At 46.7% G+C, this 66,326-nt stretch overlaps 1 protein-coding gene across 5 annotated transcripts; it reads left to right on the top strand.

Annotated features, from left to right (window-relative positions):
• The first annotated feature begins 18,612 nt into the window (after positions 1–18,612).
• Positions 18,613–59,368, top strand: LOC146185764 (uncharacterized). 5 transcript variants are annotated; one of them, XM_084606687.1, is made up of 8 exons: positions 18,613–18,709; positions 19,735–19,833; positions 21,608–21,665; positions 26,450–28,474; positions 33,435–33,515; positions 37,945–38,292; positions 49,457–49,654; positions 58,775–59,368. In XM_084606687.1, exons 3-8 carry the CDS (start codon positions 21,620–21,622, stop codon positions 58,786–58,788), a joined length of 2,712 nt encoding a protein of 903 aa, XP_084462813.1. In that variant the 5' UTR covers positions 18,613–18,709; positions 19,735–19,833; positions 21,608–21,619; the 3' UTR covers positions 58,789–59,368. The 5 variants fall into 5 exon arrangements, with proteins under 5 accessions (XP_084462813.1, XP_084462810.1, XP_084462814.1 ...); XM_084606684.1 differs by lacking the exon at positions 58,775–59,368 and adding an exon at positions 54,553–54,764; XM_084606685.1 differs by lacking the exons at positions 18,613–18,709; positions 58,775–59,368 and adding exons at positions 18,716–19,009; positions 54,553–54,764.
• The last annotated feature ends 6,958 nt before the right edge of the window (positions 59,369–66,326 follow it).

Genomic DNA, 66,326 nt, shown 5'->3' with positions numbered 1-66,326 from the left:
ATTGCTGTGACTCCCCACACTCGACTCTCTTTTTTTTAAGAGTGCTCCACTGTTGCGGCTCTTTCTCTCTCTTCTTTCAGTTCTTTCCCCCTCCCTTCCTTTATAGCGCGGTTTCAGGAGTCCACCTCGAAGTAAGGCTCGAACGGGTGCTGTGTGATGTGTTTGTTGTCCGTGCAGGTTAAATATTCTCAGGTCATGGAAATTATTCCGGAGCCCTCCACTGGTGGCAGCCCGCCTTCTCTTCTTTTTTTTTCGCTCCCTTCGTTCTCCCTTTCCTTACAGCCCGTTGTCAGGTGTCCATTTAGAAGTGTGACAGATACGCCTTTCCTGTTCCTTCAGACCAATTTACAATTGACGCCCGACTACTGTGCCGGAGTTCCCGGGTTCGAACCCGACCGCGGCGGCTGCGTTTCGATGGAGGCGAAACGAAGAGGCGTCCGTGTGCTGTGCGATGTCAGCGCACGTTAAAGATCCCCAGGTGGTCGAAATTACTCCGTAGCCCTCCACTACGGCTCCTCTTTCTCTCTTTCCACTTTCCTTCCCACCTTCCTCCCTTCCCTTACGGCGCGGTTCGGGTGTCCACAGAGCAAGTGTGACAGTTACTGCGCCTTTCCCTTCCTGTGAACCAATTCAATTCTAATGGGATGGGTACAGCTGGCAATGGTGAATTAAGCGCTGTGCACGCGGACGCACATGTGAAACAAAATGGCTGCTTCAGCGCCTTATCTCAAAAGAATTGTCGCTCGACATTTGGTCCAGCAACGTCGAACCCTTTCGGTCCCGTTGGCGGCGACCTTGAGGGAACGTCAAAAAATTCCAAGACCACTGCAGAATCTGCAGTGGAGAAATGCGTAAGCCCGAGCGTTGCTGTGTTGTCCGCGATATGCGTCAGTGAGTTTCAGCGAGTGACAGATACTGCGCCTTTCACTGCCTGTAAATCAATTATAGAACGCCGATGAACTCTGATACGTTCAACGGAACACTGTGTTCAACAAGTGGCGCGCGATGACCGGGTGCAGCAGGAACGCTCAGACTTTCGCATTTCTCCACTGCAGATTCTGTAGCCGGCTCGAAACTTTTTTTTTTCTTTTTCGTTGGATTAAATGACTCTACATACTTGATCACTTTCACTCGTTTATTCGGCTCATTCAAAACACGTCCACTTCCGGTTTTGTGACGCCACGTATTGACGGCACATCCCGACGTCGACATGGTTGGTTTGTGAGGTTCAACGGCCCAAAGCGACTCAGGCTATGAGAGACGCCGTAGTGGAGGACTCCGGAAATTTTGACCACCTGGGGTTCTTTAACGTGCACTGACATCGCAAAGAACACGGGCGTCTTGCTTTTCGCCTCCACCGAAAAGCGGCCGTCGAGGCCGGGATTCGATCCCGCGTCCTTGGGAACACTAGTCGAGCGCCGTAACCACTGCGCCACCTCAGCGGGGCATCCATAACTATACGTCACTATTCCGACGAGATCACGTGACCGGATATGAAACACCACGTGACCGGAAGTGAGGTAACGTGATCACTTTGGACGTTGCTATTACTCCGGTTGGCTATTTTAAGATCCGACTGACTTAATTGGTTCTAATTAATTGCCTAATTAAACCACATAGACCAGATCTGTCTAATGCAACCATTCTTTTTCTTATAACTCGTTTCGTCCGAGCGTAATCGTGCGGACAAACTTGAGACGATACGAACCCACCGACATACCCACTTTATGCTTACGCATTGATTATTGAAAACTTTTGCCGTCGATATAGAAGATTCCCCTACTCCCCTACTCAGGTACGCAGACCCGAATAGGGGGCTGGAACTCTGTGACTAGACAGATTGATTTATAGGAAGGGAAAGGTGCAGTAACTGTCTCACTCGTTTTCTGTGGACACCTCAACCGTGCCGTAAGGGAAGGGAGGAAGGTGGGAGTGAAAGTGGAAACAGAGAAATAGGAGCCGTAGTGGAGGGCTACGGAGTAATTTCGACCGCTTGGGGATCTTTAACGTGCGCTGACAACGCACAGCACACGAACACCTCTTCGTTTCGCCTCCATCGAAACGCAGCCGCCGAGGTCGGGTTCGAACCCGGGTACTCCGGCACAGTGGTCGGGCGTCTTACCACGGCACCACCCCGGCGGGGCTCTGCGACTAGAAGCGCGCAAGAATACACTGATTCTTCACGGCCTCAGCCGCCAGGAGGACGACTTCTTCTTGGGTCCCAGTGTTTTCGCTTTGTAGAAGGGACTCCCAAGCTTTTGAATCTTGAATGTTGACCATTGCTCCAGGCGAAAAAGCGCAATTGCCAGATTATAAGGTGTAGTGCACCTATCTGTACGCAGTGTTTACAGCTTCCATGTTGTCTGTCTTCTATTTTTAAGTGGTGCAGCCATACTGGGTTGGGGTAATTTTCGGCCTGTAGTCTGCGAAGACTTTTGGCCTCTCCGTTTAGCTCTTTATGTGGAGTGGATAATGTTTTTTGTTGAGTTTCTAGTATTCACAGATCTCATGGTAGGTGTTTAACCTCTCCTCGGGTTCATGGGTTGTCGACCTGCTCGACGTTCAAAAAACAGACAACATCCGGGCACCGAACGAGTCTCACGAGGCGGCTTCGCGACTTCCACAAGGATGTCACCATGGTGCTATAGGCGCATTTAGAACGCCGTCCGACGCCAGCGGTGAAGGCGGCAACAGCTCGAAGAGCGTTCGGGCATTTGGAATCGAGCACTCGAACGCGCTGCTTATCCTATGTTCTTCTCGGGCCAGCTCATCTTCGTGATCATGTACGCATCTGCACCGTTCTGCACTTTCCTGCCGCCATCGTCAGAGCTGCTTAAGAATGGTGCCTGACAAAAGGAGAGGTAGGAGGTGTCTTGCCGAAAGCGATCGCTCTGCGGCAGACGACTGCTCACCCTGCCGACAACGCTATGTTATGTGACCGTTCACGAAGATAACAAGGGCGCCTGAACCTAACCTAACCACCTACCTAAGGCCGCACAGCTGCAGGCTATTGCTTCCAGGCGCCAAGAACAACCTACGAGAACGACTGAGCCTTGTTGGGAGAATAAAATCTCGCGGTGTGCTGTGCCCTATAGATCTATTTCAAGATCGTGGCTAGTACTATCTGGAACCAATGTGCAATGGCCTTAACCATTTAATGCTTACATCTGCTTTCGATTACCGGAGAGCTGTGCGATGTCAGTCCACGTTAAAGAACCCAGGTGGTCGAAATTTCCGGAGTCCTCCACTACGGCGTCTCTCATAGCCTGAGTCGCTTTGGGACGTTAAACCCCACAAACCAAACCAAACTGATTACTGGAGAGGCAGTATTATTTTTTCTCAGTGTCGTCCAACTGTTGCGCGATGATGAATGTGATAAGCAGCTCAAAATGGGTTTCGGGGGCGTGCAAAGAATGATGCGACAGACGTCGTATACGTTCGCAAAACAATTTTACTTGACTGTAGGTAGAGATTTGTGCGCGTACTTGTACATTCGTGTATTTTTCTGGAAGGAACAAGCAATTCGTTCCCTTTACTGTCTTTCGGAACGAATCACACTGGAATGAGGATCGAACTGGCGCTCGAAGACCCGCAATGCATGTGATCGATGGCAGTCCTGTAAGAGCTTCTTATTCGGCAGTTGGTGTTCAAGAAGCCAGCTCCAGTCACGAAACACCTCTAAAGACTTGCCAGAAGCATCATGCATGGTCGCTGAAGTACAGAATCATTCCAACAAGTAGCCGCGTACTATATCGCGTTCGAGCGCTGGCATGTCGTAATCAAAAAGCGGTTTTGCTGGTATTATTAAAGTGCGTTATTCAAGACTATAGCGCGCTTTGTCGTTCTGGGTGAGGTTTGTGATCTCGTGCGTATGCAGCTGTCTTCGCTCCCGTGGCACTTGACAGCCCCTTTCAAGGAGGTATCCCGAAAAAAATACCCCGATATCGATCGAGATCCGCATATGGTACGATTTTAAGGCCTCCTTATTACCAGCCACGCCTTTTTTAAGGACACATGAATATAGCCGAAGTGTCCGTTGCCGAACACGAGATGAGTTTCAAGAAGTTCGGTCGTGTACTTAGTTTAAATATGACTAATGCAATTCCTTTCCTATAAACTAATTTGCAACTTGACACACACACAAAAAAAATTCGCACATCGCCGGACAGCTTCACGATGCTCCTGATAGGAGTGAAATAGGGCAGACAGGATGATTTTGCCGACCAGGCTGTCGAAGAAGTTGCGATAGCGTTGGCTTGCGTAGGAACGGAAGGAAAACTAGGAATAAGTGACAGCAAAACTCTCATCCAAAATTTTAGCAAGGAGAGAATATCTTCCTTTACGGCCAGAATACCAGGTCAGAGAAAGTTGAACAGGAAAATTCAGATAATATGGACATCGGCACACGCAGCCATCACCGGGAACGAAGCGGCCCACAAGTTGGCTCGAGATCTCTACCAACGAGCAACTAGGTGGTACTTCGACGACTGGGACAGCGCCTGCTAAAATGTGGGGAAACTAGCGTTATAGACTGGACAGACGACTCCCTCCCCTCCAGGCCCCCTATAGACGCAAAACTAAATAACAGACAACCAATCGCGTGGAGACGATTGCAGATCAACACGTACCCGCACCCGATTATGGTGCACCACATGTTCCCCGAAGCCAGAGACGATAGATGCAAGCACTGGGATGAGAGACGGACCCTCGATTGAATGTCTGCACTCCACCGTGGGAGCAGTATAGAAACTTGGGAGACATTGCTGCGTATATAGCTCGGACACTGAGATTCAGCTCTTAAAACATCCAACAGGCGGAGGAGGTCTCCGAGACACAAGGCTTCCTCCCCGGCAGCATTTAAAGCGGCACCACGCTCCCTGCCCCGTAGGCCTGCGAACCACAAGGGGTCAGTGGAGACCAGTCATTTTCTGTCGGAAATGTTTTAACAGCGGTAATATTTAAGGCCACGGTTGTGCCGTGTATCGTGCGCAGCTGCATTGTTCGCTGTAATGACGTCACCATGACTTCGCGTGGAGTCATCACCAGATGTCACGTCATCATGACGTCACATTCGGTTAACACCGATGACTTCACCAGGCGATTCACGCATAAAAGAAAGGCGTGGGAGAGCAGGACACATGGGGGTTTCGCTAGGAGGTGGCTGCTCCTGGCCCTACGGGGCTGGGACTGGTGGGACTGGGCTAGCCCCCGCTTTTTGCTGCGGATCTAGCTGCCACCGGCGATTGTACCTGTTGTAGGCCGTCATTGCACCGGCCACCGCTTCTGTGATGGACGACGACTATTTCTCTCTCCCTTTTTTCTTTCTTCTCTTTTTTATCCTCTGTCCGCACGAGGCAGCGGATGTGGCTCAGCTACAGAGCCAGTAGCAGGCCCGTGCATTTTCTTTTCCTTGCTCCTACAGTAACAACAACAACAGTAGGAGACATTTAGACTCATAGACAGCCTCGTCACGAGGAGGCTAACGTACAGCCTACCTTACCACGAACTAAACAAGCAAGAGACCATACAGACAGACGCCATTCTACGCAAAGCTTACAAAACATCGCTAAGGCTTCCGATGTTTTGTAAGCTAACCTAACACTAACCCAAAATCAAATGCCACTGGGTGTACCGAACAACTTCAACGAGCTACGAGAAGTGCAACGTAGCGCGCAATTCTGGAGACTCCCGCAAACAAGAACGACATAACAATGGAGAACTTATGGTGTCTTCGGCTAACGGCACTTGTGGAGTTTTCTGCGCACTCGTGCGCTGCCACACGTTCGGCTGGTCGGCACTCGTGCAGTGCCGTACGTTCGGCTGGGGCGACCACGATACGAGTGTGCGGCACTGTGCCACCGCAGGGACCGACGGTGGAGCGTATAGTGTAATTCCTTCGTGCAGCGCGCGACACTGTCATTGTATCCGTATTCGCTCTACAACGGCCGATAGCGAGCTTCGACGAAGAGGAAAAGAGAGGAAGCAATTCAGGTGGGCACAAAGAAATAATGAACATATTTGCAACTACAATGCAAATTAACTTCCATTACACAGCCAACGGCTGACGAGCCGTGCTTAGCTAAATATCTACAATGTATGTATTGTTAAATGCACAGATATAGTGGCTGACATACCTACACCGCTACAATCACAACATTTCGCCTGCGTGCGCCGGCATCGCTCGTTCGCACTCGCTATATATACCATTTTTACGAACGTGGGATGGCCTCCGAGACGGTCAAGGATCTCGGAGGCTACGGAGAACAGACGGCAGAAAGAACGACGACCCTCTCCGTGTCTTTCACACGTTCGGCTGGAGCACACAGGGGCGGCGTACTCGTGCAGTGTTTGACGTCAGTTCCTGCGTACCGGCGCGGAAGCAGTGCGCTTCAGCCGAAGATACCATTAGATTACTCAACGCCACACACACAAAAAAAGACAAGGAACCGATTAAGGATGAAAACAGAAACGACATAGTGTACGACCCATACACAAACACATGGACCCCAATATGCACCATGACAGAAAAGCCAGAGTCCAAGCACTCAGCAAGGAATTCAACGACAATCACATGCAGCATAGTCGACACGAACGCAGGAAAGTACCGACACACACGCAAATCGGTTGCCGTGATAACGGACACTGGAAGGAAAGATAGATGCAGCGCAACAATAAACAACCCAAGCATAGGGGCAGCTGAAGAAGCCACAATTGCTTTGGCAATAGCGCACGGCAATGCAACAGGACCTAACTTCACTACAGCGATGGAAACACGCGTACCGAAACTACTCAAGGGACAGAATCGGCAGAATCGCCATTCGTATCTTAAAAGCGACGAGAAGGCACAACAAACACTAAACACAGGTTCCAAGACGTGAGGGGATAAGGGGCAACGAGTCAGCGGACGAGTTAGCTCGAGGGTACGTAGACCGAGCGGACTCAACACTGTACACCACGGCCACCTTTGACCCTGTTATCCTCATGTACTCAGATATATTCGATCACTGCAGAGGTTAGCGGGAACGCTACCTATCCCACAAAAGGCTAACCCAAGAGAAGGAAGTAGACTGGCGTAGATTACAAACCGGTACTTATCCACACCTGCACAAATTACGCAAGATTTCCCTACGCAGTATGTAGACGAATGCCCGTGGTGTCACGGTAAACAGACACTAGAACATGTCACATGGACTCGTCCTAAGACACACTTGGGACCCATCATAGGGTACCCGAGTGTGATGCAGTGGGAGCACTTGATGGCCAGCGAGGACGAGGAAGCGCAACGAAGTTCTCGTACGCTGAGCCACAATGGCAGCAAAGTGCGGCATCCTGGACCGAGGATCGACCACGGCGCACAAGTGACCAACAACGGTCACGAACACATCGAATCTGTAGAATATAAAGTTTTGTCCATCCATCCATTCTCGCATATGCGAAGCTGATCTCGCCTTGCCTCCGATCCAGTCGGTGCTGCACCTTTCACTTGGCGCATCCTCCTCCTCCCCCCCCCCCCCCCCCCCCCCCACCGGGCCGGTGCCTCTCCGAACCTGGGAGAAGTGGGAGACCTCACTGCGGTCAGCGGACCCGGCCAGGCAGAAGATCGTCATCAGTCGGGCCGCACATATAGGTCATGGATCAACATCACATGAACGTTTAGATCGCGAGTGGGGTCGTGCGGAGACCCAGGAGGCTTGCATGCCTCGAATTCTTTGTAAAATAAAGTTTTTCCTACTCCTCCTCGAACGTCGCACCACACAGCATACAGAAGCAGACGCAGTAAAGCAGGAATCAGCGGTGTTTCAAATTGGTTTACAGGGGCTAGCCTGCCACCAAATTTTTATCTGTTGTAGACCGTCATTGCACCCGCCAACGCTTAGGTGGTCGACGACGGCTGTTGCGGCACGCGTCTTTCTCTCCCTCTTCTTTTTCTTTCTTTACTTTCTCTCTTCTGGCCGCACGAGGCAGCGGAAGTGGCTCAGCTACAGAGCCAGTGGCAGACACGTGGATTTTCTTTTCCTTCTTGCTACAGCCACAACAACAACGTTGAATCTCTCCTCACCGCCCTAGACCATAGGGTCGTGGCGATAGAGGTCCGCCAGAGCGCGACTGAGACCACCCTTGCTCATCTCTCGCTTCCCGCCTCACTCATCCCGGTATCTTCTTTCGCAAGCTTGCCATAAGGCATATTATAAAAAAAAAACCATGTAAATTGTTTTTCGTAATGAACCGAAGAAGACTCCTGCTCTTATCGTTGTCGGTGAACCATTTGGAGAAGTCCTCTTCCTTTGTTACTGTTAATCCCACTTCCTGCAGAATATGTATCCTTGATGCCCTTGTCCCTGCACAAGTCCACAGCAGGTGGTGAACATCCACTTCTGAAGCTAGTGTGGAACACTTCGGGCATGTGGTGGGTCGGATGTCTTCTTGAGATTCCCATCGGCATGTTACCGACGGGGTAAGGGCCGCCCCAGCTCTTATCCTTCTAAGGGAAACCTCCTCCAATCTCGTTAAGTTATGAGGGAGGGGGAAAGTTCACGGGGGAATGAGGGCACGTGTACTTTTCCTTAACGAGGAAGCTAAGATGGAAACATCGGAGCGTGCATCAAAAGGGAGCCTGGTGATGGGCGCATTAGTGTTTGGAACTTAGTGTGTGATGTGGTCAACTTTTTCTCTGCTCAGCGTTCTCAGCATCTTTTATGTCCAATGTATCTGGATGCGTATCTTCGTTTCTTTTATTGAGTGCGTGGATTTCCTGGGTTACACATAGTGTCTTTGTCACTTTCTTCAGTTGTTTTATAGCGGCTAAGGAGTCTGGATAGATGTAGGCTTCTCTTATAGAATCAATTTTATATATGGCCTCCATAGCATCGCGGATTGTATAGAGTTCTATCACAAGCGGGTCCGGGTATTCTGAAATATATTCATTATGTACCTTTAGTGTACTGTGTGTTGGGCTAGTAGGTGCTGTTCTACCGCCGTTCCTGCTCTACCGGTTTTCCTTACGACGAATCATAGTGGTCTAGTTCGTCGTAATATCTACACCAACCATGGTACCTACACCAACTTCTAACACCCTTACTATTCATAATGTCCAGATACCCCCTGCACCTTAATCTCTGGCAGGTAGGGGGTTCCGCGGCAAACGGAGCACCCTGCAGCTCCACCTCCAAAATGTCCCTCCTGGCACTCTGCCCTCCATCGTAGCACTCCAGGAGTCCCTAACTCCGATTAAGTTGCATGACTACACCTCATTTCATCCTTCTGAGACCCGTTCAAAAGTTGTCACCCTAGTGCACCGCAACCTTGCTGCAATGTTGCACCAGCTTGATGTCTCGGGCTGTGCCCGTCTAGTTCTCGAAATCCTTCCCCGTCGTCGCACTGAGGCAAGCTTATTTGTTCTCAATGTCTCAATGTGTAGAGCCTTCCAAAAGCCCCTCCAGCCCATCTCCTCCTCGTCCTCCGTAAACCGTTCTTCTGCGCTGGCCGCAATGTCCTTGTTCTAGGTTTCAATGCCCACCATACGAGCTGGCGTTACACCCAAAACATTCGCAAGGGCAACTCGCTCTTGGCTTTAATCCATAACGAGTGTCTTTCAGTCCTTAACGACTTCGCGCACCCCACCAGGATCGGATCGCGTGTCCAACGAGATACCAACCCCGACCTTTCCCTCGCCAAAAAATGCTTCTGATCCGATCTGGAATAATACAGGGGGTCCCCCTTGGTAGCGATCACTACATATTCTGTACCACTTTTCCACTCCCCTCTCTTTCTAGCACATCTACTCATTTGACCAAGGTTGTTGAATGGGACCGCTTCCACTTCACTTATCTTTCTACCTCACCCTCTGCTCCTATCACCGATCTCTGCCTGGACTGAGACCCTTCTGGCGGACGTCCACGCTGCCACATCCACACTCCTTGCAGCACCACACACCACTACTGCAGACAGCCGTCTGCTGCACCTTTGGTAAGCCTATCGTGCTGTCCACCACCGCTGGCAGGCCCAGAAACACAATCGCCGCCTGCGCCTCCATTTGGCCCAGCTAGCGTCAGACATGGAGGAGCACTGCTCCTCACTTCTTCGGCAACAGTGGGACCAGACTTGCGACCGGATGGCCGGCAACCTGGGCCTTCACGACACGTGGTCCCAGCTCAGGTGCTGCTAGACCCTACACACATACCAAAGGTTCCCAACGCAGGGATATCTCCCATCACCTTCACTCGTCTCCGCTCACCGATACTGAATTCCTAGAGGCCCTCCGGGACCGCTACCTTTGCACCGACCCCTACAGTTCTTCCTTCTTACTCCGGATCCCCCAATCCCGACCTTGATGCGGATATCTCCCTGGGCGATGTACGTGCGGTGCTATTGACGCTCCGCACATCAGCTCCGGGAGCGGACCGCATCAGTAACAAGACACTCCACAGCCTAGATACACTCTCCCTCCAAGCCCTTACTAATCTTATCAATACGCATTGGTAAGCTGGCACTCTTCCCTCCTCCTCTTCCCTGTCTCGCTCATCCCCAAATCCGGCAAACCTATTGCCCTAGAACACCTCCGCCCCATATCTCTCATCTCCTGTCTCGGCAAGCTGTTTGAGCACGTCATCCTGGCCCGCCTCCAAACCTACCTGGATGTTCATGACCTGTACCCGGACTCCAAGCTCGGCTTCCGCCCCCAAATGTCAACCCAGGATGCCATGCTGCAGCTTTCCGAGGATGTCTCCACCCCTCCCACCACAAGCGCACTCGAGCCATTCTTGCGCTGGACCTCACAAAAGCATTCGACAATGTACACTACACCGCAATTCTGGATGCTCTCTCATCCCTTCCTGTCGGATCCCGTGTGCATGCTTACATCACCGTTTTCCTCGCCCACCGCACAGCCGAGATCTCACACGGCCCACTCGCTTCCCCTTCCTTCTCTCTTGGCAACTATGGTACCCTCATGGTTCTGTCTTGTCCCCGCTTCTTTTCAACATCACTCTCTTCCCACTGGCACGTGCTCTATGCGCTATCCCATCTGTGTCGCATGCATTCTACGCTGGGTGGCCACCCCCAATTCTGGAGGATATGGAGACTACTCCAGGCAGGTGTGTTTGCGGTGGAGACCCACGTTCGGGAAATCGGATTGAGTTGCTCCTCGACCAAATCTGAGCTTTTGCTCATTCTGCCTCGAGGCATGGCCCCCTATCGCCTTCTCCCATCACTGTCTTCCTTAATGGCACACCCATTCCTCTCGTCTCTACCCTCCGCATCCTTGGACTCTTTCTTCAGTCCAATGGTAAACACATCGCCCTCATCACTCGGCTTGCAAACAATGTACACCAAACCGGCTTGCAAACCACCACCACGGCATGCGCGAACACAACCTCTGCTGCCTCGTCCAGGCTTTTGCTTTCAGTCGCTTCATATATATCATATATCTCTTCCATATCTCTACCTTTCTCGTACTGAGGAGGACAGAGTCAACGTCCTTATTCGCCAAGCATATGCTTGGCAATCTGCTTTGCCCCTTCCCACATCAACCTTGATAGCTCGGCTACTATCTATGGATGTCCACAACTCCCTTACAGAGCTAACGGAGGCCTATCGCACGGCTCAATTCCTTCGTTTCTCCCGCACACGTCCGGGTCGCGCACTTCTCTTCGGCCGGAAGCTCTCCCCTCTTATCCTCCTTCCCACATCATTGTCCATTCCTTCCCACATCTCCTCCCTCCTAACCGTTAATCCCCTGCCTAAAAATATGCATCCCGAACACCACCACTCCCGAAGAAAAGCGCGAGCGCCTCTGCGCTCTGGCGTGAGTACGGACGACAACAAGCCGTGACTTACGTGGATGCCGCCCCGTACCATTGCCACCCATCCCACGCCCTTGCAGTCACTGACAATGCTCTCCGACCTACGCTAACTGCATTAGTGTACAATTCGACCTCAGTTGAGGCAGAGGAGGTAGCTATTGCCTTACCTATTACGCCAACCTGAGTGGAATACATTTTCAGTGACTCAGGCTGCGATCTACAACTACGCGGTTGGACGAGCGGTACCCACAGCCATCGGTATCGTCCCTTCTCGCCCCATCCAAATCTGGGTGCCCGCACACGCGACCCATCCTGGCAACGAGGTGGCCAATTCCATCTCTCGCGATTCAACTGACCGAGCGAGCCCGTCTCCGCCGGGAATGGATACGCGTGACGCGATCCTCACGTACCACGGTATAACCTTGCACTGCCGCCTTTCTCGTCTCACCTTACCCCCTCCACGCAAATCTCTTTCCTAGCACTACCAACAATTGTGGCGCCACCTTAAGGCCTACACCTTTCTTACTCCAGCTCGTCTTGCCCTCCTCCACCCCAGGACATACTCGCCGCCATGCCATTTATGCGACAGCTCCCGTGCCGATTACCCTCATATTTTATACTCCTGCCCTACACACTTGCCCCGTGCCTCTTGGCACCTTACCAGTCCGCAGCAAAAGGAAGCTGATTTGTCCAGCACCAAGTCCAACTTCGGCTGGTGACGTGGGCGGAGGAAGTCGCGGCTAGGCACGCCCTGGACGCCACAACAGGCAGACCGAAGCCCGCCCGCAAACGCTGCTATTTCATTTCATTTTTCGGCCTTCAAAATAAAATATTTTCACCACCACACCCCGCAAATGTCTTAGGTCACTGAGCACTCGGCACATCGGGCGGGCCTCCGCAATAGCTCTGCGTCCATGTAACTGTTTACGACGCACGCACGTGAGCACTGTACAAAACACTGACGGCCGACGTGGGGCGATCGGCCGCTATCGTCCGGAATAGCATACGCGGAGCGTTCGTTCACAGTGCGCACTATCTGGCGAGGTGAAATAGACAGGTCATCAAGCCCGCCTGTTCGATGTATTCACACAGGTTCACGTGTGTTCGCTCGCGAACGCGCGCACCACCCGGCGGCCACTGGAGCACTACTGTATATTGTGTCATGGCCTCTGAGATCACCTCCGCGCGCACACGCGCGCGGGGTTGATCTCGGAGGCCATGATTGTGCCATAGTGTATATATTTCTTTTACTACTCCAGGTATCGCCTCGTCGCGTAGCACCGGCCGTAGCCACAGTTGAGTCGAGCAGCCGAGCAGGTGGTGCGCCGTTGCCTAGCAACCTAAGAAGGTAGCTAATGCTTCAGCTCCACCTTCGGTTCAGCAATATTGAACCCTTCTCATTTATATGTGGGCTGGTAGCTTACGCTCTCGCGTCCTTAAGTGCCCCCAATAACGTAGCACATTACACTGATAGGGCGTGATATGGAATAATGTAGCAGGCAAAAGAAGCTTCCACAGTTGCTAGCGCAATTCAACTAGGGTTAACCAGAGTTAAACCACAACTATTTTTTATTTTTACCTACCCTGTCATTTCTCCCTATCGCTCACCTCTGATTTTTTCTACCCCTTCCTCGCAATCCATTTATTTCCGCCGCCCCAGTTCAGGTGCTTCAGATATCAGATAGCAGATACCGGGGCTGGCAAACATATTTTCCTTCCTTTTCTATATATAATAAAATAACACTACAATTACAACCACCACCACCACCGCGCCGTAAAGGAAGGGAGGAAGATGGGAGTGAAAGAAGAGAGGGAGATAGAGGTGCCGTAATGGAGGGCTAAGATCCACCGCATTAAAGGGCTTTGGCCTCATCGCACGTTTAGTGGTCCAAAGTGCCATCTAGATTTTTTTTTTGAAGCGCAAAGCTTCACCACGGCGGTCAGAACCGAGCTTCGCGTATGCCGTATGCCGCGACCGAGTGACGTCACATCCAGCTGCGCAGCCCCCTCGCCAAGCTCTGCCGGCGTTGCAGATGCCCATAGGAACCCATGCATTTGGAGGTCATCTTGACTATCACTAACCATCCCTTATTAATTAAGAGGTGTTTAAATAACACTAATCAGACATTAACTAGTACCCAGAAAGTGCAAGTCATTGTTAACTATCAGTAACCAATAGCAATGGTTTGACGTTTCGAGACGTCCATAGCACCGTGGTTCATAGCCGTCACATAGTGACGTCATGACAGGATGTGACGTCATCTAGACGTCACATCCGGTCATTTATAATAACTGGGCGTAGTAATGACGTCGCATCCGGTCACGGCGTCATGACTGGTGGTGACGTCGTCAGGAGATTAACTACTGTCACCACCGGATAAGACAGTAATAGAGAGGCGACCGCGTGGCGGCGACTGCAAGCTGGAAATTTCGTTAACCCAGTATTGGCCTTTCACATGCTACCAGGGGAACAGGAAAATAATCCTTGTAAATAAAGCATGTGGAGAGAGGGGTACTCTCGACCATATCATATGGGAATGCGTCGACTCCCCTGGAGTCGAGGAAAATATCATAGCAGAGAGAGCTGAGAAGCCCTGCTGCGGAGCGAAGACCCCGCTCGGCAGCAACAAGCCGTCCGCCTTGGGGCCGAGGCCGCGAAGAGACAAAATCTCTTTGTTAGTTTTTAGTCGCGGAGGCTCCAGCCCCCATCCCCTATGCCTGCGTGCCGGGGGTGGGGAATAAGGGACCTCTATTTAAGGTGGACAATAAAAGTTGTCATCCATCCATCCATCCACGCATATACCAAGCTGACTCCACCGGGCGTTCCATCCGAGCCCGCCTTTCATTTGGCGCTTCCTCGAACGCCGCCCCACAGAACATATATAGAAATAGACTAAATATAGTCAATCAATTAGAATGACGTCAAGGAAGTGACGTCACCCATCTGCCGTCAGCTATGAGGACCAAGCGGGAACGAGCGCGCTCTAACGCCACCGGGCGGCGCTTCATGCCTTCTGCGAGTGACAGATTACGCCGGTGAACTTAGACGCGCTCGATATGGAAGTCAAGGAGAGTTTAGCTGCTGGCGAACGGCGCAGAAGACTGGTACCCGGTCACAAGGGACTCAAGGGAAATGAACAGGCCGATCAGGCCGCCCGCGCACTCTCTCCCCGGGCTATCTTCCTGTCCTTGGAAGCCTACTCTCAATCAGACAATCTGGCCCTTAAATTCAAAGACATCACCGATTACTACAAGGAGGAGCACAGGCGCTACCCGGCCCCTTGTAAGGAACTGGGTCGCGCTGACGAGCGCCTTCTCTTCAAAATGTTTATCAATACTGTACTGTGCCCGGCGGTGCTTAAACATTTCAACCCGTCCTTTGATGGTGCGTGCCAGTACTGTAAGGAGGTGGCTGACACCTTCCACATGGTCTGGGCGTGCCAGTCAAACCCATCCATACCCCCAACCCCAATCCAACGAGAGAGGACTGGGAGGCGGCCCTGCTCGGCTGTCAAGACCCGAAGGCTCAAAATGCCTTGGTTCAACGGACGCGGGCGGCGTTGCTTGCCAATGGGGCCCCGGAATAGGGGCTGCACCTAGACCGATATGTCTCTAACCCAAACACCTCTCTGTTAATTGTTATTTATAAATGTTTTACCCACCCACCCACCCAGAAGGCTGGAGAAATTAAATTCTTCTGATCTCGAGGTAGTCACTGCTTTTCGCTACGTATATCCGGGTATAGCAGAGCTAAGCCATCTTTCATTTGCTTTTTTTTTTTTTTCATGCTGGAACGCTGATGTTAACAGACACGAACCCTGACTTGCTTTCACTCGTATAACTATGTTCCAATCATGCTTAAACCTGCACCTTCTGGACAGAATGGAGGCGAAACGCAAATGCATCCGTGTGCTGCGCGATGTCAGTTGTCGCGACTCTAGGAAGGAAAAGAAAAACATTAGCTAGGGATTAGCTTTGGTTTAGCCTGGTAGATTGCGAAAGCAATGCGGCAACCTGGCGAAATCTTTCTCCTTGTCCATAACGTCATTCCAGTCTGTCTAATGTTGTTGTTGTGGCTGTAGGAAGAAGGAAAAGAAAATGCACGGGTCTGCTACTGGCTCTGTAGCTGAGCCACCTCGGCTGCCTCTGATTGATGGATTTATAGGAAGGGAAAGACGCGGTAACTGCGTCACTTGTTTTCTGTGGACACCTCAACCGCGCCGTAAGGGAAGGGAGTAAGGTGGGAGTGAAAGTGGAAGGAGGGAACTTATTTATTTACAGGAAGGGAAAGGCGCGGTAATTGTCTCACTTGTTTTCTGTGGACACCGCAACCGCGCCGTAAGGGAAGGGAAGAAGATGGGAGTGAAAGTGGAAAGAGAAAAAGAGGAGCCGTAGTGGTACGGAGTAATTTCGACCACCTGGGGATCTTTAACGTGCGCTGACATCGCACAGCACACGGACGCCTCTTCGTTTCGCCTCCATCGAAACGCAGCCGCCGAGGTCGGGTTCGAACCCGAGTACTCCGGCACAGTAGTCGGGCGTCTTACCACTGCCCCACCCCGGCGAAAATGCGGACAGAAGCGAGAAAGTAAAGAAGAAAGAAAAGGAAGAGGGAGAGAAAGGCACGCCGCAACAGCCATCGTCCACCACCTAAGCGGTGGCTGGTGCAATGACGGCCTACAACAAATAAAAATTTGGTGGCTGGCTGGCTAGCACCCCCCCCCCCCCCCCCCCCCGCAAGCGACGTTGACCTACCGTCCCAGCCCCGTAGGATCAACCACCAACACTGCAACTTTTCCTTCTTTCTACAGCCACAACAACAATACCTATCTTACCCCTGTCCGATGTCAGCACACGTTAAAGATCCCCAGGTGGTCGAAATTACTCCGTAGCCCTCCACTACGGTTCCCTCTACCACTTTCATTCCCCCTCCCCTTACAGGTCTCCATAGAGCAAGTGTGGCACTCCCCTCATGGGGCTGGGGCAAGTAGGTCACTGCCGCTTGCGGCGGGGGCTTGCCTGTCCCTGAATTTTTCTTTTCTAGGTCGTCATTGCACCCGCCGCCGCTTCGGTGGTGGACGACGGCTGTTGAGGCGCGCTGCTTTCTCTCCCTCTTCCTTTTCTTTCTTCTCTTTTTCTCTTCTGTCTGCACGAGGCAGCGGAGGTGGCTGTCTCACTTGTTTTTCTGTGGACACCGCAACCGCGCCGTAAGGGAAGGGAGGAAGATGGGAGTGAAAGTGTAAAGAGAGAAAGAGGAGCCGTAGTGGAGGTCTACGGAGTAATTTCGACCACCTGGGGATTTTTAACGTGCGTTGACATCGCACAGCACACGACGCCTCTTCGTTTCGCCTCCATCGAAACGCAGCCGCCGATGGAGACGAAACGAAGAGGCGTCGTGTGCTGTGCGATGTCAGCGCACGTTAAAGATCCCCAGGTAGTCGAAATTACTCCGTAGACCTCCACTACGGCTCCTCTTTCTCTCTTTACACTTTCACTCCCATCTTCCTCCCTTCCCTTACGGCGCGGTTGCGGTGTCCACAGAAAAACAAGTGAGACAGTTACCGCGCCTTTCCCTTCCTATAAATAAATAAATCAGTGGCTCAGCTACAGAGCCAGTAGCAGGCCGGTGCATTTTCTTTTCCTTCTTCCTACAGCCACGGCAACAGCATAGATACTGCGCCTTTCCTTTCGAGAACCAATTATCATTATTATCAAGTTATGAAAACCCATCGGATTGATAAATTGATAAGCGGGCGTTAGAGGCTATCGCTGCAAACTAGGCACTAGGCTCAAGCTATGCTTAACCCCCCCCCCCCCCCCCCCCCCTCCTGTTTTTATTGTGGCGTCCTTCCAAGGCCGCCGTCAATGGGAGCTAAATTACTTCATACTTTATAACAAGATCCCAAGCCGCGGCGGTGCAATGGTTAAGATGCCCGACTACTGTGCTGCAGACTATCCTGATCGCCGGCGGCTACGTTTCGCAGTTGATGAGCTGCGCTCAAATTTCGCATTAGGAAGTGACGTAATCGTCCCCAATTTTTTTTAAATCAGTGACAGTTTGTGCCTATTATACGGTATGTTTAGAAGTCAAGCGCTTAGGTGGTGGACAACGGATGTTGCGGCGCGCGTCTTTCTCTCCTCTTCTTTTTCTTTCTTCTCTACTTCCTCCTGTCCTCACGAGGCAGCGGAGGTGGCTCAGCTGCAGAGCCAGTAGCAGGCCCGTGCATTTCATTTTCCTTCTTCCTACAGCCACAACAACAACCTCTCTTATTTATATCCCCTACGTCACTGCCAAAATCATGAATATGCCCCTCAAAGATACTTGTGTCCCCGACTGTACATCAGATTTTTATTACAGATAATTGGGACGGCGCTGCAGGGTGTTTGCATGGAACGCTTTCAGCTTTCATGTAATAAATGTATATTCATAACATGCTTACAAGCACGTACGTTGCCTAGCTGTATATTTATGCGTTATTCGTATTATTCAACTATTAACAATGAAAAATCAGGGTTAGGCGAGAGGCATGCTTCTTCCAAACGCACTGATACATCTCTGGGTGATGATTAGTGATGATTAACAATGCGCTGCTGCACTCGGTTAAAACTAATGTGTCGCTTCACATCGCACAGTTCTAACCAACTGGCTAAAATGTGTACGCATACATCGGCACAGACCTAAAATCGCGGACAGCCAACCTAGCACAACCATTTAACCTGGGACGCAGCTTTTCCTCAAAGTTTACTTTACCACACGACGCGTCAAGGCAGCGGTCGTGGTAGTAACTTGCTGCAGCGGTACCCGTGGTGCCCTCTCTGATGCGACATGCGAAATGAAGGCGCAATCCAGCAAGTACCAGCGGCACCGACCAAGGTAGCCTACGATCGGTAGTGACCTTGTTTGGCATGTAAGTTAATTGTTCTTGCTCGTGTGTATGCTGTTGATGAAGTTAGTTACGACTGGTGAAACCCTTAGGCATATTAGGCGGTATCCTGAACTTTGTTCGTCGACTTACTTCTTTCCTATGGCCTATTAGGCCTTTCCTTGTGTGTGTGGTGGTCGTTGCCCTATATTGATGTAAAACCGTCGGTATTGGATAGCCTCTTGAGGTAGCCCTTAGTTAAGTGCCGTCAGCTTCGGGCAGTAACTGTGAGACGCGTTGCCCTTGGGTGCTGCTATCCGCAACGCTGTTAAAGCTATGACTGTGGTGAGTTGCATGATTACTGTGAATTGGGAGCGATGTCATGACTGCCTTCCCAGAAATGCTCGCTTACATTGTGATTGGTCACTGATTGGTGCGCTCGGATGTTACCGTTCTTGTTAGAGCCGAGTGACGTTAAAATAATTGGGGCCATCATCAGATGCTGCCGTAGAAATGACGCATGGCCCACTCATTCTGCCGGAGCCTTGAAGCGCATTGCAAGGATTTTCCGGGCAAGACTTGGCGTCTGACTGGCGGGAAGGAGTAGTGTATCAGCTCGGAGGTCCTGAATACACCGTGCAGCACTTTTTTGATTGCACTCTCTAAAACTATGAGAAATGTTGCGTAGGTGTTGGTGTAGTGCGCACTAACGGGACCTTGGCATTTTGCCACCCTGTAAAGGTGCCAAAGCCACATTCAAGTGCATTGCATGGGACGGCTTTTTTTTCTTTCCTTTTTTTTTTTCTTCTTTGCGGTGACCGCCAAACAACTAGCTGCATCCACAAGACGCGAAGTGCAAATAATTTCATGAACTAAACGAAAGCTGAACCATGACATTTACAAAGCATCAAAGTGAATGGTGAGCAAGTTTGTTAGATACGCGATATGCCATTCTCTGTACGCTAAGAGCCGAAGCATGCATTAACTAGCAATATTGTCATTCGTGTATTGCCTCCTCATTCCATTGTGTGTGCCTGTCTTGACACTGTCGAATGGAATTTCTGTTGAAGGTGCCTTGATGCAAGCACCAAGGGTCACTCCAAGAATGGACGGTCCAGGAAGGTGACATAATGAAGACCTCATTTCATACTGCTGGAAAAGAGTAAAAGGTAACAAGTAAAGCAGTACAAGTTTTCGAAATCTATTGCGAGACTTGCTTGAATACAGCTGTGCAGCTGCATTTTTCCTCCGTCTTTCTTTCTTTATGGTGCTGTTTCTGAGTTCCACTATTTTCTTTGCCATTGCACCTGCCAGTAATTCTGCTTAAGGTAGACTGGGCGTGAATTGAGGGTATACATAGCTCAAGCCTGCCCGACGCTATTTTTCTGTTTCCTGTTACGGAAACAGTTTACAATAGGCTGACGTTGCAATGGCTAACTCGGATTTGGTAAAGAGGGTAGATCTATACTACAGTATAGTAATTTTCTGTAATATTAGGGGGTGGGTGTTCAATTTTTTTTTTGCTTAAATTTTTTAATATTATTTTTGCTGTGTTACATGCTATCATAGGTAGAGGTTGTGCTGACGTGCATCAAAGACTGCAGCATTCCGTGTAGCATTTGTGTTGCTGTTGGCGATCGGTAATAGAGATAAGGACAGCCTCGACCTTGCAGCCATCGTAGATTTAAAGAGCATTTTCTTTAGTTGAAGCACCAGTGGTTACTGAGAGGAAGCATGTTGCAAACGATTGTTCAAGCTCTTTGTATTTCGTGGATGTGGTTAGAGTTGCAGTTCAGGAATGTTTTCTGTGCACTAAATCCCTTGGTACTTAAGTGACATGTCCCTTAGTCCTTGCATCTTCCCATGGGGGCTCAAGATTTCGGGAATTAGAGACTGTTACATGGCTGAGTGGTATGTCGTTCTTCACTTTCAGTGCTGAGTGTGAATGGGGGTCATCAGTAGATGGAGAGCACACACAGTAATGGATCTTGTTCATGAAAAGAGACAATTTTAGTAGAATTTAAACCATGCCACACGGGCACAGGAAACTGCACTGAATGCTTAATCTTTTAGGTGAGTTAATGCCATTATTTTCTTATTTGGTTTAATGTCATCATTAAACGTGCATCGTGGTGGTGATAATACCTGCAAGCCACTGAAGACAGTGCTCATGAGCCCAAAATCTCATCAGTATAGTTTGTGTAACTTGAAAATGACCTTGTAGAAAACGCCATTTTTCGGCGATTGCAATTGAAAAAGTAGACGTAGTGTGCCATCACACGTGTAGACAGAAAAAAAAAAAGTTAAAAAGTAGCCGCTCACCAAGCTCCCATGCAAGAGTCTTAGAAGGACTCTGGTTTCTCCTGCCCCCTCTCCCTCCTGTGTTTCGGTTTCAGCATCCCTTTTAACAGTGAATTCTGTCTGTACCTGCCTGCCGAAATTATGGCCTGATGTTATATTTGGCACCCCCAGTGCAATTAGGAAAAATAATAATAAGGGTAATGTATAGACACACAAGGGAAGCAATGCAGATCAGAGCCCAGTTTTTTGTTCTAGCGGAAGTCAAGAAGAGGGAATGACGTGGGTGAGACGTGATGTCGAGAGCAAATAACTGGTAGTCGTATGGCTTAATGTGGATAAAGGACCACAAGAAGGCTATGTGAAAGTCATTGAAAAATGCCTTTGTGTTGGTGTGGATTATATCTGGCTGCTGCGGATGAACCTTGTAACTGCCCAGAGCAAATCCTTGCTCTCCTGGTACATGGACGGCCATTCTGGATTAGCACATTCCCTCTTGGCATGGCAGCTTGGTAATATTGGGAAATTACAATTTATGTTGCATAGAGGCATGCAAAGGTCTCCTGTCGTGCACCGCATTCTGCCAGTTTATTCCACTTTCACCTCCATTGTGGCTAATGTGCTTACATTTCTAACCTTTTGCAGGCAAAGAGCAACATGAATCGAGATTTGCTTGGAAAGCCAACCATTGGCAGTGCAGTTGGTGAGATTGCTTTTTTTTTTTTTCTTCTTCATACATTCAGAAATATGCTGTTACCTGCTTTGCAGACTAGAGAAGACAACTGCATGAACTGAGTGCAGCTGCTCAGTGTTTGCACGCACGAACAACATAAGCACGCACTCTAAACAGTCTCAAGTCAGCACTCTCGTACACTGGCGCATGATGTAATGACACTTCTGGATCTGATTGTGCATCCAAGGCCTAAATTATTACTATGCTTGATGCAGCCCTGGAGAAGCTTATGAATGTTTTGTGTCTATATACTGAAGTTGGAAGCTGTTCGAGTGAAGGTCACTTATTTTAAAATTTGCAGCCCAGAACTAGTGGCAACATGAGTTAGCTCACGGTCGCGAAACTGGATGCTGGCCACAGCGGCCGCATTTTGATGGAGTCAACACGCAAAAAAGCTATCTGTGTACCGTTTCGTTGCACGTAAAAAACAGCAGGGGGTCGAAATAAATGAACAGCCATACAGAGTGGTGTCTGAAAAGTGCGTTACCCCGGGATATTAAACACATTGTACTGCTATACCCTGACATTGTGAATAGCTGTGCTATCAAATAAGATCCCATAGGTGACAATGTATCTTTCTCTGTATGGTGTGGATGGGTATATAGGAAGAAAATGGGGTATAGGGAAGAAAATGACCCTCAGATGTTGCTCGAACCGCCTGGTGGTCATGATAAGTCAAACACATTCAGCAGGTTGGATACATTGCTATCAATTCCTTGGCAGAGCTGCCCATTCATAAAATGTGTGTAATGTTAGGAAGTGCACCATGTCACTGTTGCCAAAGTGGGCCAGTGTCGCCCATCGTGCAGCGCTAAAATATTGATTTTTTTTTTATAGGCGGAGCTGCAGGGGGCAGTGTCGCATAAACACTTGGTTTAAGTCCTGCTATATTTGCACTCTCAACAGGCATTGTGTTAGACTAGCACGATGAGCCTCTGATACGAAAAAAAGAAGAAAAATAGTGTGACACATCTAAAGGGACAGAACACTGCAATTTAGGTCTTAAATTTTTTTCGCTGCAATGAAAAGAATGATGTCTAAAATGTTTGATTCCATAGCGGTTTTGATAGAAACGCTGTAGAAAACTTTACCGGGAATTCTCTATCAGTGCATGTGCCCATTTTCATGTACTCCAATGCCGGAAACCGTGAGCAGTGACTGCGATGACGACTGATGGGCGACAGAAAAGGCGTACCAAAAGCAAATATAAATTTCACTCGCCAGACTGTTAATAGAAATTTTTTTTTTCCTTAGATTAGCGTCCTTTTCAGTTTCCACACTCAAGGCTGTTACGGCACAATAATGTGCGCCCTGTCGACGAAAGCTTTAGTGTGCACTATCATCGCTTCATTCACTGTATTCCAAGCACTGTGGCACCATCTAGGGCAAAAGCCGAAAGCATGCTTCTCGCGGTGCGAAGGGAGGGGTGGTTTTTATTTAAGGATGCACTGGAGAGACTGCAAAGTATAATAAGTTCTGACAAGCACTCCTAGAAGAAAAAAAGAATAGTGTGCACTTACGAAAATCAGCAATATTTTGCTGAAGTGTTGTCACGTGGGCTACTACACTCTATTAGATAGCGCGTCAGTTGTTTTTATGCCATTTTCATAGGCAAATTAAAATTGTAAAGCCTCTTTCATTTGATATTGTAGTGCTTTCTGTACTATATAATGCAGGATCTTTTCATCTCCACCATTATCTCGTGACATATTTTGGCAAGTGTTCTGTCCCTTTAAAGAATAAAGGAAAGTGACCGCATTCCATCTCTCAACTGTAGTTGTCAGTGCCCACTTGTCCTGTGTACATTGGTTGTCCTGTTTCCTCATTTGTCTTTTTGCTAGTGTAGCACCCAGTTTCCTCAAAATGTTCAACCAACGAGCTCCTATTGTGCTCTCAGCTTGCTTACGGCAAAAGCTATAGACTTCAAGTAGTGGCACCCACACTAAATTAGAGTGTGACTTGTTACAAAGACCTCGAAGAAAGGAAAGCGGCCACACATCTTTCAACTTGCTTAGAGTGGAAGCTATGAGCTTGAGGGAACAGCTTCCACAAGCATGCTGTTCTTGTGCATTTCAAGCCTACCACACTGGTAGCTTCTACTTGCAGAGCTAGACAGCTTGCATGTTCAGTTACCAAAAACCAAATGATGCAAGAATAGTAAAGACAGACCTAGCAGCTGAGGTGGTTAGATGCCAGGTAATAATACTGCCATTTGTGACAGTTGAGTGCAGAAATTGGTTGTTGTACAGAAGTTTCTACAATAGCTGCAGGTTTCTTCTGACATGGTAATAGCACACATCACGGCTGGAACAATCACATAGTGTGCGTGCTCCAAATAAATAGGCTGTGCATGCTGGGATGGTAAATGTGTTCAGAGCTTTCACTTTCTATTTTTAATGTGCTCCAAATAAATAGGCTGTGTATGCTGGGATGGTAAATGTGTTCAGAGCTTTCACTTTCTATTTTTAATGCAGGTTCGGTGATTTCTTTGGCTGTAATTAAATGTTTTGATAGTTCTGCGTGCTTGGCCTAGTTTAGGGAATAGAGCGTTTTAGCTGAGAATAGTGCTCAGGTTTGGTCCACATCTACGAGGAATCTGATACACATGCTCAGCCGTTGCATCACCTAGCCCTTGGAACTCTCCACCAAGTGGCTATGGTATTCTGGCTGCTGAGGCCACGGTATGCCATAGCAAAAGGCTACGGTGTATCTCGAAGCTTGGTTGCAGCATCAGGATGTTGAACCCTGCGTACCCTGCCCCTAACCCTTTAAGTTAGCACATCTTAGAAACTCGTTGCTGCACCTGTTGCCTCGTTTAATCAGTGCCAAAGACAATTTGCGTGAACAGCAATCACTTTTCTTAGCTGTGAAAAGAGTGTGTCACAGTTGGATGAGCGCTAAAATGTATTAGTGAATAAATGACTGGCAATGTAACACAGCTGCCATTGTGATTAGTGTTAATGTGTAGTTACAGTGAAAGTGTCAAAGAGCTTGTTCAGTGTGTACCTGGGCAAATTGGGGAAATTGAAAATCTTATTTTGGAGTATGTGAACTGTTACAATGAGAGAATAATTAAGCCTTTGCGAGCAGAAACTTGGATTAGACAAACTGTGCATTTTTAGGGGCTGCGGCTATGTCTGTTGGTTTATAGAGGCTGTGAAAAGTTGTGGCAGGCATATGCAGGTGAAACAACAGAGTAATTGGCGGGTTTTTTTTTCGATAATTACTAAATGGGTGTAGATTTGAAATAAAAGAAATTATTAGCGTCTACCTAAGCTTAACCATATGACTACAGAGGAGAGCTATACAGCTTTTACAAAGGCTTCACAATTGAAGTAAAGTTTGTCCCTAAGTTAGTATGAATTTTATTGCAAAAGCATTACTTCATCCATTATATGAAAAGCCAGCTGTATAACTGTATACGTGAGATGGCTAGAAAAGTGTCATCAGCAAAAAAAATGGATGATGTAATCAAGTGGCCCTATGACACAGAGAGAGAGAGAGAGATTGGGACGAGCATCCATGATGCATCACTTGGATGCGTCCAGATCCATCCGCGGCAGGCACCACTGCCACTTCATACAATCTCATGCATGTCATTTCTCTATATATACTTGGCACTGACCGACCTCCATTTGGTGCCAGTTTTCCGAACTTTCGTACCAAAATTTCGCTGTTTATGTTGTACATTGTTTTAGATAGTGTCATAGATTTTTCATATGTGTGCTAGTCAAGTTGGAGGCTATCTTGAGGGTAGCTCGCGACAGGGATTCGGACCAACAACATATGTGCCTCCATCTGCAGGGCTTAAAGTGAGGTTCTGGCAAGTATGGCTCCCAGATGCCACATGAAGAATGGTGCCCTGTGGGGATATGCAAACCCACACACCATATACCATACGAGGAGAGAGATCTTAAATACATATAAAAAACCTTCCACAAATCATTTTGCTTATGGGACCGTAATGCTTTTTTGTTCATTTGCTTAAGCAGCATTAAATGTTTCTGCAGAATTTTCTTCATCTATGACGTTTCTGTGACTGCTCAGCTGTACTTTTATGAATTGTTCCCTTATAACAATTTACTTAACTAGCGTTGATGCTGCACCTTGTTGCATTTCACAAGTGTAGAATGCCCTGAGTGGATATTACTGAAAGTGTCGTTGCAGAGAGACGTGCCCTTTTTCCCATTTATAGCATCGCACTGTGTACTGCATGCTACTTAATGTGTTCGTTATCGTGATAGTTGCATAGTATGCAAGTACATTTTTTCTAAATTTCTTCCAATGCAGCTAGAAGTTAGAAGGTGCGTATGCCTATTTCAAGCATCTGTCAGTGTTTGTAATTGCCTTTCAGTTGTGTCTTGATGGAGTGGCATTGCGATGTGAAAACTTCTACTGCTTCCATTCCTTAGCCTGTGAAAGGTGATGGTAAAGAAAGCAAACTTTTTTTTTCTGTTTGCAGTTTCGAGCACTGTTCACTGTTTTTGTTTTTTTCACATTAGTGCAAAGCAGAAGCCTTCATATTAAATGTCCATTTTTAGCTCACATAGACCTTAGCTCACAGTACACAAATTGTAGCTTTACTAAATAATTAAAAAACATAATTCTTGATGTCTGCACCCACGCCTCTATATAAATTGGCTCTCGTTTTGGCATAACATCTTGTTAAGGACAAGAGTACTTTTACCAGAGCGATACTAGCCTAGCCTGTGTATGTGTTAGTTTTTCAGTATCGCGCATTGTTCTTTATGCAGCGAGGCAAGTTCCAGGTCGCGCTGAGCAGTGCGTGTTACCTGCTGGCACCTCAATTTCCTGCACCCCTGTTCCAACTCGGGTGAGTCGGAACAGCCATGTGACAGTCACATTGGACGGGACGTCAAGTGCACGACATTTGCTGCAACAGCATGCCGGTTCGTATGAGAGCTCATTACTTCGACGTCAGCTGAACAGGTCTTCCGCGGGAACAGCAGTGACACCAGCGGCTGCACCCCCCAAGGCCCAGCCATTCCTTCCCGAGCAGAGCCTGCTCGCCCAGCACTTGACTCAGAGGACTAACGAACCGAAAGGCATAGCGTTGACTACAAGCGACAAAGTGCGCATCCTTAAAACTTCTGGCGGGACAGTGACGGTGCGCTCTCTCAGTCCTGTCGTGACCACATGTAACAACAGAGTGCAGATGGAACAGCCCAGAGTAACTTATAGCTCGGTGCTAACAGAACAGTCTCGGGTAGCTCGCACTGTCAACCACAGCTTCCCTGCAGCCGTCGTACAAAAGAGGGTGCCACCACCACTCATCGCAGCTGCGCCCAACACGCCACGAAAGATACTACCCAAGCCCATCCACAATCTAACCTTCATGGCTAATGGCGGTAGGCAGCTTCCGAACGCCGCTGCACTTTCTGCCCGTGATGTGGCCTCAAGAATGAAATACACAGAAGTGGTCAGTACACACCCCACTTCAGGTGATGTGACCACAGGTCTTAAGAATATGGCTGTAGTCCATCCACAAGTGCGGCCTGCCATGTCTTCTAATCCTGTTGCTGCCACTGAATTAGCTAAAGACATGCAGCTGTCAAAGGCATCCATCCAGACCATTGCTGTCAGTGTTGCTCAGAAACTAGTGCAGTCTGATAGTACCAGCACCACTTCTGCTTCCCGCCAACAGTCCCTCCCAGGCCCAAATCAAGTAGTCCCAGTTTCAATCCAGAGAAGCATTCCCCCAACAGTCGCACAACGCATGGATGACGAGGAGAGCAGGAAATCCAGGATGATCTTCGTTGAGCTGTCTGAAGCCGCAGAAATGGCTGCGTTGGCTAAGCAAAGCGCTTCGGTGGTGAATGCATCCAGCGAGAGCAGAGTGCCTACTCCTCCTGCTGCAAACGAAGAGCCCCTTCCACTTGAGGCAGGCTGTCTACAGGTGCCATCAGGGCTGAAGGTAGACTTCATCAACTTGGATGACCTGCTCATCGGTGACCTCAACTACTTGGCAAAGTACTTTGGCCTTAGCATATTGGAACCCTTGTCAATGGATGACATAGCTAACAAAGGTCTGTCAGAGTGGATAGACATCTCGGATGAGGCTGAGGTGGAGAAGACTTTTGTGGAGCTGAAGGAGTTAAGTGGGAGGAGCCCTGGCCAGCAGTTGTGCTGGACAAATCAACTGACACCAGACAGCCCGGACATTGCGTATCCAATTGTGGTGCCAGAATATGAAGAGCTGGAAACAACTTTCCTTTCGCCAGACACCGCCAAGCCTTCATTTACAGTAGATGTTGCCGAAGGAAAATCGTCGTCGTCGTCGTCGTCATCATCATCACCGGTGACTACTGCCAGCCACAGTCCGCGGAATTCCAGGGAATGCAGTACTACCAAGAGTCCCCTCATCTTGATCATAAAGAAGGGTGCCAACAGTAGTGCCTCTAGTCCAGCATGGCAGCTGTCTCCGCGCAGACAAAGTGCTTCCAAGGACTCGGAAGAATCTAAGGCACTTTTCTTCGCTGCTCTGAACTTGCTGCCGAGTGCGGGTGAGCAGCTGAGGAAGCTGCGAAAGGGGAAGTCGGCCCGTGCGCTCGCCGTGCTCAAGGACAAAGTGATGTCAGAGTATCTCAAAAACCACTACGTGCCGCTGCACCGTGTGCAGGGCATGTACCGGTACCTGTTCAAGAAGGGGCACCTTCGGGAGGGCAAGCTCACCTACGCCTGTGAGGTTTACCGAAACCTTCGCAGTCGTGAGAACAGGCCAAGGGCATCTCTGGTCATCTCTCGCTATGACGATGAGGGTGAGTCTAGTAAATAGTGATTATTTCTGTGCTGCACAAACCCTTGCTTATTACAGCATTATTGTGGTGTCCTCCAGGAAGCATTACCTCTAAAATGGATATTGCATAGGAAAGGGAAATTCTTTCAGCCATTTTAAAGTTTGCTAGTGTCCATTCTTGACACCTCATGAGACCAATTCCTTGGGCTCGTGCCACAAATTCTGAATTTCCTACCTGTTAATAGAACACTGTGTAAATTGTATTGTGATGAGTATTTTCAGGTTGCTGTGGTGACTGCGATCATCTTCTTAGGAAAAATTAAAAGAATTGCTTTATTTTCTCATTACCAGATGCATGTTATCATGTTGTTGTACTAGCCATTACCATTAAAAATGGGAAAATTGGTTGATGTTGTTCTTTGAAATTGGTTTAAAATTCCTCTAGAAGCCTGCAGCACAGTGTGTGTGAAACCTAAAGGGACACCGATATAATTTTTTCACTTGTTTCAAACAGATCAGTTTGGAGCAGGAGTTGTGTGGGAAGTGGGACCAAGTTTGGTGCGTTGTGTAAAGCTTCGAATTTATGAAGATTAACATGTTGAAATTCTCGGCTGATCAGAGTGCAGCACTGCACACATATCCAGCCATGTGTCATGAACTAGCATAATTGCTGTTAATTTTTAACTAATGCAAGTGCAGGTTAATTGCCAACAGCCATGTTAGCAATCACATTGTACCCTTGAGCTCCATTTCTTCTAAATTTGCTGTTGACTATAAAGGTAAAACAGACTCATTTTTCTGTTTGTGCCATTCATAGAGGAGGCCAGAAATAAGGATTGAGGAGTTATATTTAAGGATTGGACACTTTGGTTTAAACCGAACAACACAGATGAAAGTACACCAAATTCATTTCTTGAAATTTCGTTTTAACTGCCGTGAGCAAAACCTTGTGTTGCGTGTGGAGCAGCTGCCTAGAAACTGTTTGTCACAGCTTACTGGCTGTCCAGTTCCAGTTATAGTAAGTCACAGGATAAAATTGATGGGTGGACACAGAGACTTCGCTTTCGCTTGCGCAACTTCTTCAGCTACTCATATGTACTCGACGGCAGATTCAGAGTGGTGAATAGTCTTGGATTTTACAAGTCTTTGGAAGGACTTTGTCTTTGGGGAGACTGCTTCTATTCTGGACTAGAGGCACCTTTAGACGTCACTTTATAATTTTGTTTCATGGTTGTGAGTTTTAAGGCACTCATTCACGAACTCATACAAGCTACTGCTGTTTAGAAGGTGCCAACCCATGGTCGAGCACTTTTGGCGAGTGCAGTATAACACTGTCTGCTGATACTTGTCACAAGCTTAGGGTTATTGCTTGCGATATTTTCCCACCATATTTAAGAACACTGACAGCTTTTGGAACTGTACCCGGAAACAGTCAATGAATAAACATTTGTTAACTGCTTGAAAATGTCTAGATCTGGCTTCCTGGGGGTTTAGGCGGCAATAGCACTTCTACCATGAGCATGCAGACCATATGTAGCATTGTCCTCCCGCTCTGTGCAAACTAACCAGGATATGACATCACAGATTTGCAGCCCGATAATTTTTACAACTCCCTTCTTCATGGAGAGCACAGGATAGATATGACCATTTGTCTGTTATTAAAGCAGGAATGCATTTAACAGCTATTTTAACAGCTATATTTTCAACTTCTATTATCTGTCACGGTTCCGCCCACCATGGCAAGTCGTCCCCCGCATATCGACCGGTTGCTATTAGAGGGTAACTCTCGTGCGTTGTTGTAGTAAGTGTGACTTCAGTGTAATGTCAGACGAATAGGGTTTGACTGCGAATAGTCTTTTTAGCTTATTACCTTTAATATTGTCATTGCAAAGGTTCAAGAGTGTTAGTCTGAAAATAATTGTAGCTGCAGATGGGAGCCCTTGAAGATATCACATATCCTTAAAAACAGAGCAAAGTGTCCCGCTTAATGTTGTTTTAGAGTCAAATATAAATAGGTGCCATAGGTAACAGAGGGAGGGGGAGTTTATCAAAATAATAAGGTAGAGATCACCATGGTGCAGGTCGTGGATATCTGGGATAGTACAGTATGTCAGGAGAAGGAAGGTTGTGTGAAAAGGATATGTAAAGCAGGATATCAATGAATATCATGGTAGCTATGATATGAAGGAACCACAGCTTGTGAGGCTGACCTCAGAAACATATATATATATATATATATATTTTTTTTTTTTACTCTAGGGAGCTTCAAGTCCTGACAGCTCCTTTGTGAAATTTCCACAAAATTCCTGTTTGTGTGATCAGAACTGCGGACCTGTTTAGGGTTTTGAAATAGCTGTATTCAGCAAAGCCATATTTTCGGGAATATCAGAACGATCTTTCCACACAGCTCGTTGAAATCCTTGAATACTCTCTATTTTGAAAAAAATCTTTTCAGGCTCCCTTGAAACTCCTTAAATTTTTGCGCAATCCCTAAGTGAGCTGATTTATCACTAAAGTGCAAGGCCATGTGGTAACTAAGAATGTCCCTCAGAGGGAAGAAATGGAAGGCAGAAAAAGTATTGGCAAAACCTTCAATGACAACACACCAAGAAGCAGGATGAATCCTTCAGGTTGCATTTCTGGGTCAATTTCCCCCCTTACTTGATTTTGTATGACTTAATTTTCCTGAGTCCTCCACTACAGAGTCTCTCATAGCCTGAGTCGCTTTGGAATGTTAAACCCTAAAAACCAAGTTAATTTTTCTAGGCCGTGCTCTTATGTAAGCAAACGGTTGTGAATAAATCATCTGGAATTTCTGCTTATGATCAGGTGGATGCAGCAGAAAGTCAGCAGGCATATCTGAAATGAAGGTGCTGGAGGTTGAGAATTAGTCGTAAAAGGTTAACAAAGATTGAAATTTCTGCTGTAGTCAACAGCTAGTCTCTTCAGGAGTGCTGATATTAAGAATGAGAACTCCTAGTCAAGTTTAGCACTTCCTGCCAAAAGACCAGAATATAGGAGGCGGAGATGAGTGATGTTGAGAGGAAGATCAGAGCTAAGCGAGAGTAAAAAAAAATTGTAATATGTGTGATCCAAGGAGAGACTCCTTGGCTTCTTGATTAATGCCTCTTTTTATCCTTGAAATCTTGGAAGTCTCCATAAATTTTGGGCAGGCTTTCTGTGGGAACCCTGGATCACAATATGTTTTCTTTGCATATAGTTTAAACATCCTTATTGGCCTAGAAAGAAAAGTAGAAGTGGCTCTTGCAAGCTGCACCCCAGCTAGGCATTAGGAGAAGGAGAGGTTGTGCGCTTTAGTTGGCATGGCTTGATGTTCTGCAAAGAGCATTCTTCCCACACCCCTCTTGTTTCTTCTATGTTTCACTCATTGCATCCTTAACTTTATTTATTGCAAATTAGGTGGTACTAATAGTAAAGCCTACATAGAATTTGAGCTAGTGTGGCACACACACGTGGCTTCTTGTGACTTCTACACGATTACGATATTACTTCACATTGATCAACAACAACAAAAAAGAATCCCCTATGCTTTCCTTGGTGTTGGTAGCTATTAATTAGCTCCTTTTGTACACATCTCATAACAAGCTTCTTAATTTCCCTGCATTGAGTTAATAATTAGCCTAACTAGACCTCAATTTGGCAGCCTTAATGTCATAGGTAGCGTAATAATGTTATCACACAGCTCCCACCCTCCCTGTAGGTCACTTTCCACGTGGCACTCGGGGTAAAACGAGATGTTTCATGTTTGGTGCTATGGAAGAGGCTGACGCTGGTGAATTCTCTCTAGGATAGGTTGCACGCAACTTAAATACTTAAGAAAGTAAACGAAGCACTGGACATGAAATAATAATAATAATAATAATAATAATAATAATAATAATAATAATAATAATAATAATAATAATAATAATAATGATAATAATAATAATTGGTTCACAGGAAGGAAAAGGCACAGTAACTGGCACACTTGTTTCTGTGGACACCTGAATCTCACTGTAAGGGAAGTAAGGAAGGTGGGAGTGAAAGTGGAAAGAGAGAAAGAGGAGCCATAATAGAGGGCTATGGAGTAATTTCGACCACCTGGGGATCTTTAGCCCACTGACGCCTCATCGTTTAGCCTCCATTTCCACCAGCGGTAAGGATCGAACCCAGAACGTGAAATTCAGAGTTTGTGGTTTTGGTGCCCACTGGGAGCATGTGGTTGTCTTTTATTCTACTTTCTAATTGATTGTCTCCATGGATGCAATGTTGTTTCACATTGATTAAAGCATGCAAAAAGAATCCGTTGGGCTTTCCTCGGTGTCAGTGGCTGTTGGCTCCAACCTGTATCTTGTAACGAGCCCCTCAATTTGCCTGTGTTTCTTCTCTGTGCATTGAGTTGTCTTGTCCAGTAGGCTAAACAAAACAAAACAAACTACAGTCTGTTCACTACCATGCCAGGGATAGGCTTTATCAATATGGCACTAGACTTAAGTACATTAAACAACAGCACCAATGGTTGGCATTGCTGAACTGAGCGAGCATCTTCAGTTAAGAGTGGTCATTTTATGCGCACTTTTAACGTGACGGTGTTAAAGACGCTGCTCTTCAGAAGCATTTTGACATTAAACCCCACAAATCAAATCAAACCAAACTAAATTTCAAACAGGACGTCGGCACCATTCCCGTACGTCAAAAACCATCCAGGATGGAAATCTGCCACCATAAATATATAGCAAAAACTGTCAAAAGAATAATTCCATGCCGCGAAAGATACAATTTCCAATTTCTATCGTAGTCGTCCACTGCTGCAGCTTGTGAGCAAGTATGTTTTCTTGCCACAGATTTCGTGGCACTGTTGCAGCATGACTGTGCGCGCTTGAGTTTCAATATTTCCACAGACATCAAGGGCTTGCATCAAAATAAGAGCTCTGTACATTACATGGCAAGCAGTTACGTGCCGACCTTTTTTGTCCTTGCAGATTTTACTCCTAAGAAGAATCAGTCCGCCTCTCCAGGCCTGCTTTGGCATTTGAAGAAGAAAAAGACAAGCTCCAAGTATGGTGGGTATCCGCTCTACCACTTGTATTTCCTCTCATGCTTTGAATGTCTCGGTAGTATGTTAGGCAGCAGGTGTACAGCTCCCACATCTATTGACTTAGACATGGGTGCACATGACGCACCTCGGCTTGGAATGCTCATCGAAGCATGGTGTTGCCCCTCTGTAGTAGACCAGAGCTAGGTAAGTTGCGTTAAAAGAAAAGCATTTTATTAAATTTTGCCTGCCCTCCAGACGTGAAATTTAAATGTTAGAATAAATAATGTCCTATCTTCTGGTTAGGGCAAAAACTGGAGGTTGGAGCAAGAAATATATGTACGGCACAATCAGATGCCTTTTGCAACAGTCATGGAAGACCATTAGGATTAGCATTTAGGGATTATTTTGATACTTTCGGCTCTGATCAGTGCTTTTTCCATATGTTGAAGCTTCACATTGTGGGGATTCCCAATCCCCTTCCTCCATTATAACGCCCGTGCGTAATTAACACGCGTGATTACGCGCGCTGGCAGAGAGGTTGGCGGAGGAGAGGGCATGCTGGCCACCCCCCCACCACCTCCCGGGCCTGCGGCGATGCTGCCGCGGACTTCCCTCTTTCCTGCCGGCGTAACCGGGAGACCTCCTCTCCTGTTCCGTGTCGAGGAGCGCGACTGTAGCAACTCTCTCGGGGTTCTTCGGTGATTGGGCGCGCACGCGCACGGTTCATGATTTCCGTCGAGGAGAGCACCGCCGTCACCGAGAATCGCCCACCACTAACCGTAGGCACTTACCGCAACGGAATGTGAGCGCGAAGCCGTGTCAGGTGAGAAGACTCTTCCTCTCACCTCCTTGGCGCGCTTCCCCATTAGGTGGTTTTTATTTCACCCCCGTACGCGGCGTTCGCTCGCTACACGGTGGTTGTTCTTGATTGCTATTCCCTTGCTGTGTACTCGAGCGCAATAAACTCTGTTCGAGTACGTAACTCGGTGTTTGTCCCCTCTGGCCCGAACCCGCCGCAGTGGCGATTTCTCGCACCGCGGGTTGGGGGTCACAGCTCTGTCTATTAGGGCTGGCACGTCGGGACTAGAAGGCGACTGTAGCATCTAGCCCCCCCCCCCCCCCGTGGCGCATTCTTACGAGAATGAACCCCCATATCTTGGTGCCCGAACGTGGGTCCAGAGGTGTGACAAATCCAGTGTCTGTGTGTGTACGACGCCGACGCATAGACTAGCCATGGCAGTGAGCAGGACTGACCTTTCAGTCTCTTCTAATACTGCAGTGGTGATTGCACAACGGCAAGCAAGCAAATCCACCTTAACTGTTCTTATTGCGAGAGATCAGGAGCTGACGCTAGCCACTGTGATCTTGTAATTATCTGCGAGAGCAGGATGTCACACGACTCCACCGCTCTGCAGCAGGGTGACGCTCACGATGGCATGATGGGCATTCTCTCGTAGTGTTTTGACCTACCATGCTCTACGGGAGGACGGTCAACGTTGTAGCGTATGTACTTTTGCACGCGCACGTTGATGGCATGAGAAGTATTTTACTATCCTTGGTGCCGCGCCCGTCATCCAGTTTGTCGCGATTGCTCGCAGCCTCAGAGAAGAGGCGGTCTACACGGCTTCTCTGAGTTTAAGTGTTGACCGTTTTAATTACATCACTGCAGTGGGGAGCCTAGTCAGCCTTAAGGGAGCTTTAGGAAAGCGGTAAAATCCTGTTTTTATTTTATTTTGTCAACTAATGTTCGACGGGCTCTGGGAGCCGAGCGGCGTGGTCGCGGCGCACATAAGGGCACGCTGGTATTGCCTGTGCAGGCGCTACACAGCTTGCATTGCTGTGAGCGCGTTGGTTTCCTGCCGTCTGTACTCCTATAGCACCTTGCGCAATCCTTTCCCCACGCGAAGGATACACGTGAGTCCTTCGAGGTTGGTCACGCCATGCTGAGACGAGCTATATCGCACGTGTGCATCGCTGAGCATGCGAGCGGCCCTAAGACTTTTCTTCAAGTTGTGTCATTTCGCTACCTAGTGATGTGCATGGTGACGTTGTCGAATGGATAGAACTTGCTCTATAAGTTAGCAACAACGCCACGGTTGCTGCGTTGGGCACACGCCGACGCGCGACAGAGCTGCAAGCAAAGATGGCGGAGCTAGACTTTACACAAAGCGCACCGCAATTCGAGCCCTGCTGCCTGGCCCGAGGAGGACGCACTCCCCCACCGGCAGGCAGCTGCAGCGAGAGGCAAGGCTTGGGATTTCGAGCATCGCGCCTCGTTATGACTTGCGCCCACGGCAGACGTAACTCTGACCAACGCGCAGGGAGTAATTTCTCGTGCTGGACACGGACGGGACGCCCTGTCAATATTCAGTACATTTTGCTTCCAGAGCAAGCATGCGCTTTCTCTTTGGAAAAGACAGAGTGGGGTTAGATTTAAATAAAAAATAAAAAAGAAGAGAGGAATACCGTAAACGAAAAAAAAAAATGTAACTAGGGAAAAGACAGTCTTGCAGCCGGCCAGGAGGGGAGCTGGCGGAGGCCACGACGACCGTTACAGCAGCGAGGAGTAAGCTGTCCAAGGAGTGGCCGCGTTCCTGCACCCAGGGCATGCTGTCACCGTCAACCAGGCCAAGACAAACGGTTTCCGGTCGGCTATGGAGCGAGCCAGCCGGAGTTCGTGGAACGGGCCCCTGCGTCCAGCGCGACGAAAGCTGCAGCAAAGAGCCCGCCTTGGCGCCGTTCGGTGCTCGCGGCCGTAGCTTCACCAGCGGTAGCAGCTTGGCATCCCGCTGCGCTCACCCTCGGCGGCGTTGACGACGGAGGGAAACGAGGCCGGCTAGGAGGGAGTGGCCGACCCGCTACGCAACACGAAGACGCAGTTCCTGCCCATTCCCCGGCGGGCTCCCCTGGCTGACCGACAATGAATGCAGTAGCGGGCCTGCAGCCATCGACGCTTCCAAGCCTGGCCGAGTGACGGGGAAGAAGAGGGACCTGCGGCCGCCGCACGTGTGCCCCCAGCTCCAAGGTCGTCTCCTGTGGTCGCCGGCCTTGCCTCCCCCTCCGACACCCGTGGCTGTGAGCTGTCTGCAACGTTTTATATATTGGCACTTTTCTTTGGGTTTAAACGGTTTTCTCTGGGTTTAAAAGTTAAACGGCGTTTAGCCGGCCCCCTCGGTATATCCCTTGGTGAGTGAGACTACTTTTAGCCGCACGGCGGTTTTAAGGAGGGGGGGATGTGGGGATTCCTAATTCCCTTCCTCCATTATAACGCCCGCGCATAATTAACACGCGTGATTACGCGCGCTGGCAGAGAGGTTGGCGGAGGAGAGGGCATGCTGGCCACTCCCCCCCGCCGCCTCTCGGGCCTGCGGCGACGCTGCCGCGGACTTCACTCTTTCCTGCCGGCGTAACCGGGAGACCTCCTCTCCCGTTCCGTGTCGAGGAGCGTGACTGTAGCAACTCGCTCGGGTTCTTCGGTGATTGGGCGCGCACGCGCGCGGTTCATGATTTCCGCCGAGGAGAGCACCGCCGTCACCGAGAACCGCCCACCACTAACCGTAGGCACTTACCGCAACGGGATGTGAGCGCGAAGCCGTGTCAGGTGAGAAGACTCTTCCTCTCACCTCCTTGGCGCGCTTCTCCATTAGGTGGTTTTTATTTCACCCTCGTACGCGGCGTTCGCTCGCTACACGGTGGTTGTTCTTGATTGCTGTTCCCTTGCCGTGTACTCGAGCACAATAAACTCTGTTCGAGTACGTAACTCAGTGCTTGTCCCCTCTGGCCCGAACCCGTCGATTTCTCGCACCGCGGGTTGGGGGTCACAGCTCTGTCTACTAGGGCTGGCACGTCGGGGCTAGAAGGCGACCGTAGCGTCTAGCCCCCCCCCCCCCCCCCCCCCCGTAGCGCATTCTTACAAGAATGAACCCCCATAACATAAAAGACGGAAGTTTTGTGGAGTGTGAAGTTGGGTGGAGATGGATGGGTGCTCCTGGAGGGTGGGAAAAAGTAATGTGAAGGTGGTTGGTAGGTGGTGCTTCTGGAGAGCAGCAGCTAGCTTTCACACTTCATTTTTGTTTTTGATCTCATCACCACTTCTTTCGTTCGCCTACTATATAGGATCCTAGTGGGTGGAGAAGTTATGTATGATGTATTTGGAGGGTCGATTTAGGTGTCTTGTCGGGTAGGTTGTTGTTGGTGTCACCTTTGGAGGCTGGAGGTAGCAAGAGGAAGTGGATCAAAGCCTGGATTAGGTGGGAAAATGGCCATCTCCCTCAGTTTCGGAGGATGCGCAGGGTGCAGCAGCGCTGCTTTTGGTGTAAAGAAAGAGAAATATGGCAATCCTATTCTGTTCCAACTATGTAGTGGTATTTGCACTGAGGGATTGCGTTCAAACAGAGATGTGGCTAGTATTGATAATGATCTTGTTCCTAACGTGTACCTCTTCCTCCCATCAGAAATTGACGAAGACTATGTGCCTCGCAAGAGCCAGACCAATGGCCAGAAGATTCGGCGCAGCTTATGGGGTCGGCCTAAAGGTTCCTGGAGGGCAGCAGCGATCGCCACTGAAACCAGGAGTGGCAGAAGCAGCAGAAGCAGCAGTGTGTCTGTTGAAACTTCCTCAGCTGGAGGATATGGCCCCACGCCGTTATACAGGCTGGAAGCTGGCAACTGGACGCCAAAGTGTGCAGCTGATGAGGACAGTGGTCGGTGGGACATCTGGGTCTCGGAGAATTCACTCGAGAGCAAGATGTCGCGCCCCATACCGATGGTGGTTCTGACCAGGATCGAAGACTGCCAATCAGGTGGGCTGAAGTCTCAGAGCGGGAATAATGAGGAGGGAGGAATGTTCTCTTTAGCATGGCTTGATCAAATTGCAGGTACTTCGAGCAGCTCAAAGCCACTCATGTGCTGGCTGGCCAGAAAGAGAGAGGATTGTTGTCTTGAGCACTTCTGTCTCTTGTGGTGCCTATTTTTACCTCATTGCTTGTGTGTAGGTGCTTCAAAGCAGTCATGACAGCTAGCATTTGAACGTGAGCTGATTACAGCATTTCACTTCACATACGTGAAGTTATGATTCATCGAAATTTGAGCCCATTAGGGGCAGCAGATATTTTTTTAATGAATATTTTTCGTTTATTTCAAAAGCAGCTTGCTGGTCTGGCAACCGTTGATCGCTGACGTCACAAGAGCATATCCTTCCCATGTCGTCTGCTATGTGGTATTTGCTGCACTGAAGTGCTTGTATGCACGTCGTTGACGGTGGTCATTAAGAAAGATTTTTCTGTAGCAGAATAACCTGTTTGCACGTTTTCTTTTTTCTCTGCAGAGCCTTCACCGTAATATGCGAGCTTAGTGATCCTCGGAGAACTGGGCTTGTTCTGCGCTTCCATAGAGATTGTTGAAGAGGCCGCAGTCGATGGGCTCGTGCTGTATTATTTAAGCATACAGTCAGAAGGATATTATTTGTGTAATATTAGAGCTGTCTTGTTGTAGCAACAATGCACTCTTGCATATGAAAAGCGACGTGTCCGGTGTTTGCTTCCGACATGTGTGCTGCGAAGAGGGGGGAAGGGTTAGCGTTGTGTTACTGACTACTGAGTTATTGCCCGTCGCTTTCTCGGTCCAAAAACTACCGTATTTACAAGATTGTAAGTTGACTTGAATGTAAGTCGACTCCTCCCAAATTGCATGTCCCGTAAAAAAAAAAAAAGGAACATACTGGTGGATGCTTTCGATAACGAAAATTTATTGCCTGGCTGTACTACTCGTATCCACTTCAAATCGCATATTTCGGTGATGTATGCGGCAAGATTGGCCTCCAGCTTTGGATAGCATACCAACTATATCCCTTGGAAGCCTCTTCGTTTGGCATCACAGTTGAAAATTTTGTTTCGCTACCACTGCCACTCCTGCATAACCCATTTAGAATCTTCGAATTTGCAGCCTACAGTGCAGTTGTTTCTTCGGCATAAATGATAGCCACCTCTTTAACGCTGCACGGAAAAAGCATCGGATACTTTTTGGACTGGAGAGCTCATGGCAAAGCATGTGGCCGGTTGTAAAGTCAAAAGTGCAAACGCGAGAACTTAACGAGATGTCAACGAATGATCGGTGTCAGCTCTTCCATCAACCACCGGCACTTCCTGGAAGTGCCGCCATGTCATGTGACCCAACGTTACTGACGTGCAAAAAGCGAGCATTGCCGCGACAGCCGCAATTCGAATAGCGGCTCTTCCGTAGACTATCAACACTCCCGCAGGTGCAGTTTGTGCACACCTTGTGACGTTAGAGGCTCAGAGAAAACTTTTGAACAAAGCGGTTTCGTCGCTTTTGCTTAAGATGCTGTTATATGTGTTCGTGCGCATGTTAGGCAAGCATATTATTTTTGGCTGGTAATACTTTTTTGCAAAACAATGTTCAGTCTTGCCATGGCCAGCACACGAAAGCATGTACTGCCACCGCTTCATACCGGCCATTGCAAAGCCCAGCGTAATTCGAATGCTTCACTGCCCGCACCGACCAATAGCAGCGCTACCGCTGTCTCGCCTCCCCTGCAGCCGCACGCATGCGCGACTTGTTAAAAACTACAGTGCTGCAAGAAGAGCCGAGGATACAATCTGCTCTTTCTGCCACGTGCCCACAAGCAGCGCCGACAGCTGCCGGCTGGTTCAGTGTATATATGGGGTGTCCCAGCTAACTTGAACTAAGTTTTTTTAAAAACATGTTTGCCTTAGCACAGTGAAACGAATTCAGAGATATTCAGAGTCTCCTATACTAACCTCCAGTATTTTTTTCATTCACTACAGTTGATTAATTAATGACTAATTAGCTGTTTTTTAATTATGCTTGAAGAAAAGGTGTCAATGCAAAAGTTGTAGATCTTGAAAAACAGTTAGTTGCATTGTTTCCATCTAACTAGCGTTTACGTAAAGTGGTATTTCTGCCAGCCGAAAACGACGCCTGGCACAATAAAAAAAATCTTCCTCGTGACTGCGGCGTCACTTTAGAGCCTAGAGACGCGTCAGAGATAACAAAACCCGCTTTTCTGGGCCGTGCTCTCTACGATGAAGCTGGTTGTATGCACTTGGCAAATGATTTAAAATAAAAGCTGGTCACGTGAGAGCATTTTTTGAAGGCCTATAAATAGGGCGGTGTAAGTCGTAGTGTGACTAATTAGCTATCTTTTTAATTATTGGCTTGAAAGAAAAAGTGTCAATGCAAAAGTTGTAAATCTTCTCGAAAAACGGATAGCTACGTTGTTTCCATCACGCTACGACTTACGCTGTCCCATTTATAGGCCTTCAAAAAATCCACAAGCACCCGCTGCCATTCTGCCGAGGTGTGCGAATGCCAACTGCTGTCTCGTATGGCACCATGTGAAACATACTGTGTGATGTCGATGAGTCGCCCTCAGTGTCATCGGGCAGTGATAGCTAGGACTCGTCATTCAAATGCAATTTAAAAAAGAAAGCAATATTTGGCAGAGAAAAGCCAGTGAGGGCAGAACGAGTGGGCGACCTTGAATTCAGCTAAATTATTGCCGTATGAAGCATTAATTCCCTAGAATATTTAAGTCATTTATGCACTCACATACCTTGATGCCCCGCAGGGGGCACCTGTTAAAGCAGGTGTTTGTGTGTTTTGTGCGACACCACGGACCCCGAGCACCCACGCTTAGCCGTGCGTGGCATCGCCGTGTCTGGGGAAAAGGGGATCCTGGTGGTTGAGCCGATGCCGAGTGTTTGGACCTTTAAGGCCCCTCGGCGGAGGCAACACACCACTTTGGCCCACGCTTCCCACAGACGGCACCTCCGGGCTGACCCACCCGGGGGAAATCGGCAGTCGCCTTTTCCTGTCCTCCACTTCATCTTTCACTTTCCTATCTCTTTTCTCAGCACTGTCCTGTCTCCTCCTCACTTCTTGTTTTTCCTTTTTTCTTGGCGGCGAGGGTTAACCTTGTGTGGAGTAGCTACCCTGAGTTGCCCATATTTGGTTATAGTAGCGGTGTACTGCTGGCGTGGGCAGGACTTCTTGCAAGTTCCTGTCCCGTCCCCTCGTTGGGCTCCATGGTGGGTGGCAGGCACAACTACCGAAAACACAAACCCTTTCATGGATTCTTTCTCCCAAACAAATGATCGCCCTCCAAACAAACGAGGGCGGACCGATGCTACAAGCCATTTCTTTGTGAAAACAAAAGAGACTTTCCCAAAGTTCCATGTCATACATAGCGAGGAGCTTGAAAAACCCGCTCGAAAAATCTCCCCTTTCATAGTGTCAAAGTGTCTCACTAAAGACCTGGGCCCTGGATATAAAGTATCAAAACTTGCAAATGGTGACCTCTTGCTAGAAGTACAAACCAAGTGCCAGTCCTCCAACCTGAAAAACATTGTGTCGCTTGGGGACATCCCTGTCGTCATCACTCCCCACCGATCCTTGAACATTGTAAAAGGAGTAATATCTGAGATAGACTTCATTGCTCTCACTGAAGATGAAATGGCAGAAGGACTAGCAGACCAAAACGTCATAGCAGTTCACAGAATAAAAATCCGAAAGGATAACAAGGAGATCCCTACAAAACATCTGGTTCTGACTTTCAATAGCTGCACCCTCCCAGAGTCAATTGAAGTCGGATACATCAAAATAAACGTCCGACCGTACATCCCAAATCCGAGGAGATGCTTCAACTGCCAGAAATACGGCCATGGTTCGCAAAGTTGCCGTGGCCGCAGAACTTGTGCGAAATGTGCTGCGAACGACCACAACTCTGATAACTGCACCGCAAACCCACGCTGTGCAAACTGTGAGGGGGATCACCTCGCATACTCTCGATCCTGCCAAAAATGGAAAGAAGAAAAGCAGATCATTACACTAAAAACAACAAAGAACATCACATACAAAGAGGCACGTACTCAGTACAACAAAACCAAGAACGCATTTCAGTTCACAGCGAAACCAAATCTCGCCGATGTGGTGCGACAGGGCGGGGCACCACAACGGCCTTCGGCACCTACCCAGACCTCAAACGAGGCTGAGGTAGTGCCATCTCCTGCCCCGGTGGAAGCAGCTCCCGCTCCTCCACCACCCCCAAAACAGGCTACGCGTCCCTCAGGGTCGGCGGGCCACAAGACCTCCGCCCACGAGGCAAGGTCTAAAAAGAAAGAACACGTGCCTCTGGCACGTTCGTCCAGCACCTCAGACGAGGTAATGGACATAGGCCAGGACAGCTCTTTGCCGTCTTCGTCACAGAGACGGCAGAGCTCCTTGGAAAGAACCAAAACAGACAAGGCCCGAATCACGGGCCCTGGAAAAAACCTAACTTAATTTCTAAGCTTTCAACAAAATAAGATGGCATTCCTGGTACAGTGGAACTGTAGAGGACTTCTAAAGAATATTAATGACATAAAAGACATTCTAGATACAGTCTCGCCAGTTGCACTGTGCGTACAGGAAACAAATTTAGGTTGCATGCACTCGAATATACTGAAAAAATATCAAGTCTTCCGCCGAGATCGAGAGCAAGCAAGCAGGCTTTCGGGTGGTGCGGCCATCATATTGCAAAGTGGAGTTCCAGCTCAAGAACTGAAATTAAACACTCCCTTAGAAGCTGTAGCAGCCACAATAATTGCCTTTAAAACTCTTACTGTGTGTCCTGTCTATCTTGAACCAAATCTTAAAATAACACTCCATGATCTAGAAAACCTTTTTTGCCAACTACCAGAGCCCTACCTAGTAGTAGGAGATTTTAATGCACACTCCCCTTTGTGGGGAAGTGAAAAAAGTGATACACGTGGACAGCTTATCGAGGATTTTATTCTTAGTTCAGACATTTGCTTATTGAACTCCTGTAAGCCCACGTACTGTTCACCAAGGTCAGGAAAAATGAGTTTTTTAGATTTGGCTTTTAGTTCACCTTCCCTTTTTAATGATTTTAAATGGGATGTTCTGAACAACCCGTATAGTAGCGACCACCTGCCAGCAATAATCAGCTTATCATCCTCACCATCAGTCATGCCGACCAAACCGAAACGGTGGAAACTTCACTTAGCAGATTGGGAGCTTTTTAAAGTAGAGGCGAATCTAGGAGCAGTTTTCTCAGATGCCCTTAGTGTCGACAGACTAAATGAGTTGTTCACGACTTGCATTATCACTGCCGCTCATCTCACCATTCCACAGTCCTTAGGTGTGGTGCGACAAAAACACAAGACGTGGTGGTCTCGGGAATGTAAGGAGGCCAAAAAGCGACAAAATAAAGCATGGGGTGTTTTCCGAAGGTACCCTACACACGAAAATCTTACAGCTTTTAAAAAGGCCAAAGCTAAAGCTCGATACGTCCGTCGCAACTCTGAAAAAGAATCCTGGCAGAAGTGTGTCACGTCAATAAATAGCTCAATGACGTCTAAGAAAATGTGGGAACAAGTTCGTAAACTCAGTGGAAACTTTTCCCCGTTTACAATTCCCATCCTCACAGCCCCTGGTATTCAGACTAGCATAGAAGAACAGGCCAATATACTAGGCGAACATTTCACACACGTTTCAAGTTCGTCACACTACACAGAAACATTCTTAAAATACAAAAACATAGCTGAGAAACAAAAACTCCCAACAAGTGGTGGCAGAAATGAATCATATAATAGTTTTATTACACTCCAAGAAGTAAAGAACGTCCTTGCTGCTGGAAAACAGACTGCGCCTGGCCCTGACGAAATTCATTACGAAATGCTGGCTCATTTATCTGAATCCTCTGTAGAGGCACTTGTGAAATTCTTTAACAGAATTTGGACTCTGGGTAAACTCCCAGAGGCTTGGAAACAAGCTGTTATTGTTCCGTTTCTGAAACCAGGAAAGCCGCCGACCTCAGCGGGCAGTTACAGACCCATAGCTCTGACCAGCTGTTTAGCAAAATGTTTTGAAAGTGTTTTAAACATCAGACTAACTTTCATCCTAGAATCTCACAAACTTCTTAATGTTCATCAGTGTGGTTTTAAAAAAGGGTGCGCAACGACCGATCACTTAGTGCGTCTTGAAAATACTGTCAGGGAAGCGTTCATACATAAACAAAATTGCCTGGCCGTTTTCTTTGACATGGAAAAGGCATACGACACGACTTGGAGGTTCGGGATCCTACGCGATATAGCAGATTTGGGCATCCGAGGCCGGATGCTAAATGTTCTGAAGGACTTTCTATCAGGTCGTTCATTTCAAGTACGTCTCGGTACCACCTTCTCGAGGAACTTTATTCAAGAGAATGGGGTACCTCAGGGGTGCATTTTAAGTACAACTTTGTTTATTGTAAAAATGAATTCTATTAGCAAGGTAATCCCAAAATCCATTATGTTCTCGCTGTATGTCGACGACCTTCAAATAGCCTGCACATCCTCAAACATATCAATTTGTGAAAGACAAGTACAATTAACACTAAATAAACTAGACTCATGGGCTTTTAAAAATGGGTTCAAATTTTCCCCACAGAAAACAGTGGCAGTAATGTTCTCGCTGAAACGAGGTATACAGATCAATCCCAAGCTACACCTAAATGGGATTGAGTTGCCAGTAAAGAGCGAACATAAATTTTTGGGTGTAACGTTCGACAGAAAACTAACATTCCTGCCTCACATAAACATCCTAAAGAGGAAAGCCATAAAATCTCTAAACATACTGAAGGTTCTCTCTCGGAAACATTGGGGGTCTGATAGGGCGTGTCTTCTACATATATATCGATCTGTTGTGCGGTCTAGCTTGGACTACGGGTCCATAGTCTACGGGTCAGCTAGACCATCATATTTAAGGAAATTGGACCCGGTACATAACCTAGGTTTACGCCTTTCTTGTGGCGCTTACAGAACATCCCCTGTTGATAGTCTGTATGCAGAGACGAACGAGCCTCCGCTGAAAGATAGAAGGGCTTCACTCACATGTGCTTATGTCCTTAGAATAAGATCACAGAAAAAACACCTCTGCTATCCAATAGTCTCAACATGCCGCTCACGAGTAATTTTCACAAATAAACCACAAGCAACGAGGCCACTGATAATGCGTTTCGAAGACATTTGCAGTGAGCTAGAAATTCTGGACACCTTGCCCGACACTGCACCAAAAAACAGGCCCCTACCCCCATGGTACAAACTTCCAAATGTCTGTGATCTCACTCTAACACGCTTCAACAAAAGCCAAACTCCTAAAGAACATATAATACAAGAATTTCGCACAATAAAAGAAAAGTACAGTAATTATAGAGTTTTATACAGATGGATCAAAAACTTCTACTTATGTTGGCTGTGCCGTAGTTGAAGAGAACTGGGAACAAATAATTAGGCTTCCTCAGTGCGCATCAATTTTTACAGCTGAATCTTATGCTATCCTGACAGCTGTAGGAAAAATAGTGAATGAAGGCATTGGGAACAGTGTCATCTACACCGATTCGTTGAGTGTACTGACGGCTTTAAATCACAGAAATGCTGCCATGCCTCTAATCGGTGACATAATACATAATGTAAAAATGATCACAACACAAGGACATAACATAGTGTTCTGTTGGGTCCCTAGTCACGTAGGCATTGACGGCAATGAAAGAGCAGACAAATGTGCTGCACTTGCCCACAACAAATTGATTCAGAAAGCAAACATACCACATAGTGATTGCTTGAAATTAATAAAACATAAACAGATGAATAAATGGCAGTCCAGATGGCACAACCAAGAAAATAATAAGTTGCGTCTCATAAAGCCTGTACTAGGAGAATGGAAATCGAGCACACATCAACAACGTTTTATGGAAGTGATAGTATGCCGTCTTCGTATTGGACATACTCATCTTACACATAACTTTCTGCTAATGAAACATAACAAACCGACCTGTGAAGAATGCGACGAGATACTCACTGTAAACCACATTCTAATTACATGCTCAAAACTTGAGGCACTAAGGAGAAAACATTTTACTATATTTTACAATCATACCATCCCATTTCATCCCACCTTGCTTTTAGGAGAAAGAGCACTTGTAAACCTAGCATCTGTTCTCAGTTTCCTAGAAGAAGGAAACTTTTTAAATAAACTATAGATTTAACATTAACCTTGCTCTTGGCGCATGATAGCCTTAGTTGCTTATGCGCCATAAAACCCAACACAACACAACACACATACCTTGATGCAAGTAGCCGGCATATATGACGGGGACCGATCTAGAAATTCCCATTTTTTTCACGCGATACCGACTCCAGATTCGCCTCGCTGCTAGTGAGATTAATGTCCACGCAGCAATACCCCTGCCTCATGGAAAATTTATTGCCATTCTTACCACATGGCATTTGTTCAATTTAATGTCATTTTTTCTACGTGCTGCTACGTGACCATAACTAATGCCATTCAATTAATGGCAATTGCGATAGATAAAAATTGGAGCGTACACAATATTTTGTAGGCCTTCGATACGTTGCGAAAATGATCACGCTCTTGAGTGAAAACGGGAAATGAGTCATCTGATCGGTGGAATCGCCGCAGCATAGTGACACTTCGATAACGACACAAACTCAGAATACGGGCCCAGCTTTCAAATTCATGTTGGAGTCTTACTTGTCATACGTAACCGTCCTGCTGATCACGACTATGCATTACGACGTTCAGCGGCGGTGTCGGCGTTTGTTTACGGAAGGGTACGGAAGGTGCCAAGCACAGGTGCAAAATTTTAGTTCACGGGCTGGCCATGCAGCTTCAACCACGTACACTTCGCACACTAAAGCAAGTTTCAAGGGCAACAAGTCATATAGGCATTGTCTAGTGTGCTGTCCGACAGATACAAACTTCGGGAATAATGCGCCTGACAGCACAGCAAGTAGCCCCGTTCCGTCCTCGCAGGGTCGTTTGCTCGGCGTAATATATGTTAGGCAGTACACCAAAATATGACCGACCCCAGCCTCATCGAGAAATTAGACGACAGATTTGCAACACTTGCCACGCTAAATGCAGCGAGCTTACCGCAGCGGTGCTGCGCACGAGAGCGACGGACAGTGCAGTCTAGTCGTCGCTAGGCCTAAACTGTTTCACACCGAAGCCGCAGCAGACGGCACTTCGGAATTGATCAGCGCTATAGTGAATGGTCTGTTCGTGGAACAGCCTTACTGTCAACTCGACTGTCTCAGAGTAAAAGAAAGATGTAATTTCGGCAATGCCTTACCAGCGGAGCTAGAGTATGAGATCGGATGAGCTGGGCCACATATCAGCAGCTGGGGGCTGCGAGCAGAAATTCGTTTTATCCCCAGAATCTCGTTACAGATCAGTGATCCTCAGTAAGGTGTTTTTTTGTTTGTTTTTTTTTACATTAGCTTATCCTATTGCACATTATTTAAGAGATCAACAGATTTTAAAATGCTTTCTTTTTTCTGACAGTAGCCCGCTAACAATCTGCCGTGCCGACACCAGTGGGCTGCGGCATGCGGTTTAGCTTATGTCGTGTGCGGAAAGTTTGTCGACACCAGCTTTACAAGACTGTCGTCACAGCGTCCTATTTCAACCATCACCTAGTACTCCACCATTGCCAAACTCCTGTATCAGAACCATCCTGTGTTAGTAGCAGTCTCACGTGAGAAATATTCCGAGCATATATACGTTCTCAGACGCAGAGGGGGCTTCGGAGCGCAGGAGTCAGTTTGTCGTGAAGCTCTTTTTTTTCTCTGGAAATCGGTGATAAGTTACTGTGTTGTATTTCATAGAATAACTCGTGCAGCCAACAATACAACACTAGCTACCATCCATGGTTGCAAAGGAAGTGTGAGCTGGAACTACAAGATGGTGATTCCACAGTCTGTGCTGTTTGCAAGCGGGCTGTCGACCGTGTCTGCGTCTTGCCAGGCTGAGTAGTGCCGCCGTCGCCCTACCCCATGCCAATAGCACCTCATAGGGTCGTACAGGCGACGCCACACCGTACAAAGTGCACCCAGTAGGGCCGCTGCATTGTCGCCATCATCTGCTCAACAACCCGTGCACGACTGTGACATCATCAAGCATAGTGTTGGCTGTAAAAATTTCCTGTCTGGCAGCGCGAGTCGTGGGTCCCGGAGCGCTATCTTTGAAATTACTTTGATGGAAAACTAAAGCTTCCTCTACCGTGCTTTTTGGAACACATAATCTTGACGTTGAGAAGAATGTCTGATGCAAATTTTATTAAGCTGCGCGGTTAATTCTACAAACATTGCTTTCCTATTCTCAGTGCACATTTAAAACAGTAAAACGAGTCGGAAGAACAGTTTATCATTGTGAGCTTTTGTCAGGAATGGCTATGTGTGATACTTATGTGACCGATAGCTGTAGGTGAAACCAAGGCACATAAAGTCGAGTCATGCACTCATGGTGAAAGGCCTATGATGCGCCAAATTGGCAAACTAATTTCCCTTCATTGAAAGTGAAATTCCAAAGTTATTTTGTTTTCCTGACGACATGCACGCAGAAAGAATGCATCACAAAAAGATGTCGTACAGGGCTTGAAGACTTCTTTTACACCAGATTTGAGGGTGAACTTTTGCACTCTGAAGTCTTAATAGCAGATATGAATTCCAACCTTCATTGAAAATATTAATTGCTTTTAACGAAAGGAAAGGTGCATTAACTGTCTGACTCTGTGAATACTTCGACCCTACCGTGAAAAACAGGGATGAAGGAGGAAAGCAAATGGGGAAGAGGAATATCATAGTAGACGATTCTAGATTAACTTTGGCTGTCTGTGCTTAAAAATGGGCCTTGACAAAGCGCAGTATACGGGTGTCTTCTGCATTTTGCCTCTACTGCAATGAAGCCACCCTTGCCCGATTTTGATCGCGCAAACTTGTGCTCGGCGGCTGAACGCGAACCACAGAAATTAAGGTTTTCATTTATTGATTTTGTAAACTCTTCATCCAGACGTTTGTGCCGTGTGGATGTGTCCCCACCGGCGATCAGTTGCAAATTATTTGGCTTCGTTTGTTAATTCTGCAGAGGCCTCTTCCGAAGTGGAGCCACCACAGCACACGCAGGTGTCGGAGCTGTTCTGCAGTCACTGTTCCTACAGCTGCCTCTTCAAGCCTTCTCTGGTGGAACATTTCTCTTCACAGCACGAGGGGACGGTTGTCTCCTTCAAAGCCGTCATCATCAGCTGCCGTGGTAACAAGACTGCCCTTAGCACAAAAAGCCAAGGTGATTGATGGGGCGCAACTTGATAAGCCTGCTCAATTTCTGCGAGCTAACACCACAGTTTGTGTGGGAACATTAGTGCTCGCAAGTACAGGTGCCCCAAAAGTAATACGGAGCGCGCGAGCTGTGGCCGAACTGGAAAAAACTGCATGCCAACGCACTCTATCAGCAGATGCGCGGCAAAGAGCGAGGGGGCGTCGGCACATCCGGCTGACCCATCTCGATAACTTGATGCTCGCGTTATCGCCTCAAAGTGCGAAGCTGCGCTGCTAGCATCCCTGCCCACCAGAGGCGCCTTCAATACCGCACGGTTTGTTGTTCGTCCGTGCCGTGCAGAAATGTTTGCACTGTGTGCTTTATGCTTTGTCGAGAACTGCATTATCTTTGTCTACGTAACAGCCTCACTTGGCTGCGAGCTTGGGCGCTGACGAGCATAAACGTTCGTGCAACGCTTTGGGAAGTGCGGTGAAATTTTGTTTCGCTTTTAGTCAACGCATAAAATACAAAACACAATAGCATGCATTTGCTGTCTTTAATACAAATAGGTCCTCAATGGCATAGGAAGTGGGCTAATATTTCAAGACCGATTTATTCAACGCAAATTCATTTTGTTACACTGGAGAACAATAAGTTAACCATATAAAGGTAGAAATGAGTGGCAGAAAGGAAAGAGTTGTAAAAAATAACATCAAAATGTGCCATGTTATGCAAACTCAAGTTTCATAACCGGTAAAGCCCCCAGTGGGTTTACGACGTAAACGAAGAGCCGGAAGAGATTCGCACGAGAAGTCGACATAGCTTTCGGAGGTTGTCCCACATCTTGATAGCCTCCCACCCAAATGTCATATGGACGAGTTCTACGGCTGATACGAGGTTGATTGCTTTCCAACGTTCACCAAACGACCTCACTTATGTTCGTATCAGCGTCCGTTGGCGTTCACTCCACAAACAGCACAGCCCGTTCTTCCAGCAAGACTTTTATGACTCGCACAATGTGGACGAGACCACAGTGTTACTGCTAGAAGAATACATTATCGTTAAAAGGGTCATCCAAGTCATATGGGACGAGATAGCGGCCAAGCGCCTCGCAGTAGCTGGCTTCGTTCATGATGTCATCTTGATAATTGATGAGAAGGCTAGACACCTTTTGCAAAAAAAAACGCCCACAAGCACGTATTTATAAACGAACATTGTGGAAATTCCCATTCCACTAAAAATGTCGCCCAGAGTTCCACTGGATATTAGACGCGAAATTCTATGCGCTCGGGGTGTATCGTAACGAGAAATATGCCGCAGGACTGGAAGGTCGATGACTGCAGTGAATCGCAAATGCAAGCTTACAGGGATGAAGGCGGCCGCCTTGGCGATGCTTTACGTCCAGGTCACGAGTGGTGCACTTCGGCTGAGGCTGACAAACTGAACGTCGCTGCTGCAGTGCGGATCCTTTTCAGAGCGCAAACAAAATTCCAGATGTCCTCGGCCTAGACAAAAGTCTGGGCCCATTCGGAACCGTCTCCAGCAAGCTGGATTAAATAGATATGTGGCGGCGCAGAAGACGTATTTGACAGCAATACAGAAGGCACAGCGCCTAGCATTTGCTCGCACCGACGAGAAATGGACTGCGGATGGCTGGCGACAAATCATATTTACAGATGAGCCAACTTCTTCTTAAGATGAGACCAGCAGTGGCGTGTTTGGCGTCCTTGTAATTGCCGGCATGTCCGAATAAGATTGATTTGTGTGAAGTAAACAAACAGCACAGCGTTCTAAACAACAGTAAGGCATGGGCAAGTAAAAGTAGAGAAATTAAACTGTTTTTCTTCGCTAGTCCTCTTGCAGCAATTGCTTACGCTCTATAAGCCGAAACATTTTTTCTCTTTCTCTGTGGCCTGATAATCATGGTTTTGAGGAGAATGCCTTTTTTTTTTAATCACGAATTACGTAGGAGCTGGTCAGCGTATTATTATTTCGCACATAGATACCTGCCCGACTTCGCGACGCAAATAATCAGCAGTGGTCGTTGTGGCGTGAACGTCTGGGGGGCTGTGAGTTGAGGTCGTCTCTGCCCTCTTATTAGACTGCCATCAAAGTTTAACGGAGCCAGCTACTGCGATGTCCTCGACCACTATCTTGTCCCGTAATAGCTGGACAGGCCGTTTAAAGATGGAGCAATCCTCCTGCAGCAAGACTATAGCCCCATCCACACTGAGCGAGTTGTGAAAGTCTTGCTTGAAGTATAGCGTGTGTAGCTATTCGAGTGGATTCTAAAACGTGCCAATATGAACACCATTGAGAACGTTTAGGGAGCTTTGAAAAGTAATCTGTCTCGTATCAATCACCACATGGGTCCAGGTGTCCTCTGGGAGGCGAGAGTAACGGATACGTCGACTCTTTATATGAGTCCCTTCTTCGGCGTATGACCGATGTCATTAACGTAAGCGGGAGCTTCACCTGTTATTAAACTGTGAGTTTGCATAAAAATTGTCTTTAGAAGTTTTTTTAATCGTCTCCATCCTGTTGCCCTATTCTCCTTGCATATTTGAAGAATATAGCCGAACGCAGAAGACTTAATGAGAGGGAACCTCGTTTTGTGTTTATCCTCTTTTTCTCTACTGTAATAAAGCAAATTTGTGCCGAGTGGAGTGATCCTTATATACTCCTACTTTTAAAGACAACACGAGCATGCTATTTTTCTTAATGCGCTTCCTTGAGCCAAAAAACGTTGACCACACATGCCAAAGCGATAGATGAGCGATTGTATTCTATAGCTCGCGCAAAAACTCGCAGAACACATGAGTCAGTTGGTTGTTCATCAGAATAAAAACAGCGCGAACTCTACGACGGACGCAGAAAGGGAACACGATCAGAAGACGACGACCCGTTGTTGGATCAACGCCTGTGTCTCGTTTTCCCTGTCTGCGTCCTTCGTGAATTTTGCTCGGTTTCATTGTCTCAAACTTGTCGTGAAGCGAAGAGCGAACCACGGTGGTTACGCAGGCTAAAAATAATGGCATTCCTGAGAAAGCAAAAAAAGCGCGAGCTACCGAACGCCAACTTTCCACACGGCACGGACAAGCAACAATCCCTTGCATGATGTATTGACAGTGCCCCTGGCGAGCTTTGATGGTAGCAGCGCAGCTTCGCTCGTGGCGGCGATAACGCGAGCATCAAGTTATCGAGATGGGTCAGCCGGATGTGCCGGCGTACCCTCGCTCTTTGCCGCGCATCTGCTGATAGAGTGCGTTGGCATGCAGTTTTTTCCAGTTCGGCCACAGCTCGCGTGCTCCGTGTTACTTTTGGGACACTTGTACATCTCACTCTAGCTTAGGCCAGAAGTGACCATACTTGCATAATAAACATTCTTTTTCTTTTTTAATTGCTGAAAACTGGTAGAATAAATTATCTTGCTTGAGTCTTCTAAAGTACCAACTAGCTCAACTCTTCGGTATATTGAGTCTTCTAAAAGAGAACTTGCTTTTTGCTACTGCATTTGTACTTGGGAGTATAGCAAACAACTTTTATCTTAAATCTGCACATATTACTTGCATAGCGGCATGTGATTCTGCCCAACGGGAGCATAACTGGCAGCATTCAGGCGATGTATGCAGTTGAACCCTTCAACAATGAAAACTGCTAGTACGAATTTCCCGACGGAGTGAAATATTTTGGAAGCCCTGGCAATGTTCATAAGCTTCAACGCATTTCAGTTCTCTAAACAACTGAGGTTTCTGGCATCGCAGTCAACAAGTTTTCTTCACGTGGGAGCCATAACGAGAAAATAAAAAACACTGGTATTCCTTTCATACACCTTCACAGCCAACAGGCACATTCATGTGGATGTGGCCATTTTTATTTACAAGTGTCTGGTGACGATGACCGTGAACAATGTTTCGTTTGAGAAAAAACAGTCTATCCCGGTAATAATGAAGTCGGTGGGAATTGAAAATCGCTTTGCTATATCCGCTATTTTGTTGTAACTGGATTATTAAAACAAGAGACATTTCTAGTAAACTGTTTTATCGCCACTAGACGAAGTGGTCCAGCATTCCCTGAACATGTTTTGCAAGTGCGGTCATCAGGATCGCGGCGTCAATACCGTCCAACTGCGAACCGAAGTTCTGCTCTGAACTCCCGAGGTACATCTGTAGTGTGTCAACGTAGTGTGTCACTGGCTTAGGGGCGCAACCAGCGTCTCGTCGCAGTCACTCTCTTTTGGTTGCCGCTGCCAACGTCGTCATCGAGAACGACGTCGAACTTGCTCCGTTCTTGATTATCTTTGAAAGTGTGGACTGTGAGATTTCATACTTCCGTGTAATGTCACTCTTCACGTTTCGGCGCACTTCGTCCAGAATGGTGCTGTTCGTCTTCAATGACAACACTTTTCTCTTGCCCGTTGCGGTGCTGTGGCTTGTGAGACTCAACATTGCCGAGAAATCGAAGGGTCGGGTCCGAGAACGGATATAACTGAGTAGGTCGGTTGTCTAAAAATTGTCCAGGCGAAGTCGGAGGTCACGAGATATCAAAGGTAAGAAGCGGAACAAGACAGGAAGGCGTAATGGCGTCAGCGAGAGAAGCGCATACAAAGATCCACGAAAGCGGAGGAGAGAGAGAGAGAAAACTTTATTGTCGGGAGTAGTCTTAGTGGAAAAGCCAAGTGGCTGTTAGCTGGTGGCTTGCGGCGACTTCTTCAGCACGGTTTACGGCGCCCAATTATATATCGGGGCTCGCGTTACGCAGCACTTCCTCCCAGGATTCAAGTGAGGGAGCTTCTGTGAGAGGCCTGGGAGGCGGGTCGTCTGAGCAATCCCACAGGATATGATGAAGGTCACCTTTCAACGCTCTCGCTTCTTTCGCCCTCTCTCACTCTCGTAACGATTTCTCCCTGACTCTCTCTCTCCCAGGCCCAGAACCGAGTGGAGAGAAATTCAAAAACCGCGATTCGCCAAGTCGACCGCTGCTCCGTAACATCATCGAAAATTGCCTTTTATTTTCTTACTTTTCTTTACCTCCCGCTCAACCGGCTCGACAAGGCACCGCATCACGAAGACTGCAAGCCAAGTGGTGCAGTGAAGCAACCTTTCACTTCACGGGAGTGTAGACGACGCTGCGAATGCGGCCATCAGCCAAATTTTGTCCTTGTTTTCGCATAAAAATTTGCCTGAAGGCGTAAAAATTTTCTGATTGATACTTTATTTTTCATTTGGCACAAAATCACTTCGTTATATCTGCTGACGTGCGCTTGTTTACTTAGTGAAAACTGGACCCAAATTGTATTGAAAATGTAAAAATGGAAATGGGAGATTGAACTTTCTTCGCTACGAACCGCTGTTTTGCTATAACCGGGTTAGACTGATGGGCTTTGATTTGTTAACCAGTTCAAAGGGGTACGGCCATATCACTATCACCGATGTGGCTGTCGAACTGCTATAGCCCTAATCAGGAACGTGGGTCTACACATGCTCACAAATGTGGGGAAATGCTTTAGCAGGGTCATTGTGCAGGCTGCAGACGGAGGCGACAGGTGCATTCTCATAGACTGTGGCCTGGAGGAGGATGAAGTGTCTCTGTTCAGGGCACTGGTACTTGGACATTACGACGGTGATGGCTTTAGGGCCTCGCGCGACGTGAGTGTCACAGGGTGCCCATTGTCACCCTTGCTTTATGTGGCTGGAGTGGCACAGAGACTGGGGGCGTCAGGCTGTGACTTCACACTACATCACGAGGAAGGATGGCCATTGGTGCAACGGATGCCTGCCATGCTTTATGCGGATGACATTGCGCCCTTGCAGATGCAGCGGAGAACCTGTCAAAACTCAAGAATATGTGTAGCACAACCATGAGCGCGCACAACTGCACTTCAGTGAGCATACCTCGATGATCACGAGGTGAGGGCTGAACGGCCACTTCTATTCCATGCACACCACAGGGGTCACAAATACAGCTTGTGGAACCGCATTCTTTGGTCTGTATATCAGCAATAGACAAAACTATCTGTCTGAACACGAAAAGCGCCTTAAAGTGAGAGCGACCCGACACAAAGGTGTGCTTTGCCACCACATGTTATGGCCCTTCAACTGGTATGTGGAAGTGAGAGCAGTGTGAAAGCTAGTGGTGGTTCTGGGCCTCCTGTATGTGAACACTGTACTGTGTGTCTTGTCAGCGATGAAACAATTTCTGGAGGGGTGTCGGCAAGATGTGGGCTGACTTGTGCTGCAGGTGTCTCAAGCATGTAGCGGTGGACAGCATGGAAGGGAATATAGGATGGTTCTCATTTGTGGCATTAGAGGCTGTATCAAAGTACCCCTTTGAGCAGTGTCTCATGCTACTTCGCATCCATGTCGCCCACCACATGTGGATCCACAACATCTTCACAAGCTGTGTTACTGTTCGCAACCAATACTGCCTCCCAAAAGTTCACATAACAGAACCAGGCCCAGTACACACCAACAGGCCATCTGTCAAGCCCGAAAGTTCAGAAACGGGTTCGACAAGCAGAAACTGTGGAGCGGGAAGAGGTGGCAAAGAAGTACACTTTAGCGCTGTATGTCGAGAGGAAGCCGTTTATCGTGAAGATGGACTTTTACGACAGCTCAGGGGTGTCAAGCCTATGTCATTCAAGTGTTGAGGGAAGGGGATGATGCCATAAAGGTGCAAAACACTAGAAATGTTCTCAAGAGCATTGGGAAGCCATACAGAGCCTATTGGCAATGTGCTGAAATAAAGAAAGCCTCAGCATCACTCAAGCGAAAACACGAAGAGCCACTGGCAAAAGACTGAAGTAGGAAGAGGCGACTTATGTGCAGTCTATCCTTCCCGAAGACACTACTGACCAGCGTCCAGGAATTTATTGACATAGGATCAAAAAGGATTTTGTTATGGTGCAGTAAGGGGCCGAGCCTCAAGTACGCCTACGCCTGGGTCACCAAACATGCACTGAGGAGGGTGCAGGTAGAGGCGCCGGAAAGCAGACCACACACATTGCTAGCGGGAGAGACTGGACCTCCTTGCTGTACGTGAGAAGAGGGTTTATTCCACTCTTTCCCTTTCCAATAGTACTTCCCCAAGCAGACCGGTTCGGGCGCTGTAGAGAAGACGTTCATGGTAACGGGAAACACATGGGACACTGCTTTGAGAAATCGTCACAGATATGCACAGGATAGAGAGAAAAAATGTGTTGCTCATTGGTGTGAACTACAACCTAGTGATGGCGCTTGAGCACATCATTGTGACAGACCCCGCGTTTGAATCTGTCACGTCGAAATAGTCAATTAATGCTTAGTTTAGAAGTGTAGAAGCAAGCATTCTGTTTTCTGCTAGCATTTTCGAAATTGTTGCTCAGGTCAACTGCCATATTTTAAGCATATGTGCATGTTTTGGCTGTTTGTCTTGTCAGAGATGCGTGCGCAGGCAGCAAAGCATTAAAAGTTAAAAAGACATCCAATGAGATATATTTTTATGCCAGGAATAGAAAATTTCAGTTAATAAATACGTTTGACTCTAGAACCATGCTTCAAAGCTAAAACTGAATGCTCCAAAACTGCTTTATTACTGCTCCGTGAGCTGCTACAAAATTCTTAAGCCTACTTCTACCCCTGAGTAGGAAAAAAAAAAAAAGACATGCTGTAATTTGCTTCCTTTCTTTTCAGCCTGTTCAGGCCTTCTGTTGAGGCTGCAGCAGCAAGTAATTAACCCTTTCACTGCACCCCGCCGGGGTTGCGCAGTGGTTACGGCGCTCGACTACTCCCCAAGGATGCGGGATCGAATCCCGGCCTCGGCGGCCGCTTTTCGATGGAGGCAAAAAGCAAGGCGCCCATGTGCTGTGCGATGTCAGTGCACGTTAATGAACCCCAGGTGGTCGAAATTTTCAGAGTCCTCCACTATGGCGTCTCTCATGGCCTGAGTTGCTTTTGGACGTTACACCCCTCAAAACCAAACCAAACCTTTCACTGCAGAGTTTTTTCGGGGCTGCTACACACCCGCTGCTGGGTTGCTTTTCATGCTAGCCAGGATTTTTTTCACGTTTATTCCATGGAAATTTTAGGCTAGTAATACACTACGATGCTCTGCAGGACATGTTTGTTAAATATTTTATTTCGCTCGGCAGGTTTCCGCTTGTTGCCCACTTTTATAGGGGGCAGGATCACTTCCTCACTGTCTTCCTTCGACAAGCTTTTTAGCTCAGCTGCTTCATCGTTGTCAATTTCGTTTGAGTAAGAATTCATTGGCAGTTTCTCATTTTCTTCACCTATCAAACCTTGGATGCACGTGGCTCACTGCCTCGCCATGGATGCAGTGCTTACTAGAAGAAAGCGATGCGTTTTTGTTGATGGTGATGACAGGGGTGGAAAAGCATCCGATTCGTATGCTGTTTCAAATTTACACCTCAAGATTTGCGCGTTTTATGTGGCTTCTCCACAGATGGCGCGACATGTCCGTACCATTATTGTTATACGAGTCGTATCGGGAGGGGCAGAGGTTGTGCCGGTATGATCTCCCGAGGTATCTCCGGAGCGGCTGTTAAAGGGTTAAAAATGCAATCAAAAATAGCATCGCCCTACCTTTACGAGCTTTGACTCACATGAAGAGCAAAACTAAGGCAGTGATTAGCTGAAACACGTCGTGTGACCATTTAGCACTAATTTTTAGCCTTTGTTCTTGATATGACTATGGTTTTACTGTTGTTTATGTCACTTACATTTTCTGCCCACTATGTTTTTGCTTGTTTCAGAGCACGAACAAAGTTGTGTCACAGCTCAAAAGCTGCGAGAATATTTAAGGGAACAGTGTGGCACTGATAAAGGAGGCCCTGGTTTGTATCGAGGGCTTTTTTAAGAAAAAAAGCTTGCGAAGGAAAGTTGCTTGACCTATGTTCGCAATGTGCCTGTGCACAATAACCACGGTCTATTAACTGTCCTAGAACACTCTATGCCTTTCCTGTTCATGCTTCTGTCTAGTCTCAAAAGTGAGATAAAAAAAATGAGGTAGCCTACAGTTCTTTTGTTCTTTTGCTCACTGCATGCAGCAGCAGCGAATTGTTACATTTTTTAAAGTCGGAGCTTCACGTTGGCTTTTAGCAGTTAGTGTGAGCAGTTCATTCACTCTTATTTGCCTTTGTTTTTGCAGATCCAGCGACGTGACTGCAGAGAAGATTGTTAGGTGCAGTGTTTTCTACGCCTGGGTCAGCAATGACTTGAAATCTGGTAGCACACCTTCTTTCAGTGCTAAACAGAGACCTTGGAGATGCTTGTTGTGCTTTACTACACTGCCGGTTAATTATTTATGATGAGTGCTCATCATCTCTAGGACGTAAATACTGTCGTAAACATCAATGTTACCGTTGGTTCTTGTCACTGTTGAACAATCATGCCATATGTGCACGCTCATATAAACTTTGTATTTCATAGCCATGCACACATATGCCCTTTTTATGGTGTGAAATGATAAGCATATATTCTCTCTTTAAGCGTGCACAGACACCAAATGTTCAGTTTGATGTTTAATAATGTGTAAGACGTTGGCATACATAAATCACATGAATCGCTAGTATGTGGTATTTTCCCTTACCCGTGACGGAAACTAATTGCAGTTCTTCTTTCATGTTAGCTTGGTTTTTTTCAACAGTTGGGTGATGTAATTGCTGTTTTGTTCTTTTAATTCCAGCTAAGCTATGCTAACTCGAGAGCTAGAACAGAAATAAATGAAAAAAAAAAAAAAAAACTGATTGTAGTGGAACCTTGATATAACAAACCTAAATTTGTTGAGTTTTTGATGCAAACAAAATTTTTTCCTTCCATCTTCTTGATTCCATTGGAATGCATGCATATTTTTCCTCAGTCTAACGAAGCAGCTTCGAGCTACACTTTTTATGCAATGATATTTGTACAGTGCAAAAAGCAAATTTAGGCCAATTCTGTCATCATAAAAGAAAGTAATTTGTTTCTGTGTTGGAAAAAATGAAGGGTTCTTTTGCTTGGATCTGCAAAAAAGTTTAAACCAATATTTTTAGATATGCGATCTCGTGTTAAGCTTTACTGTACTGCTCTCTCCGCTTGTTTAGCTTTGTGCTTCTTCTAAAATCGCCTTTATTATCCTCATAAATGCTATGTCATCCTCATGAATGCACGTAGGCAAAGTAAAGCTGGTGAGGAAGGTTTCAGGAAAATACGATATCATTTGCACCACTGAAAGGCAGAGCCCTCGGTGCAACAAAGTTCTCAGTATAGTGAAGTTTTTTCTAAACGAGTATTACTTTGTTATGTCGAGGTTTGACTGTATATCGAATTTCTTTTGGGCTTCGTGTGACATATGCCAAATTTTGGTGCCCCAGCCATCATCCGGCTGACAAGACTAGCTGCATGAGAGAAGTTCAGTTATAACAATTTGGTGGTGACAGGTGAACGCTAGGCCTGTTCAAATAAGTCAAGTCATGCAGTATTTTGTATAATAATTTGCAATCAAGCGCGACAACATGAGCACACAACGAAGCAGCCAGAAGGCACACGAAAATGGATTCCTGTTTTCGGGAATCTGATGCGGTGCGCGCCCTTTGCTTCTGTCCAGGTAGTCTAAAAGAAGTTGCTAAGCATTATGTGTGTTTTGCTATCACCCGTTCACGCTGTGCTTTGAATGTTGTCATCATCTCGATCGACTTCTGTGTTCTTGACTTTGAAAATGAAACCTCAAACCAAACAGCTATCCAGAAAACTACAGGCCTGGTGAATGTCACATGGTGATCGATGTATGCTAATGTAATGCACATTACTGAAAAAAAAAAAAAAAAAGAAGATGCAGCTAATATTTGGTGTCTGTACTCCTATGACATGGTGACATAGCAAGGTTTTGCTTACTGTTACAGCTTATTATCTTGATTGTTGTACGCTAACAGTAAGTTTAGTACATAGTAGTCACTGCTATCGATGCCCAAGCCATGGTGCAAAGTGGTACACACTTAATGGATCTAATAGTTTTGTCTTGTGTCATGACTCCTGGAATCTATCCCTGTGAAAAATATACTATGCTGACACATCCCCCCCCCCCCCCCCAAACCCCTTCCATAGCTGTGCTTTTATCTTCAAGCTTAGCAAACGACAACTTGAGTCCTTATAAAATTTCATCTCATATCATCACTTTCAGATTTAATGAAGTTTTAGGCCTTTCGTAATTAATGAGTACATAATTTTCCTGGGAACTTTCAGGAAATTTAGTCTGGTAGGCCAGACAGCTCTGTACCTTGTGAATTGTAAAAAGGTCTTTGTCGCATATTTTGGGGGAATCTGCCAATGTGGAGTAGAATTTTAATAAGGGAGTAATTACTCGTTGACATCCAGCCAAGCACAGCCATACACGACTGCCCCGGAAAGGCAGTGGTCTTGGGTTCGATCCCCGGACCAGGACAAATTTTATTTAATTTCGTAACTTCTGAGAAAGCTGTATAGCTTTCGTTTGTAGCCATTTGGCTGCGCTTGTGTGGATGCCAATAAATAATTACTACCTTATTATTAAAAGGTGCTCTGTAAAGACAAGTGTACTGTTCTACCTGCTTGCTATTGATGGAACCCCTGAAATTGGGCACCTGACCTCTAATTTTGTATTCGTTATTAATTGCGATTGTACTTGATTCTTATGCACATCTCGTCTTCATGTTTACGGAAAAAATCACAATTTGTGCAGAAGCGTACAGCGATGTTCACATTTGCTGCCGCATTAATCCTCATCGATCTTCGCAAATGCACCTCAAAGCACCAGATACGTACTGATAATACAATTACTAGGCCAGTAGTTAAAGGAGATCAGCAGCGATAACACCAGTAGTTACTTTCTGCACTTGTGTGTAATCAAGCCGACTGCAAACAAATTTTTGGTTGGGTCCTGGTGTAATACACACTCCGCAGATTACTGGAAGTAGCGTTGTAGTTACTGCCGAAAATTTTCTCTTGCGCTACTTACTCGTCATCTGGGAAAGCTGTGGGTAGTGATTTTTGTTAACAACAGGTGTAAGCAGCCCAATACGTAGTTATAACGTCTCTAATATACCAACCATCCTACCAGCTGCCAGTGCAAAGTCTTAACCTACATATTATGATGGTAATGACGTTCTGTTTTGCGTACGATTGCAATTCACGTGCCTTTTTTAGGCTCTGCTTTTTTATGAAAAAAGTGCGCGTTAGACTCTAGTAAATATGGTATATATGATTTCTTGCTTCAGGTATCATTGCAGGAAAGTTAGAATTTTATATATGTATATAAAAATGGCCTCTTATTAAAGACTAAAGTGTGCTGGGCGATTGATAACTGCACAGCATATTTGACAGCAAATGGTTTTGGAATAGAAACTCAACAGCATTGGCCGTCTTGGCACAGACCAGTTTCGATGCCTTTAGCTTAGAAACTGGATAAATTCAGAGAAGCGTGGCGCAGTAAGTGGCCCATTGGTTTTGGTCTGCATTGGTTTATAGGCGACTCGAGGCGACTCGTTGTAGCCACCTTGGCTAAACTGTATGTGGCTGTTGTGTGCTTTCTTTGTAGTCACGTTGTAATGTTAAATATATAGCTTCCTGGCCTGTTATAATGTGGTTCTATTTGCCTTACAAAATTCTTGTAAAATATTGATCATTAGCCGCTTCTTGCACCTCTCCCAACCTGAAACAGTGGCACTACAGCTGTGTGTTGGAGAGCTTTGCCATTCGTGGCCCCAATCCGATAGCTTGCATTTAATATAGTAACATGGTGAGCAAGGCTGTCATCGCTGAACGCTTGTGCTTGTCTAGACTAACACGTTTGGTATTGTACAGAAAAGTCTGGTAGGGATAAACATAGTATTGCCTAATTGCTCAGCCTATTATTATTATTTTTTTTCAATTTATAACTTTGATGTCATATTCTCTGCTGTTTCTTTGTTGATGCCGAAGGTTTGTCTACCTCTAAGGAGCACCTTTATAGAATTTTGCAGTAGGCTTGTCAGTAGAAAAATGTTTGCTTCAGTAAGCTTGTTAATATTCGAGGCATTTGTTTTCTGTCAAGCTAAGAATATTAGTGTGCAAGCAAGACATTTTGTGAACCTTTATGTTGAAGTGCGAGATCTTTCTTGTATTGCCTCTTTTCTGTACAGTTACTGATAGAATTGTGAACCGCAGAATTTTTTTCGCTGTTCTTTGAATAATTTTTTTGAACGTTGGAGTGGTGTTTTATCTTATGCATGCAGTGTAAAAAAGAATGTCAAGTGGAAAGTCTGAATCAAATTTTGATCCCTTAATGTGCACATTGTATATAGCACTCACTGCCTTTTCTTTGCAACGTATGCTCTTGGGTGAGGCTTCATTGCATTTGTTATTTTTATTCCACATGGTTAGATTTATTCTTTTTGCTCACTTTTTGCAATGTTGCTTGAATGTATGCTGCAGGCTTGAACCTATGTGGTGTACAATGTAGAGACTTGCAAATTGCAAATTATATTCTGGCTAATCGGTCTGCTGCTTTGGCCTCTGTAGTGGGGCTCTTTAAGATCTTTCTCTTCTCTTCACTGCCCTGAGCTGTAGATATTTGGTGATAAGGGTTCCTTCCACTCTGTGTAGGTCTAGAGCTCTGGGATATCTTGCAAGCCGCATTGCAAGTCCTGGCAACAACCCTCGTGGCATGGGAACTTTCGACAGTGCAATACCACAACACAAAATGGCTATGTCAGCGCTTCGAGACTGTTGCGAACCAGCACTTTGTTCTTAGAGCCCCGCAGAAAGCAGAGACCGTGTACTAAAACAGTCATTTTTGGGAGTCATTGTCATTGCATTGTCACTTGGTAGGCAGCTATATGGATCCTGTAAACATCAATTTAATGCACATTTATGTTGAGTAAGATGAAAGGCACTGTTAAAAGGTGTCAGCTGACAGGGCAGAATCCAGCAGGCTTGTGTTGAAAGGATCAATGGGCTGCTTTTATATTCACCACTGTCATAGAAGACATTGACATTTTGTTTAAATACTGTCAGTTCTTTCTTAAGCTCATTCATTGATTTGTTAAGTGTAGGAATTGGTGGCTATGTCAAAAAGGCATCAGAACAGAACAGCCCATTCTGTACTATTTTTGTGTGAGGGAATTTTTAAAGTGTACTATTTATTATTTTTCTAACCATTGCTGGTGCCAGCATTAAACTGTCAATAGACATTTAACATACTGTGGACAATCTACTGTCACCGCAACGGCCAATTTTTGATGGAGGCAAACCACAAGGCGCCCGTGCACAGTGCACTGTCGGTGCATATTAAAGAATCCCAGCTGGCCGAAATTAACCTCGGAGCCCTGCACTGGCTTGCCCCCATAGCCTAAGTTTCTTTAGGACGTTAAGCTTCATAAACCACGAGCCTTACCTTGGCTACCAGCAATCTTCGTGCATATGCAAATGGCGCCCACAGGTCGGGTGAGGGTGCCAGCTATGGGAGCGCAGTGGGCTGCAATAAGCGGTGACAGTATACACCATGCTATATGTCTCTGTATTGTTCACTTTTATTTGAAGGTAGCTCATTTGTGTCTTCTATGTCACATTCTATACACATCTTTTTTTTCAGGCCATTGTACTACTTTGCTGCTGTTTGTTACTGTATTCTATTTTCATTGCGTTTTTAATGTATTTTGACGAACATATGCTTAGCTCTCCCATCACAATAAAGTTGTCTGTAAGTGAGAATGAATGCATAATTTTTTTGTACACTGTAATATCTACTTTGTCTTGCTACAGAGGCAGATTTAAACGCACGACTTTAGCATATACAGTGAATTTAAAGCATTCTGTTAGCCATTTCCCATGTCTCTTTCATTTCTTCGCCATCCCTTATTCTGCTGTTACATTAGAGTAACCAGCCAGTTCCCATGTCTCAATTCTTTGCCATCCCTTATTCTGCTGTGACATTAAAGTAGCCTGTCTTATGACCGTCCCCAGATTTCTGCACCTCAGGAAAGTTTAGGGTTTCACCTTAAAGTTGTCCGTTCAGAATGCATGCGGTCACTGCTGCAAGCTGCTGAAGTGAAGTGCTGTGTCTACCATGAATCTATTTCTTTTCTGAATTATGATCAAAACTGGTGAATCATATGTAAATTGGCTGCTAGGAAATATCTACAAAACCCAACTCTAGCAACCCTAGAAGAGGAATGAGAAATTACAATGCACTGAAACTGCACAATTTCTGGACTGTTATTTGCTGTGCGCTTACAGAAAGTATTAAAAGTTAAAAAGAGAAGAGAGCTTAAGAATGCTGTAGCAGCCTCTAATTTGCCAACAGTCTGGCAAGCAACCAAGTATCAACTAATTAGGACTTGAACAGATAAAGTACATATAATCATGGAACTAACATGAATCCAAAGCAAAAGCAGTTTTCAACAATTTGGCATAAGAACAGTGACGTGAGGTGTAATGAGAATACTGGATATAGGTGAGTAGTGCCAAGTACATTTATCGAGGCCGAGTTATCCAAACAGATACTGATTGCAAGAAATGTCGTATCATCACAAGGTTTTTGTGGAGTGGGCTGTAGAAGCAATAAAATATTGTGTTTTATTATGCAATGAAAGAGAAAGCAAAAAGGTAATGATAACATGCACTTCTGAGGAAACGTGTAATGAAGGCAGTGCAAGAGAGACAAAAGGAACATTTTTGTCAGCCCATATTTACAAAGTATTCAAAATTGGTTTATAAGCACAAATCACAGAGATTAATATGCAGGCAAAAAACAAACTGTGATATACAAATTAGATTAGCATTTAGGTCTAGCTGTTTATCTCTAGTAAAGATGGCTGATACAAACTCCACGAATTTAGAGTTGTTGCATTCATGGATGATTGGTTCAGGAATCGAGTTCAGTTCATCAGTGGCTAAGGGCAAGGATTATTAAATCCATTTATGAAGCCGGCTATACACTGAAGGCTCGGAGAATTGAAAACCCAATGTGATATTCATGGTGGTACCAGAGAGGAGGTTGGAAGGTCAGGGCGATTGCAATACAGATAAGGATTGGCCTGACTGCTATATTTTTCTTTGACGAGTTGAGCTAATGGTCGATTCTGTGGTGTTAAGATAACTCTTGTCTCATATTTTGAGCAGATGAAGTGAGCCACCCAATTCTGGATGCTATCAAGAGATTCAGTTTGGCATTTCTAATGAGGGCTCTATAATCTGCAAGCACATCTGGCCTTAATATACCACATAGGCAATTTTTTTTATTTTTCTTTTTTTAAGAATGTTTAATGAAGTTGTGTTCTGGATGTATCAGCCACTAGTTTGAAAAGTTCAGACCAGCTTAGTTTATCTGTGATAACACTGCAATACATAACGGGGTCATGGAGTTCAACAAATATAATTAATCTAGGATGGAATGCTTCCAGGACATTTGCATACTCTTCCCTGGACCAGGATAATTTTTCTTTGGCTATGAAGTTTCTGAGGGAGCTGTATAGATTTCCTTTGTAGCTGTATGGCTGCGCTCAGGTGGATATCGATGAGTGATTACACCCTTATTACAGGTGATACACTAGGTTTCTGTTACCTTGAGGTCTTTCTGTTGAGTGACCAGTCAGAAGCAGCGATACAATGATAAATGAAGCGTCACTGAAGAGGCAAATTATAGATGCCTTTAGGGGAATTGTTACCAACGGCCGAAAATAAAAGTGGTCCGAGGCCAGAGCCTTGGG

The sequence above is a fragment of the Amblyomma maculatum genome, chromosome 6 (assembly GCF_055883805.1).
Source record: "Amblyomma maculatum isolate TAMU_Amacu chromosome 6, ASM5588380v1, whole genome shotgun sequence".
Lineage (NCBI taxonomy): Eukaryota > Metazoa > Arthropoda > Arachnida > Ixodida > Ixodidae > Amblyomma > Amblyomma maculatum.
The sequence above is the reverse complement of the archived record's forward strand: the minus strand, read 5'-3'. Positions and strand labels throughout refer to the sequence as shown.

Excerpts from the sequence above, each read along its gene's own strand:
- LOC146185764 (XM_084606684.1), top strand. The coding sequence starts at position 21,620 with ATGAATCGAGATTTGCTTGGAAAGCCAACCATTGGCAGTGCAGTTG. Across the intron at positions 38,293-49,456 it reads GATCGAAGACTGCCAATCAG|AGGCCTCTTCCGAAGTGGAG; the intron begins GTGGGCTGAAGT and ends TTAATTCTGCAG. Across the intron at positions 49,655-54,552 it reads CCTTAGCACAAAAAGCCAAG|GCCCAGAACCGAGTGGAGAG; the intron begins GTGATTGATGGG and ends TCTCTCTCCCAG.